At 32.1% G+C, this 72,089-nt stretch overlaps 1 protein-coding gene across 2 annotated transcripts; it reads right to left on the reverse strand.

Moving 5' to 3' along the window:
* Window positions 1–5,962: 5,962 nt before the first annotated feature.
* Window positions 5,963–54,929, reverse strand: LOC129223817 (prismalin-14-like). 2 transcript variants are annotated; one of them, XM_054858179.1, is made up of 4 exons: window positions 54,775–54,929; window positions 16,799–16,856; window positions 10,791–11,005; window positions 5,963–6,117 (listed from the first exon to the last, which is right to left on the reverse strand). In XM_054858179.1, the coding sequence occupies exons 3-4, from the start codon at window positions 10,994–10,996 to the stop codon at window positions 5,994–5,996; spliced, it is 330 nt and encodes a 109-aa protein (XP_054714154.1). In that variant the 5' UTR covers window positions 10,997–11,005; window positions 16,799–16,856; window positions 54,775–54,929; the 3' UTR covers window positions 5,963–5,993. The 2 variants fall into 2 exon arrangements, with proteins under 2 accessions (XP_054714154.1, XP_054714161.1); XM_054858186.1 differs by lacking the exon at window positions 54,775–54,929 and adding an exon at window positions 38,304–38,393.
* Between the last annotated feature and the right edge of the window lie 17,160 nt (window positions 54,930–72,089).

Genomic DNA, 72,089 nt, shown 5'->3' on the forward strand with positions numbered 1-72,089 from the left:
GATCATAGATCTTATAATAAAATACGTGTTTTGAAATACTAATTCTAACCAATGGATAGGGTCTTATTTCATTGAAAGTCGTAGGTGTACGAACACTTTTGGGAGCCACTGTATATGTTATTGAATAATCTAACTTTTTATTAAGTTATTAATTAGTAGCTAGAACTTGCCGCAAGTTTAAAATCCATTATCAAAGAAAGTGAAAAATTGTTTTCTAAATGAATTGAAGAACATGGGAAATTCCAACATTTATGTGGAACTGTTATGGAACTTGGTAACCGTTTAGATCTGAACTTTTTTTGTCGGTGACACCGTCTACCCCGAACCTCATTTCGACCGAACTTGGCTTCTTTTTCACATTTATGTTTTGTTGGGATTTATATTTCTAATAACGAAGAAGCAACTTACTCAATTATAGTAGACGTTTTATAAGTAACATTGTTCACACAGAAGTTTTACGTATAAATAAAGTTTTGATGCTTCATTTCATACGGGAAGATTTCAAAAATTGGATAATTGGCGATTTTTATCCATTGGCGTCAATTTTTTTGTTTCCAATGGAAGCGCGAAAAATGTTCTTCCTTTGCATACGTAAACAAAGAATAGGGAAATATTTATTTGAATAGGGTTAGCACAAAGCAACATGATATCCGAAATAAAATTATTCAAGCCAGCAATTTGTCGACCACATCAATTTCTCAATGGGGTTGTTTCCTTCAATCAAAAGTACTACTTTTAGTCACTGAAATAGTTAGAATAAGAAAAAAAAAATGTTGAGCCAGAAAAAACTTATTTTCTCAAAAGTTGTTTTCAAAAACTTTTTTGAATGTCGGATTTTGGAAATAAGGCGTAGTCTTTATGACGTTATAAGTGGTGTACTTTGGTGCGCGACTCCATTGCCGCGCTAAATATTTACGATTTACTCTCAACCGCGTTTTCGGGTTATGATAATTTGCGATGTGCAATGGCATCAATGAGTGGCATTTTATCGCTTCTGATGCCAAAAAATTAATTTCAATCTGTGCACCGATTAAAATAGTTGTTAAAAAATATTAAATTTTTTCAAATTACTTAAAAAATGGTTAAAACCTTTGTTTTTAAGCATCCTCTTTCAGTAAAAAATGCTTTGAAAATTTCGGAAACGACCCCAGTACCGAAATATCCCCTTTCATCCATTTATTTTGAGATTAACAGATAAAAAGCAAAATTGGAATAAATTATTACTGTGGTACTGTGTGTCCGTATAAAAATTGTATGTTTTCAGATATGCAGTAAACATGAGTAAGACTAGAAATAATAAAAAAATTTTGAAAAAAAAAAAAAAAAGGAAAAATTAATCTGAATTCTGAAATTTTGAATTCAAATTATGTTTTTCGCAATCGCGAGTTAGGACACGACCCTACCCATTGGTTACTACCCTACTCACTTGTTTATAGACACGGCTCCTGTCCCTCCAAGCCTACCTCTCCTCTTGAAAGGAGACGTGTGTATTAGTTGTGTAGGTGTAGGCTTTTGTGCGTGCGTAGACCTGTGCGTATGGACGTTGGCATGTGTATAAAGGCACCGTATGTATGTGTGTGAGTGCATATGTGTATGAGCTTGTATGTGTGTAGGACGCCACCGACCCGGAGCGGCTACCGGGGGACGGAGTCGCACCTGCAGGTGACGGTGGGGGCTGAAAAAGGCATGGACACCAAAGACGGTCAAATGAGAACAATAAGCAATCGTGATTGCTCAAAAAACATACTGTATGAACTGATAAGCGCCTCCTTTTTGAAGTCGGTTAAAAATGTTGGAAATGGTTAAATTCATACAAGTTTTCTCAAATATTCATTTATGAATATGGTCGAATTTCGACCACTGGGCGAACACTAATAATTATATAAGTCTTTGAAACTCTTAAGCAAAGTGTGCTTCAATTTTATTTCTTATTCTATACTAATATTATAAAGAGAGAGGACGGATTTTTGTATGTTTATATATTCAAGGTAATCTCCGGAACCACTGCACCTATTTGAAAAATTCCTTCGCTATATGAAAGGTGCTTTCTTACTGAGTAACATAGGCTATAATTCGAAAAAAAAATTCCGATAAATAGTTCTTTTTTTATTCCAATTTAGGCCCAAATTTCACGTAAATTGCCTATTATTGGCAATTAAAGGGGTGAAAAATTCCTTGTACATATTAATATTATGTATCGTTGAAAAGAGTAGAATTTTCCGCGTTCTAAATAATTTGTTTCAATGCTCTAACTTAATTACGGTGGAAGTATTTTGCGTTTTTAGCTCGAACTTTTTTAGGCTTAGCTGAAATTTAGGCACTACTTTCTTCATTAAATCTATCAATAAAAAGTCCACAGTTTTCAAGAATTGTTCCACAGTTTTCTTTTTGACACCATTGGGAAAAGCGACATTTTTTACTCCAGATCTCTCTCGACCTTTAGTCGAAAACATTAGCTTCTACCTTCAAAAGAAAAAAAAGTTACAAGCGTTTTTAAATCAATTTCGAAATATGTCATTTTGATTCAAGTTGTCAACCATTTTATTTTCACATTTTCACGGTTACGCTTTTCTAATCCATTGTTTATTTCTTTATTTTGCATTTAATTTCTCAAACCTATTTTATTTCATGTTTCCATGGTTACGCTTTTAAAATCCATCTTTCGCATTTGAAATTTTTCAAAGTATTTTAATATCTGTCGTCATTGTTTGGAAGGGTAATTTGCATGGTGATTTTTTTTCTTTTTTTTTGAGCAATCACGATTGCTTATTGTTCTTATTTGACCGTCCTTGGCGTTCCGGTTCCTTTTTCAGCTTGCACCAGGGGCGTCTGCAGCACCACCGCCCACCGTCCTCTGCACGCGGCGCGGCTACTTCGGTACTGAACTATCCGCTTCTCCTGGTCGGAGGCGTCCATGTCCTACATACACGCACGCTCACACACACACACACACACACACGACTTCACACACATACACTCACACATGCCTACGTGCATGCATACAGGTCTACGCACACACACAAGCCTACACACTTACACACACAACTATGCACACGTAACCGCCCAGGAGGAATGGCAGGCTTGGGGGGACAGGAGCCGTTTCTGGAAACAATAACTCCAATGAGTAGGGTCCTGTCGCAGTTCGTGATTGCGAAAAACATAATTTGAATTCAAAATTTCCGAATTCAAATTAATTTTCTTTCTTTCTTCTTTTATTTAAGCCTGATTGTTGAATATATGTCACTTGACACAATTTTTATTCTCAAGGTAGACCGGGCAAAGCCGGGAAACGCAGCTCTTAATATATAAATATTTGAAAGCTACTGTTAATGTGATTTTATACCTTTTTGCTTGTTTGGCGAAACATTTATTATTGCCAAAGAAAAAACATCCGCTTCACTTGCAAATGGGCTGAGTTCCGGTAACGTGGTCGCTTGGCGCGTTAGGCGCTGAGCAGTTCAAGGTTTATTGTTTTAAGGTAACCGTTAATGTAATTCATTGTTTTGGCGATTTGTTTTGAAAGAAAAGAAACTTTTGATTTGTTTTTATCCGAGTGAAATGTACGACATTTTCTTTTTTTTTTTTTTTCTGACGACGATTTTTGAATGTTCCACGGGATGTTTTTTTTCGTTAGACGGATCGATTATGATAGCGTGGTTCCTGGGCAAGTTTTGCGATAAACAAAAGGGTTTCGGAATTATTTTTACACATGGAAGATATTATTTGATGTTTTTTTTGTTTATTCGGCGAAATATTTTAAATTGCAAAAAAAACCGCTTTACTCGCTAAATAAAGTTTTAAAGCAACTGTAAATCTAATTTAATGATTTGACGAAAAGTTTTAAATTCCAAAGAAACTTAAATAGTTTTTTTTTCTTTTTGAAATGGTATGTACGCATTTATACAAAAAAAAAAAAAAGATCATTTCACATCAGAGGGGGAGGGGGGTGTCAATTTTATTTATTCAACGGACTTCCATTAAATTTTTAGCACGGGCATCGCTGTGCGGGTACTGCTAGTATTATCATACAACAATTTGCATTATCAAAGTTAGACAGTATTTTAACATACAAAGAGGGGGTGGTGGAGGAAATTGCATCAGAATTTAAGTATGAAAATTTTCTACTCACTTTTTGCTGAAAATGTCAATTAAAACTTCCTGAAAAGTAAAAAATTATCATTTTTTTCAATTTTTACCGGAGTGGAAATTAACACCTTCGGAAAAAAACGGTTTTTTCCGAAATTTTCCGGTTTTTTTCCGACTGTTTTCATCTCTAGACGAACCCAAAAATTTCTGTGCACGCCCTGGGTCATGTTAAGAGATTCTATTGACTGGTAGTCACAGAAAGCAGTTGTAATTGTATTTGTACGACAGAACGCGATGGTTTTACAAGTGTGCCCAAATGTATTCCTTTTCTGTTCTCAAATGTGCTCCTAAGTTTAAATTTACCAAATATCCTGAGCGGAACACATTTCGCAGAATTTTTTTTTTCTAATGGAACATTTTGAAACTTTTTAGTACACAGTCAAGCAACAAGGAAACTTTTTTTGAATTTAAGTGTTACAAACGTGTTCCCAATGTATACTAAAAATCCCTTATCGTATTTTTTCATTATATGCGTTTATTTAAATGTGTTTCATTATACTAAAAATTTAAAATCCATCCTGATTTTTTTTTAATATACCGAGCGTATTATACGTAAAGATAATTAATACTAGATTATTGTGTTACTTGTTTTAAATCAGTCTCTTTTTTCTCTAGTGTAACTTATAGCTTTAATAAATACATGATATTTGATTCTGCTGTTTTTTACTCTCACGGTCTGTTTGATATTTACTGGGTGGTATTTATTGACTATTAAAGTCTTTTAGTATTTTTTTATCGTGTGGAAGGGGTGGCACTTCGTATCTTTGTATGGGGTGGCAAAAATGCTAGAGTCCCTGATAAATGTAGTGCAGTGAAACCTGTGTAAGTTGACCACTTGCGGTGCAGTACTTTGGTGGTCAACTTAGACAGGTGGTCAACTTATAAAGAGGGTAATGATTTTTTTTTTTTTTTGTCATTTCTTGCACCATGTATTCATTTTTTGACTAATTGACACTTATTCTTTCTGTTCAACTCACTTTCATTGTTTAGCATTACTTTGTTGAAACAATAATTTAAAATGTTATTTAAATATTTTTAGAGAATATTATCCCAGAATGACATATAATGTGTCATGCAAATTTAAAATTTCAGTAAGTTGATCAAAAAAAAAGTCTTATTGTTTATGGAAAGTTACTCATTTGATATTAATAGTTCCTAAAAATTCATAGCTAATCAAAAATTACAAATTTTTCACTTTATTTTTTTCTCATATACATTTATAACCCCATGATGATCTACTCAAACTCAAAAGGAGGTTTAGTTATGCTGCTGTTTCATTTACTTGGTGAAATGCTGGTCTGACATCAAAAATATTCTTGGAAAGCTATATAAAAAAATAATAATAAAATAATTTGCTAAATAAAATTTTAAAAAATAAACCAAGTGGTCAACTTACAAAGGGTTTTTTACAATACTCCAAACCAAATTTGGTGTTCATTAGTGGTCAAGATAGACAGGTGGTCAAGATAGAGAGGTGGTCAAGTTACAGAGGTTTTCCTTCATTATAAAGATAGGACTAATTCCGTTCCAGACAAAAGCGGTCAACATAGACAGGTGGTCAACTTACAAAGGTGGTCAACTTTACAGGTTTTACTGTAGTAATTTAGATTCCTGAGCAACGCTGGACGATGAGATAGTGATTTAAAAAAATAAAATATACTTACTATGCTTTTCAAAATTTATTAACATTTATGATACAGTAACTTTCACTCAGACATGAAACAAATGGCACTTATTTTTGTACAGGACGAATTAAATATGAAGATAGGAAAAAAGTCTCCACAGGATGAAAGTTCAAACAGTTGGATGATTTATTAGTTCTTTGATTAGGCTTGATGGATTTTTTTTCACCACCAGTCATTTCCTCCTCCATAGCCACCTCCGCCTCCCCCACCATATCCACCACCGCCGAATCCTCCACCTCCATATCCACCACCACCTCCTCCGTAATGCATCTCTTGAGGGTAAACACTGAAAAACAATATATTTAACAAAGAAAAAAAGCATATGTAAACATTTTCTTTTTATCAAATTTACTTTTGCTTGAATATTTTTTATTTTATGAAGTCGAAAAGAAAATTGGTCATTATTTAGAACTTGAATTTGAAGTTTTGATGTCAAAGTAAACGTAAATTTACAAACTCAACTACGCGTTAAGTAAGAAATAAATTCATTTAAATTCTCATATTTCATTGAATATTCAGTATTTTTATTTTAGACTTCAGTATATTAACATTGTGTAACATTTTGTACGCGCACGTTCTCAGGTTTTCTTTAAGGTTGTTGAAATTTGATGCAAAAATATACTTTTCAAGCCAAAAATATCTTTAATTTTACTAATAATAAAGCTAAAAATCTAGTTATCTAGATATCTGGATGCGCCTAGAACGTTCGGTCAATTTTCATGAAATTTGGCACAAAATTAGTTTGTAGGACGGGGCGTGCACCTCAAAACGATTTTTCGAAAACTTGATTTCGTTTTTTTTCGATGATTCTATTTTGGATTTAATTCCTCTGCACCGAGCGAATTATTATAACATGGACCAGTAAATTATCATAACATGAATGAGCAAATTACCATGACATGGACGAGCAAATAAACATAGCATATTGGCGAGAAATTCATCACCAATTATTTGTAAATACAGAATTAAACCACATGACGTTTTTATTTTCCTCTACGGGTAAAGCCGTGCGTTTACCTCTAGTGTTAAATAAAGAGGGATTATTGAAAGAAAGGGTGATATTTTCGTGAATACTTATTCTAATTTTACAAAAATGTATGGAATAACAAATAAATTATTTGGTGAAATTTGTAGAAAAGATAACAATTTGAAAACCTTTTCTGAAAGTTTCGTGCTATATTTTGTCACGAGCTAGAGATGCGTAGGAACGTATTACTTTAATTTTTAAATTTTCCAATTTCAAAAATAATAAGTGTAAGATTACTTGGAAACTTTATAATAAAATTCTGAAAATGTGCCGTTTTAAATCTTTTTTGTCGGTTAACGAACTGCTTTTCCTTAAGTAACATGTTTTTTGTTGGGAGAGTTTTATAACTTTAGGAAATATATCATATTGCAATGATCTACATGCCAAATTATAATTTCTTCCTATGATTCGATTAATTGAAAATCTGATTTTTCAATATCAACCAATTAAAACTAGTCAGTTGATCCACGAAAAAAAAAAAGAAAGAAAAAAAAAAAAAAAAAAAAAGCAACAGAAATGTAACGAAACTCGAAAAGAGTGTTTTGCTGATTTTCCTTTGACGGCAAATCTTTTCTCTAGTTCAATAAATATTAAGTCATCTCAAAAAAGTGAGGTTTTGAAATTTTTACATAGATATTCGTATAGAAAGTAATTCATGCTTTATCTGGTTCAGTACTGAGGTATTTCGAATTCCAAGTTGTTCTATTGTCTAATTTCATTTTCTTTGGTTCATTGAGCTGAAAAAATAAATATTTAAATGCGTTTTTATCAGAGCAACAATTTTTAAAATGTCTCAGTATCACTGTCGGAACGAAAAACTACAAATTTTTCAAGGCAATGCAAAACTAGAAACTACCGTTGTTAGGGGCCATTCATTAATTGCGTAAGGATGATTTTGGCAATTTTTAACTCCCCCTCCCCCTATATAAGGGTATGTAAGATTTTTCAAACCCCTCCCCCCTATTTTTAAATTCCATTTCATTTTTCAAAGCAATGAAATGTTGAAAGAAAAGGATCAGTTTCACTAAAACTCCCAGTTTGATGTAAATCAAAGACTAATTAAAAACAAAACATGCCATGAATAGTGCGATTCTTTAATTATATTTTACACTAATCACTCTTTTAAAAACATGTGAAGAACAACTCATCCTAATACGTTTTTTCCCTTCCAGAAGCAAATGGAATATGATCTCTTCCAAATCACGTGACCGCGCGATTTCTCATACAAAATATCGACTTGGAAAATTTTACGTAAGAATGGGTTTAACATCTCCATCCCTCCAAAGTAAGGGTATGTAAAATTTTTTTAACTCCGCTTCCCTCGAAACCCTTACGTAATTAAAGAATGACCCCTTACGCTTCTTCCTTCAAATTTTTATATCGAGTATCAAAAAAAAAAAAAAAAGCACACACATGGAAATAAAGTAAGTTTTGCCCCCCCCCCTCCATTCCAGAAACTGCTGTCCGGGGCAAGAGCCCCAGCTTGCTCTCCCCTAGATCCGACGCTATTCAGTATTGAACTAATGCATCTTTATGTTGATCTGCAAAAGAGCTGGAGAAAATTTTTCGTGATTTTTGGATATTGGATATAAATAAATACTTTGGGCTGAGAAATAGCAGGAAATATCCAACGTTGTTCAACACAAATAAACAGATTACTGAATACGCGTGTTTCGGGGTTTTTAGGAACTCCATTTCAATTCAAAATTATGAGCTTTTGGATGCAAAGACTTACTTTGCATCTGTCTTTATATTTTCATTTCTTGTTAAATTTTTTAAATGTTTGCTTTTTTGTTACTTTTCCAACATTTTTTTTTTGTTTTCCTGCATTATTACTTCCTTTTACATAGAAGAAAGTATTGTATTCGCGAAAAAATTTTCACTCAAAAATCGGCCTAAATTTCCATTTTGCTCGCCCCCGAATGAATGTTGAGTTTATTTTTCAACCCGATCACACGTGGATATATGCCTAGGAACGTACAGACACCCGAAATATCCATTTTGACGATCCCCGAGTTAATTACAACGCGTTTTCTCGTGGCGTCTGTATGTACGTATGTATGTGTGTATGTGTGTATGTATGTCGCATAACTCAAGAACGGAATGTCCTAGAAAGTTGAAATTTGGTACTTAGACTCCTAGTAAGGCCTAGTTGTGCACTTCCCTTTTTGGTTGCATTCGGATGCTCCAAAAGGGGGTCTTTTGCCCCTTTTTGGGGGGAAACCATTGTTAATTTCGATGTTAACTCAAGTGGTGTTATAATTTGGTGGACACTTGGCGATATATCGCCAGTCTTTGGTCGCCAAGTTTTGCCGCCAACTTGGCAACAAATTTGGCGATTTATTTATTTATTTATTTTTTTTTTTTTGAATCAGGTTTCAATTTGGCCACTGTTGGTGATATTTAGAGAGTTACGAGAGAGAATCACATTAAAACTGCCAATAATGAGAAAATGACATTAAATTGGAGTAAAAGGAAGTCATGTGATGCACACATCAGCTCGTTTTTATTCTTTCTTCCGCTAAATGTGACAAATGATTCGTTGCAAAATATTTTCTAACTGAAATTTATTGCTAATTTATTAATTAGCCGTTTCATTTTGACAGCAAAATGTATTTTACGATATTTTTCGGAGAAATTTACTGCTTAACGGGAATCATGCAATAAATTTCCGCTCCATGTCCCATTTTATCTTGTTTGTTTTTGTTAGTTGCTATTTTTCTATTTAACTGTATGCTGTTCATTTTCGTTGCTTTTACCGGATGTTTATACATTCAAAAGCTTACAATTTTTAATTGAAAGAGAGGTTCTTGGAAACCCCGAAACACGTGTAGTCAGTAATCTGCCTATTTGTGCTAAACAACGTTGGATATTTCCTGCTATTTGTTTGGATGTCCCTCAATTGCTGTTGCTAATAGTTTTACTCCCTTAAACCTGTGATGGTCCTTACCGAATTTAAAATTTTATTTTAAATACAGAATCAGTTATTTTTGCCGCATGGCTTCTTCCCCCATAAGGCCCCCACCCCTCTCGTCCCCTCTTCTCCCTGCGTTGAAGAATCGCAATTTGAAGCTATTGTATTTGTACAGTTTTAATTTTGAACTTGAATATTCATCACGGAGGATTTTCTCATCTAGCTCTCTCAACAGAAAGGCTCCCCTTTATGATATAAATACTTGTAGTGTCTGACCACGGATAGTATGGAAAGGTAAACATCCGGTTTACACGCGGAAATGGACGCATCTATTAGTTTTTAGGGATGTCAACTTTTGCAGATGTATATGTTAGCCTTTAAAATTAGCGGAATCTCTTTCAAATAAGAGGAACACGCGCATCAAATTTTTACTTTACCCCCTCATTCAGATAGACTCGTCTTAACTGGACGTTTGCAAATTTCATACAATCCGTGGTTAAACTGTATATGTCTACGAGAAAAATATTCATTTATGTACTATTTAAATTCATTATATTTCTATGAAAATGTATTATTGATATCGTTTAGATACTGTGGTTTCTATTTGTTTATAGTTTTGTTTTTAGTTGCATCATAATCACCCAGTCATCTTATGCACGTTTAATTTGACTAAAAATGACGGACACGAAGTGTTTATATGGATTACTGAGAAACACACAGTTTAATGCGGATTCCGAATCAGGTAGCGATGATTGGAAGTAGTACCTATACCATAGCAGATGAGTACCATAGCCTCCACACAAAATAACATTCATGCCTTCGACGGGATTCAAACTCGAGACTATGGCTCACAAACCTTCTATGATGTTCCCAAAGCCAACTGTTTGCTGATAATATATTTAGTTTAAATAACGTTAAAAAGATATCAAATTACTTCTACAGTGTTAAATTTGAACAAATCACTAGAAATTAGTGGCACTCAACTCCCTTACTTTGGTACATTATACAACATGCTTACGGATAAGGAACTATTTTATCTCCTTTAGGTATTTTCAGCTTGAATGGAATGGGAATAGGCAGAGGTACGAATCTTGGCTTCAGGGCGCCAGCGAGAACTGATGCTGCTATGAGTTTCTTCAATTTTCCACCCTCCACTTGTTGAATGATGACAGAAGTAAGAAGGAGCGCTGCCATCGTCGCAATAATTGCACTTTTCCTCAGCATGGCGAGGCCCTGAAGAAAGAAACCTTATTAATTCTGAATTTCGAAGAACAAAAAAGAAAAAAGATTTTCATTCAAAAACATATGATTTCTCAAAGACTTCTGAACACGAAAGTATTTTTTTTTTCCGTCAACTTTTCTTCCGATAACCTCGTCTTCCATATAGGCAATCACATTGAATCGTAGTTGCAGAATGTCACATTCCATGTATCATGAAGTTACTTTCCTAGATTCTATAACATTAATTTTTTTTCGAACATGATTTGGACATTAGATTAAAGTTTTTTTCTTTTGAGCAATCACGATTGCTTATTGTTCTCGTTTTACCGTCCTTGGCGTTGTGCAGCCTTTTTCAGCTTGGACCAGGGGCCTCTGCAGCACCACCGGCCTCTGCAGGCGCATCGGAATCTGCTTTTCCTGGTCGGAGACCTCCATGTCCTGTACACACACATGCTCACACACATACACACTCACATATACACACACGCCTACGTGCATACACACAGGTCTCCGCACACACACAAGCCTACGCACACACACACACATAACTATACACTCGTAACCGCCCTGGAGGAGGGGCAAGCTTGGGGGGACAGGAGGCGTTTCTATAAACAATAACTCCAATGAGTAGGGCCCTGTCACAACTCGTGATTGTGAAATACATAATTTTAATTCAAAATGTCAGAATTCAAATTAATTTAATTTATGTATTTTTTTTTGAGCAATCACGATTGCTTATTGTTCTCACTTGACGGTCCTTGATGTTGTGATTACTTTTTCAGCTTGGACCAGGGGCCTCTGCAGCACCACCGCCCACCGGCGCGGCTCCTCTCGTCCTGAGCACTGTCCTCCAGAGTCCACTTCTGCTGGGTCTATGGGTTCTGGTGGCGTCCATGTCCTACACATGCATGCTCATACACATTCACACTCACACACGCGTGGGCCTTTACACACATACACACACATACACCTACGCGCACACACGTAAGCCTACACATACACACACGCACACACTCAACTTTACACACTTAACCAAGCAGGAGGAGGGGCAAGCTTGGGGGGACAGGAGGCGTTTCTATAAACAATAACTCCAATGAGTAGGGTCTTGTCGCAACTCGTGATTGCGAAAAACATAATTTGAATTCGAAGTTTCAGAATTCAAATTAGAGTTATTAGAGCTGATTGGGGGAAGTGTGGGGGGGGGGGAATCACAGGTCTTTTTTTTTTTCAGGTACAGAAAATTTTGGTGCCGACGTAGATATAACATTCAACAAGTCTGTGCCTTATGTAGCACCTCTTGATGGGTTTTCATCTGTTTTGGTTTCATCATTTATTATTTTGTTTCGAATTTTCCAAAAACAGATTAAAAAAAATATACTAAGCACTTTTCACAATGCACTCAAAAGGACAAAATAACTTTTCTGGGTCAGAAAGGACAATTTAAGAATTCCTGTAGTTTAAGGAAATTAATTTTTAAGAAAATGACACCATCATTATCTAGCTTTCAATCATAACTTTGAGTGTTGAAACATGCATATTTTTCTTGTTGAGAAAGTTTGGTTTGAAATGATTAGAACCGCATTTTTCTTCGTTTGTGGTGTCATTTTCTTGGAATTTTCGAAAACTACAGGAATTCTCAAATTGACCTTTCTGACCCAGAAAAGTTATTTTGTCCTTTTGAGGGCATTAAGAAAAGTGCTTAGTATTAAAAAAAAAAATGTTATTTTATCCTTTTTAGTGTAAATATATTTCAGAAATAGAATAATTTTACCCTCACTAAACTTCCCCTTATTTTTTCATATTAATTCTCGGTACTAAAATAGAAAAGAAACCTATATACGTGTCTAAAACTTTAGGCAGTTGGCACTAAAATTTAATCCTTGCTCCTCTCTAGGATTTATGCTTGCTAATTCCATGCCTGCTTCAGAGAAGCCTTGATTCAAAATTTTCATAATGATTGCTTTTAACGTTACTCATGCAAGGCAACAAAATTTGTAACAATGGGTCTTACATTTAAACAGGGGGGGGGGGGGGGCGTAACCCTAGTGACACCTCTCCTGCTCCATTGTATCCGCTCCTAGTTCCTGAGTATTTGAGCTTGCAAGTACTTCAGAGGTTTGTTTTGAAGTTAAAATATAAGATCATTGGAAACAGTTAGACAGCAATTAAACATCTTCATCCACTCCTTTTGCGTTAAGTACTAGTCGCTTTTAAACAACACGATTTTAAATTTTTTTTTTTTTTTGCATCTGCTCCCTATATGTTGAAGTGCAAAAGCTGGTAAATACTAATGAAAAAAAAAATAATTTGAATTTTGTCATCTTGAATTCAAATTATGTTTTTCGCAATCACGAGTGTGTGTTTGTATGTGTGTGTGTGGGGGGGGGTATGTGTATGTGTGTGTAAGCATATGTGTTTGTGTCTGTGTGCAGGCATGAATGCGTGGGCAGTTGTGTGTATTTGTGTGTATGTGTAGGTGTCTGTATGCATGCGTGTGTGTATGTGTTTGTGTATGTGTGTATGGTGGTAATTGTGTATGTGTTTGTGTGTGCGGGTGTGTTGGTGCGTGTATGTATGCGTGTGTGTGTAGGATATGGACGCAACCTGGAGACGGTTTTCGCTAGAGGAGCAGCATCGTGAAGCCTGCCGACGCGACGGGTGGTGCTGGCAGAGGGTGGCGCCGCGCCGGTGGGAAAAATGATAGCACGCCAAAAACAGTCAAATGAAAGCAATAAGCAATCGTGATTGCTCAAAAAAAAAAAAAAAAAAAAAACCTGCAATGGCCTCTGATATTGGCTTTCCGCAAATCAACCTTATGTACGACTATACATACTGTACGTAACATATTGGCCAATATTTAGAGCAATTTGTTAGAAAAATTATCAATGCTTTTAGCTTTTGCTCGTAGTCGCAGTTTTTAATGGATTGCACGAGCGATATCCTTGCATTGAAATTTTCGTGGAGCATTGCGACGAGAGAGGGTGTTGCACCTACTTTTCGTACACTGGATTTGCCGTTGTTACCAATAATATATGAAAAAAGATCAAAATCAATATCTTCCAATGCTATCGTAATGAGCGCTGGTGTAGAGCGAAACTTTAACATTTTCAAAAGCTTCCAAAATTAACATGTCGCAACTTTTCCTAAAAATATCAAAGAGGGGAAATTCAAGATGCTACACAACGACGGAAAAGTTAAAGGGAAATGAAACTGAGAATGCAGAAATGAAGTGTCAAAGAAGGAGAAATTAGAAATCATAATCCAGTTTAAGCCTTTTTATTCGCGCATAAAATCTGACAAAATGAATAAAAATAGACGCTTTTTTTTTTGCTGGCGATGATATTTCAGTGCCTCAAGAGATAATACACAAGGAAGAAAATACATGTTCGGAATCAATCATCTAAACTAAACAGTAGTTTGTGCGAGTTTTTGATGCAAAGGACAAATGTGTCAAATTGAATCTCATTAATCACTCACAAAATTCCATGAGTTCAAACACATTAAGGGAAGGGGAAAAAAATCTGCGAAGTTTATTTGTACTAATACAGAGTAAGCTCTTCATCTCTTTCTCCCATAAAGGTGTGGAGCAGTGGTGTCCAACCTTTTTTTTTTTACACGCGGGTCGCAACTCATATTCAAGTGCATCTCGCGGGACAGAATACACGTAAAATTTCAAAATATTTCATTATTTTCTAAGTAACATGGGAAAATACGGAAAAGAAAAGAACATTAACAAACTAATAATGGGGTGGTTTTCTTCAGTCAAAAGTACTACTTTTAGTCATTAAAATGGATAGAATGAGCAAAAAAAAAAAAAAAAAAAAATTACATGAACCCAGAAAATACTTTAATTTTCCCAACAGTTTTTTTTAAATTAATTTTTTAAAATGTCCGATTTTTCAAGCAAGGGGTGGGTCTTTATGACGTCACAAATGATGCAATTTGGCGCATCTTCCTACTACGTTTCCACGTCATGATAATCAAGCAGCGAATTAAAATTGCACTCTACGCTTGCTGTCAACCATATCGTTGCCAATACACGTGTGTAAAGATGCGAATTAAATATTTTGTTCTATGAATGGCATTTCATCATTTGTGATGTCACACGACAGAAGTGTAAACAGTGAAAGCTCAACGATTTAAGTATTTTTTTAAAATTGTTAAACTTAAAAAAATTATTTAAAAAATGGTCAGATCCTATGTTTTTAAGCATGCTCGTTCAGAAAAAAATACTTTTAAAATTTTGGAAACGACCCCATTGCTGTTATCATTACTTGATGCTTATTTTATTACATGCATATTTTCATAAACCTATTTCTGAATATTTGGCTTCAAGGTTGTGATATTGTCACTAAATCGAGCTTTTCGATTCGTAACATTGAACAAAACAATGGGTCACGTGGGTCAGCTTTGTGGGTCGAATGTGGCTCGCTGGTCGTAAGTTGAGCACCACTGAAATAGAGGATAGATTTTTAATATTTCCCTGTCTGTTCATCATGTTTTGTTGATTTATTGATTCAAAATGTATTGTTTTCGTTTGTAGAAGTCATTCCAGTGCTCTCTAAACAATGAGAAAAATAAAATGCTAAAGTTAAACTTTTTTAGTTACATTGATATGTATTTTAATTATTTGATAAAACATAGATTAAATATGTTTGTGATGAAGAAAATGTATTCTTAAGGGAACCGGGACGTTCTCGGCAACGAAAATAGTCAAATTTTTAGTTGCAAATCACAAGGTGTTTATTAGTTTTAAAATCAAGTGTGACTTAAAAACTATTTTGTATAGAAATAATGTAATCTTCTCATCATAAACCAGTAAAAATATTTTTTTTTCCTCAAAGAATGTATTTTTGAATAGTAAATAGAAAATATATAGTTGCACGATAATTTGAAAATTTATGACTGCAAATAGGTACGCTTAGCAAATACAATTCTGAATTAAATCACTCTAAACTTCAATACTATACAGGCAAAAGGTCACAGTCAATTAGTTTTCAGTTACCTTCAAATTAAAAAACAACAAAAAAATGTTAAAATATAGTATTTTATAAAATCCCGAAAAAGTACGATATTTTTTGCTAAAATTAGCCTCTTAAAAGTACAATAGTACCTAAACAGAAGTAAAAATATGTTTAACACACGCAAAATGCTTGTATATGTTATAATACAAAGTTTCATAATCATACATTGATATGAATTTTATGTAAGCGTACCTAAAGTTAAAAAAAATGTGTTTTCTGAAAAAAGGGAAAACAATGACAATGCTGAAGCATGCGTCCACTTCCCAAACTGCTTGCGCCGAGGCATTTTCTAAGTTTACGTTATGTAAATAGAAAAAAAGAGTAAAAGTAACTGGATCATGAAATATTTGATGAAAGAAAACATTAGTTTATGTCAACATTCAATTCAAATACCATCCCTTAAAAAGGGGCGTGGCTTTTTTGTTTCCATTTTAAATAGTAAATTGATTAGCTTTCGGAATTCGATACCCACACAATACATACATTTTTGGAATTGGGGATGTGTGCCTTATTCTAAGCAGCTAAAATTGAAAAATCAATTTTTTGAACCTATAAAACGTCCCGGTTCCCTTAATATACAGCACAACACTTTGAATAAAATAATATGATCATTTTTCACAATGCTGAAAACATCTAGAGTAACTAAAAAACTACGCAGAAAGTGCTTTTAAAACTTTTAGCAGGAAAAACTAATTAACAAAATAAATGAATGAATAAATAAGTAAATCAATAAATGTAAAAAAAAATATATATACTTTCTTAAAAAATAAAAAAATCTTACTTGCGAAGTTAGGAACTATGCTGCAGTGGGTTACTTTGTGATCACTTCTAGGGTCAACCTGTAAGAAAGAAAGCTGATTTTAATATGGAAATTTTAATGGCTCTTGAAATTGTTTTAGTTTGTGACAAAATAGAGCGAGAGAGGCTACAAGACGTGGGACACACACATTTTGGCTAAAAAATATATATATTTTTACAACAATATGGTTACATAATATAGCACGATATGTGTGGCAAGAAAAGGGGAAGGAAAAGGTAAAGTGTGACACTGAGAAACGGAGAGGGCAAACATATTAAAAAAAAGTCTAACGTCATTTAAGGATTGCCCCTATCATCGGCGGAAAGGGAATATTTACGTCCGAATGTTATCCATTGAAAATGTGCCCCAGAAGAAAAAAAAAACAATTATTCAATTGAAAAATGGTATTCAGAAAAATATTAAAATTAATAATTGTTGAAGTATTAAGTTTAACGTTTTTGAGAGCAATAATAAAAACGATGCTGATTAAATTCGCTACTATCTTGAGAAATAAACTTCGTATATGATGTAAAAAATTTTGCTTAAGATATTTTTATACAATTTTTTACAAGTGTAAATTTTTACAAGAAATAATGGAAGGAATGGTTTTATTAAAAAAAATTTTGGCATATAGAAATGTAGGTTCAACAAATTCCTGACGAATGCTCTGCTTCTGCTTACATGTTTTGAATTGGAAAAGGGGTAATTTTTGAAACACATGCTTGTGTATTTTTGTAAATTTCTACGTCTCGGACCCAGGTTCTGACCCGCGGTGGCCAGTCGGTGGATTTATGAGATACAGAAAATCGCCAGCGCCCATGTCGTATGGTTAGCGGTATGTAAAAGATCCCTTGGGTATTCATTTGACTTTGAATGCCCTCAGCAAAAATTAAATTATCAGGAAAGTTTGCATCAAAGAGAGCACAGGTGTCTCCATCCGGAGGAAACTGTGCATCGAAATTACCTTTGCCATTATTCCTTGACACCCGTGAATTAATGATGGCACATGAAAGATGCCATATCAGTAAAGGAAGTATAGTATTTGCAAAAAAAATTTCACTCAAAAATCGGCTTTAATTTCCGTTTTGCTCGTCCCAAAATGAATATTGAGTTTTTTTTTTCAACACGACCACACGTGGATATATGCCTAAGAAGTTATAGACACCCGAAATATCCATTTTGACGATCCCCAGTTGATTATAACGAGTTTTCTCGTGACGTCCGTATGTACGCATGTATGTATGTATGTGCGTGTATGCGTATGTATCTCGCATAACTCAAGAACAGTATGACCTAGAAAGTTGAAATTTGGTACGTAGACTCCTAGTGGGGTCGTGCACCTCTCTTTTTGGTTGCATTCGGATGTTCCAAAGGGTGTCTTTTACACCTTTTTTTTGGGGGGGGGGGGGAATCATTGTTAACTTTAATGCAAACTGAAGTGGTGTTATGATTTGGCGACATATTGCCAAGCTTTTGATCGCCAAATTTTGTCGCCAACATGGCGACAATTTTGGCGTTTTTTTCTTCTTTCTTAAAATTTGGTTTCAATTTATCCCCTATTGGTGATATTTAGACAGTTTACAATTGAATCACTTTAAAATTGCCAATATTGGGAACATTAATCTGCTCGAAACTTTTTTTTTTTGCTTCGGTTCGCAGCAAACTTGGGGTGAAAATATTTAAAGTGTTTCTTTGCTTACTCGCCCAAGGAACTATTATCATTAAAAAATAACGTAAAAGGAAGTCATGTGATGCACTACTAGTTTCGATTACCACTTTTACCTTTCTCAGTTCAAAGGTATTTGTATATTTCAGATTTTAATGCTTTTATTTTTATTGTTCCCAATGATGAATACATGCTTATCTTTACGAACCCTTTGCAGTAGCGTTTTTGATTTATTTGGAACGTATTTTTTATAATTTTTTTAATCACTTTTCCCTTTTCGAAAGGAGTTATTTGCTTCTAATTATGAAAACAAATTTCATCGACATTACACGTATTCTACTAAATACTGCAACGATATCTTTCAGTGTTTCTTCGTTTCAGTTGGATGTATGTTTTCCTTCAGACATTCTTCCGGAATGATGTATATTGAATACTATACTAGATAACAGAAATTGTAAATAAATTATTAATAATTTAAATTCAGTAAAGCTTTTCAAAACACTAACCCTGTGTTCATTATGTTAATAACAATAACTTGAGGAGTTGCGGAAGAAAATATTACATTTTTCGTGAAGATTAAGTTAAGTAATTAGCAGGAAAACTAAGAAGGCATACATGGGTTTGTGTCTAGATCCCGACTTCTCTCTAGTAGCTTTTAGGAATTCAAGATGAATTTAAAAATATGAACAAATTTTTTTTATTTTTCATACATTCGGAAATGTACTGTAAAGAATCTTAGAAGTAATAACCAACTGTATAGGAACAAAACTGTTTTAGACCCATCTCTTAACCAGGGGTGTTCCGAGAGTGGGGGTTTGGTTAATTCCCGAATGATAAAATATTGGCATGCATACATGTGTACATCTAATTAGAGACATTAAATACACATTATTAAAAAAGAAAAATAAATTTCAATTTTGCAATGCTGCCTTCAAATTTGCCCAATCGTCAGACACAATTTGTCGAATAAGGAAATATTTCACAGTGACTGACCTCAGAATAATGACCTCTTGCAGCCTCCCATCGGAGCGCCTCTGCTCTCAACCTATCCCATATAACGAAACAGCTTTATATTCATTCATTATCTGCTTGTTAACTAAACAAACAAACTAGACAAACAAACTAGATTTGCCCCTGCTCTCAACCTATCCCATATAACGAATTGCTTTATATTCATTCATTTACTGCTTGTTAACTAAACAAACAAACTAGATTTTAAGAGTGACCCGCTGTAGGTACGCTTATTACGATCTCAAACAAATTCTGATGTCTGTAATAATTATTTGAGGCTAAATAATTTCTCTGCTGACCCCTGACCTTAACATTTTATTCCCTTTTTATAAAGCAGAACTTCGTTGAATTGCGAGGTCTGACTACTTGTAGGCAGTTGGAACAAGGAGAACGTGCAAACAAAGCAGGAAGTTATAGGAGAAAATGAATATTCTTCCAACAAAGGTATAAAGTTACTTGCTGGTTTACTTCTTTCATTAAAATACGCATTATAGTTAATGAAAGAATGTTGCATTTCTTGTTTACCTTCTTTAAAAAATATACATGAATGCGGAACAGGAAGTACGATCCATATAATTTCAATTTATTTTAACTAAACATCAATTTATGAAAACTTTTTGAAGCCGAACTCTTAGGAATTCTGAACACCTAGTTCCATATCGGTGGTTCCTTGAGATAATTGCTGTTATATTAAAAGTTTATAACGAATTGCGGAATACGCAGGCTCGTATTTGAACAAGATAACGTTTAACAATTTCATGATTAAGCTATGAACAAAAAATGAAGAAACTATAGTTAGGGCAAACCTAATCTGGCAGCGTCTAATGCTGCAATTAGAATCGGCGCAGGCTTCACAATGCTGCCAGGTTAGGTTTTCGTATGACATAATAGTTTTGAAAATATTGCATGGAACAATAACGCCCTGTGAAACAATTTTTCAGTTTTATGATATTTTCTATTGTAATATTGACAACCTAATAACTTGTTCTGCTAGGGGAATCTTCAATAATTTCAATGTACATTTATAGAATACTTTCTGCATATAAACATGCTAGTAGTTCCAAATTGTATTCTATGCGAAAACAGGTCTCTGTTCGAAAATATTTTCGCATAACGTGAATTCCCGATTTGTGCAAGAAAACACCCAATAATTTTACAAACTGTACTTTTATCAAATTCCTTTTGCAGAAAGCACTTATTGAAAAAGTGTATTCCGCTGACTAGTTGAATTTTACGCAAATACTTTCAGGTTCCTCGTGTTTTATTATTATTATTATATTATTATTTAAATGGGGTTTGGAATTTATTAACGGGATAACTTCTGTCCTACAGAATTGTACATCAATTTTTTTTTTTTTAACTTTCTTTCATGTCTAATACACACACACACAAAAAAAAAAGTGGATTAGTGAAGATTTAAAATTTTGATGGGCTTTCTCGTTTTGAGGTCTACTGAAACCATTTTAAACATTTTTCGAAAATCTGTCTCTTTATATCACTATGAGTGTGGTCAATTTTTTTCGTCAACCTCAAGCTTAAAAACAGTTGTATGAAATTAAACGGAATTGATAAAACCACTAGTAGTTCACACTTGTGGAGAAATCGTGAATTACCGAGGGAAACAGAGGTGCAAAAAAATCAAAATTTGTCTGTACGTGTAGCATTAGGGTGTGCCCCCCTCCAAATGTATTTTTCAAGTCGCACACCCTCTTATATTTTAAATTTTATGGTAAAAAACAATTGCAAAAACAGCTTCATGTAATTTGAACGGCAGCCCGTGAAAACTTGCGTCTGAAAGTGTTAACCAGCACTTGTGTACTAGACCAAATCGAAATATAAAACTTCGGGAATTCGAAATTTCATGTTGATAATACGCTGCCTCTATAACCTCACATGTACCGCAAAAACGTTTATCCAAATTAAAAAAAAATAGGTATCCTGCATTAGGCCTAAAATGTCAGAAAATTTAACTTTTAATACAAAAAGTTTTTTGTATTGAAAGTTTTGTATTATTTTTTCTATATTAAAAAAAAAATGCAAGATCAATTTTGAAAAATTAACAACCTGAAATATATAAACAAAAAAGTAAATAATTTGCGTTGCTCTTTTGAAATACTTAAGCCTCCCACATAATAATAAAAATTATTTTTCAAGTTTGAGTTCATTTTTCTTTTCAAATACATTTTTTTTCATCATTCACTTGCAAATATTGATTTGAAAATGTGTTGCTCTAGTAATTTTCAAAATTGATATATCATTTTAATTTATATGTAACTTTTTAAAAAATGAATTAAAAAAAAAACAAAAAAAAAAAAAAAAAAACAATTTTTTGAAGGAAATTATAAATTTTGGGAAATTATAAATTTAAATAACATTTCAAATTAAAAAATTCTTCGTGCACACATTTTCAAAACAATATTTGCAAATGAATAATGGAAAAATAATGCATCCAAAATGATGAATAAGGCAGGCGAACTTTCTAATTTTCGAAAAAAATCGATTCTGAGATTTTGAGAAGTTCAGAGCCCCAGTGTTTTGCTTTCTAAATCCGCAATTGTTTTTTAAATCGGTGAATTATTGTGAAAACGAGAAGAAATTTACTAAACTCAGTTGCACTGCTTATAACTGAAATTTACTTTTTCTTTCTTGATTTTCTCATAACCACGTTTTCAAGTTTTTAATTACGCAAACAGCTCTAGCGAAAAAAAGATTAATTCTAAAGATTTGAAACTTCGCAAACATGTTAATTGAACACATTGCCGTGATATAAACCTCAAAAAATTAATATGCATGCAATATGTGATTTTGAAATCATTATCAATTACACTTAGACAGCAAAAAACACATTTTTATGGGGAAATTTTCAAAAATTTACCCAAAAAACACGTTTTTCGGGAAGAAATTCTCAAACATTTACCCATAAAATCTGTTTTTAGTTAATTATTTCCAAAGTAAAGGGTCATATCACTCTCTGGTATCTCAAGAAAAGATAGACACGAAAAGTTTTAAAAATAATGAAAAAGTGAATGCAATGGAAGTGTTAAGGTAATGGTAGTTTTTTGCCACAGGTATTGCTTTTTATTAAAAAAAATATTGACTTAATATATTGCATGAGAGAAAAAACCTCTGTTTAAAGCTAATTACCTACTCTTTTGTTTTTTATTTTTCAGCTTGATAGTTTCTTAAAATTTATAGTTCTTTTTTTTAATATAAGGAACAAAAATCAATTATTTGAAGAAAAATATAAATTTTTAGCATAGCATTTTTACAACGTAAACATTTTTAATTTGAATAAATGTTTTTGTGGTAATGTGGGGGCTATAGGGGTAATTATTATCAACTTGAAATTTTGAGTTTCCAGAATAAGTTTCTTTGATTCAGCCTCGTACACAAGTGCTTGTTCACACTTTCAGAGGCAATTGATATACGGGAGAGAGAGATACGGGTTGCCGTGAAAATTATACGAAACTTCTTTCTACAATTGTTTTGACATAAAAGGAAAAATTTAAGAGGATGTGCTACTTGAAAATCGAGTATCATTTTTTTTGGGTATATTCTAGTGTAGCAATGCTCTCTAGTGAGGGCAGTGCGAACTATCGTACCGTCAAGTACAGCGCCAAGGTCACCAGAATCATCTGATGACAACCAGTGTATATTTTACAATTGTTTAGTGTAATTTCCTTGAAGAGTGTGCTAAGAATGAGCTAACAAGTGATTGTTGACAGCTCAAATGAGGCATTTAGATTTTTTCTTTAAATTTTTAAGAGTGAATAAATTTAATTAACAAAACCCCCCGCCTCTTTTGGGCTTCGTGTCAACTATTGAAACTTTAAAATGACATAATATTGAGAAGTTGACATGGGGTGTCAACCATTTCAGAACCATTTATGAATCATTCAGAATCCATTTCAGAATCCTCATATCCAATAGTTGACAGGGAGCAGGGCGTGTCAACTATTAAAGTTACAATGCATCAACTACTGAATTATTCCATCTTTCATGTTTTAAATGCCTCTAACAAGGGAAAATTTTAGAAGGAGGCGAGAGAGAGAAAAGAAAAAAGTAGAAGGAAAAAAAAAAGTCATACGAAGGAAAAAATGCCCTCCATCAGAACAACTGTGTCAAGAATAATTTTAAAAAGTAGTTGGCAGAAAAGGAATAATTAGCAAAGAGAAAATGGGACTGTGCTGCCGAGAGACTAAGGCGAAAACAAAAAAGCGAAACAATAAAACGTTCAACAGCGTAAGAAAAAGACCACGAAATGGGAGCTTCGTTACGAAGACAGTTCTGACTCATACGCAAGATTACATTTGACAGTGAAGGGGAATGTAAAGATGAAAGCAAAGAACAAAACATACACGAGAACAACCTTAGAAAACGAACTGAAGGAAGAGAGAAGCTTATAGTCTTTTCCTACGACTATAGTACGACAGAGAGTTATTTCCAGTTAATACACATGCATCAGCCCATTCTCTCCCCCTCCCATATTAGTCTGTGAAAGAAATTGGGTAAAGTGGAAACAACTGTGCTAAATGATGCGTGCTAAAAATGCCACATTTCGCATACGTCCATTGTAATTCCGATTAAATGGCGCATAATCGGACAAGATTTTATGTAATTTAATTTTTTGTTTGGGTGAACTATGAGGCTAATAATTTGATATTGTATCATTTTTGTTTTCATTATTAATATGTTTTGTGAAATAATAAAAATAATATAATAAATACAAGGATATTTTAAAGTAGTATTGTGTTCCTTTTTTTGCGTATCAACTGGCCCCACGTATTGTATCAACTGACCCTATTACTGGGATGTTGATCCAAAAGCGGTAACGTTACATTACATTTAATTATGCCCTCAGTATTTAATTTTTTGAAGTATATTTATTACACATGATGGTTCACAGTAACGTCTTAGATCGTATGCACTAAAATACATTCAATGGAATCAAAATAAAAAATCCCAGCCACAAAATCGATCAACTAACCCCTGTCTCTCCTAAAAAATGTCTTTTTATTATCGGGTGAGTTCGTTTGAAATTCATTACTGATGCCCTCAAGAAAGACTGAAGAGTCTTAAAAGAAAACGAAATACATTTTCAGTAAGTTACCGCCCTATAGCCCAGGGTTAAGGCAGAAATACATGAAATACATCACCATCTCAGTCATTCTAGCCGAGGACTGCAGTTTCGTGCTTATTAGCACTCATCAGCCCGGCATAGGAAGTGACTGAGCTCGAGGTGGAAAACCACATTGTTTCGTGTGAAATAATCAGTACTGTAAAACTGATTAATTTACAGAAAATGTACAAATGAAATGAAACAAAGTGAGTTATTACATAAATAAATAAAATAAATAAATAAATAAAAATAAAAATGCTCATACATTATTACAATTTAGATTTTTCTGTTCAAATTTTAGTTTACGAAATAAAAGAGGCAGATTATTAAACGTGCTGTTTTATATTGAAAAAAAAAAGGGAAAAAAAAACATTCAAAGTTATCAGAGTCAGCTTGATCGCAAATGAAAAGCACTAACCTTTCTTAAATTTTAAGGAATCCAAAATAGTAGTCCTCCTTAAAGAGTGCGCTCCCTGATGATGGTCGTGAGAAGTGAAAGTCTCTAAATATTTCACTTTGCGGAGTTTATATATGCCGGAGACAAGCGCTCATAAAAAAACCCAAGCCCGCAAAAATGCGGTTGCGGAAGGATGGTGGTGAAAGTGGAGGAGGAGTGAAAATGAATTCTGCAATAGTGGAGAGGACCAAAGGAGGGTATGACCTATTTCCATCCCTGAAGTGACCTCCCGATTCCTCATCAGACCTCAAAGACTCCTTCAATTCAACTTTGCAGATACTTACATAGTTATTAGAAGGGAAAGTTTTTCGATAATTCATACGGAGAAGTGACAAGGTGGTCATTTTTTTCTCCGTTTTGCCCCTCAGCAGGTGATTTAGGGGAAAAGCGGTTAATGACAAAGAGGCTTTGATATAGGTTCTAGGATTCGTGGGGATTTAGAATATAATTGAGTCGCTGTTTGTAAGTTTTCAAATGAATTTCATACAAGACGTTCGGTTTATTTTCAGAGAAATGCCATTTTGAAGAAACTAGTACTTTATGAAAAGGAAAACATATAATTTCGCCTCAAATGCGTCAGTTCATCTTTAGAGGTATAAAGAGCGATATGATATGTAAAAGGACGTGTTTTTTGTGATTGTGTGTGTGAAATTTTAAGTGTTTTTTTTCTTAAATGAAGACACATTTTCTAAATTTACTTTGTGTGAGAGAAAAAAAAATAAGTTAAATAAATATAGAATATATGAAAAATAGAAATATGGAGCTTACAAAATTCAAGAAAATTAATTTCACAAAATTATTAATATCTGCATGAAATCCTTTGCCTTAAATACTTGAAATTTATATGATGTCATTTTAATGGAGTATTATTCACTCAAGAGCAATATTTATGTTAGCGTTTGTGATTTTATTGTTAGTTCATGTTTCAATTTTAAGCGAAAAATTGTTACCGATTAGTAATGCAATTTACAAGATTACAACGCACTTTGAGTACTTATCACAAAATGTTTTCTCTTCGTTGCATATTATATGTTGGCATAAAATACAGTCTGAAATTAGTTTTCTGGCTTTAAAAAATCGTACGGAGTTTAAAAGCCCTTTTAATGCTTCTCTCTCTCTTTTTCTCGTTGAGGAAATGGATTTTAGCTCCTTAATTTTCTTACAAAATGACTCCAAGCGTGAAGATTTTCAATCTTTTTGTTGGTTAAGTAATGTACACCTAAAGTTTATCAGGCGCATTTTGATTTTGAATATATATTACCTTTGTAAAGCAAAATTAAACCCAAGTTAAGTTCAAAGGAAAAAACAAAACATGATTTTTGGCCACGTTTTTTCAGAATTACTTAAGGCTTGTCCCAGACAGTTTTCAAATATTTTTATAGTGCATAACACAGAACAATTTCAGAAAATAAGATAATTTTTTCTCATAATTAAGATAATGGACTTAGGGGAGGGTGACCCGCAGCGGGTAGGTTTTCGAAAAACGCTCGAAAATTGTAGTTTTTGCACTTTTATCGCAACAGTTTTGGTTTTATTTCCTAGCAGGGTTCTTGAACTTCAAAATAAAAAGCGATTTTTGTATTAATTCAAACCCAATATTTGTTTATTATCAAACTTTACAAACATTTGAAAGACCCGCTTTACCCTACCAGAGAGCCCAAAGCTTAACTAATTGTGATTTTGTACATTTGGCAATTAAAGTATCAAATATGAATTTAAAAATGGGTAAAATAGTTTACTAGCTACCTGCCATTATAAAAAAAATATACATAAAAAAGTTGTACTTATCCAATTTAAAGTTAGCTTATTTGTTTATAAAACATAAAGAAATAACTGAATAAATTAATAGACAAATTAATTGTATTCATAAAATATAACTTTTTAAAGTTATGCTTATCCTATTGAAATAGAAAATGTAAGTCAGCACAAGAGTCAAGAAATTATAAATAAATATATGATTAAATCCAATACTCGCCTAGCCCGAAGGCACGTTTTTTATTTCAATAATTATAACCTTCAATTTAAAAATGAAACAAACGAAATGAGTATCATAGTTTGTACGTGGATGGTGTCTGAATAACGTAACATTATTGACAATAAAAAAAATATAAGCTGAGATGGTCTTTTTAAACATGGTTGCGCCATGCCGCTGCACTGCTGCTTCGCTAGAACTGATAAAAACTACGGCGTGTTCATGTAAACACGACACGACATATGTATGCATCGCCGATTACACACCATGGGGGGGGGGATACATACGAAGGCCTACCCGCTTCGGGCCACTCTCCCCTATTTTATCATAGAAAAAAAAAATTTAATTGATTGTTTTGAAAAAATAGTCGCACTATTGTTTAATATTGCTCATTAGTTTTTGCACTTTGTTTTAAACTTTTTTGCTTCTTTGAAAGCTTAATTTCTTGAAAGAAGTAAAATTTTCTGTATGTTTCCCATCTTTATGAAGTACCTTTTTTGCAATTACCTAGTAACGTTCAAAAAGCGTAATTCAGGAGCATTAGGATTATTGGATTTCTTATCAAACAATTCAACTTTCTTTTGGAATAAACCCATAGATTGTCGGTTTTATTAATGTGAAATGGCTAAATAAGGTCAAATGAGGGTAGAACCTTTGTGTTTTTTTAGGAATGGCAAGAGTTGTTTTTGCGGACACACGTATGCAGCGGAATTTCTTTTGCATTCAGAGAAGAAATAAGATGAGCTTGTATCGCCATACTGACAAATTCGCTCTCGGACATGAACTTCGGGGGAGGGGGGGGGGGGCAAATTTTTTACTTTAAAGGCATTTTTTTACACAATCGGGAAGGTCATTCTTATTGTCTGTACTAAAATACTGAGGTCCAGCAATTGTGTAAAAATCTCCTTTGACCACTTTGAAAGATTTTTTGTTATTTTCCAACCATACATGCAAAATTTTAGATCTTACTTCACGTTCCGATGTCATTTTATTCATAAATATTTTCTAGCAAAATAATAACATAAATTATTTATTCCAATTCCAGTCTTTTCTTATATGTACAGGCAATTTAGTGTTTAATGAAAAATACAACTCAAAAGTAAAACTGTTTAAAACTTTCTGGGACTGTCCTTATTTAGAATATTTCTTTTTTTTCTTCTGGGGTGGGGTGGGGGGAGGCACGCCTTTATTTATTTATTTCTGCTTAAGCTATAGAAGTTTTAATCCCATTGACGCTATAAAGCTACGAATTCATTAAAACAATTTCTCTGATTAGCATAAGAAGAAATTTAAGAGTTAGCTCACTGTTTGGTGAAGGATCAAAGGCATTCTAACTTTGCTGATAAGATAAGATCTACCTGTAACTAAAATCTGCAGTTTAAAGTAAAAAGCTATAAAACATACATTTTTGTTTCACTTTTCATACATTTTATTATATTGGGGTACTTCCATGTGAGACGAATAACATTTTGAGCTGTGATATAGTAACTTATGCAATTGCTGTAAAACTATGCTCATCAAAACAAGTGCAAGTACCTTTTTATTTGCCATCAATAAGATTTCAACGATAGCAAACACTAGAGGGGAAAAAAACATCTTTAACTACAAAATTTTTGCCTAAAAAGTTTATTTCCTCAGAAATCTAAACGTGTGCAAAAATAAATAACTGCATAAAAACCAATAAAAAATAAATGATTGAAAATCGTTTTCCTACCACTTTGTCTTTGAATTGTCAATGATAAGATAAGGGGATGGGGGGGGGGGGAGGGAGGGATATGCTTTGATAAAAATAGTTTCCCCTGAACGAACTTAAGGTTACTGAATAGTATTTTATTATTACTATTATTATTAATGTCATTCTGAAAAAAAATATAAAAAAAGAACGATGGAGGTCAAAATTCTCTCAAAATTTTTTTGTATCTAATTTAATTTCTGGAATATTAAGCACAGTTTTTCGTCCTAATTTTGGATAATTTTTAAATATTTAAACTTCACCAGGTAAACAATAATAACCTCTACTTATAAACCTTAAACTATATTTTAATGAGTTTAAAACTTAAATCATGTTTTTCTGTGACCATCACAAACTGTTTTGCCTATTTTCTAAAAATAGTACCAAAAGAGGACTTCATGATAGCCGTGTGCAGAAAGAACATTAAGGCTGAAAATAGAAACGAGTTTTAAAATCTTCACATTCATAAAACTGCATAATCTTTTGACCTGAAAGGAAGACCGTTAAAAAAGACAGAAGTATGAAAAGGCCGAACAAAAGGCCGAGGATGAAGAGGAAAGTGGATAAAAAAAGAAAAGTCTGGTCAGAGTAGCTGTTATTTTAATTTTAATCTTTGTTTTGACAGTGACATGCTTGTTGATAGTTTTTGTTCTTTATGGAAGGATTAGACTTCGACAGATCGGTCAGGAAATTTTCACAATAGAATTAGGAGCTTTGCTAAGGAATAGGAACGAGATCTATAAGATGATCTTTCGACGGGAGAGTGTGATGGGAAAATTGCTTTATTCCCTGGAGGGTTTTGGGAAGGTTGATGACAAGAGATTTGTTGTTGCATTTTAAACAATATTTAGTATCTTGCTGTAGTAAAAATCAAATTATGGTGTCGCAGCCAATGAAACAAGATCGCCTGTAAAAGTCATAGGTAACGTGTTTTTGCTTACTGGAAGCAATGGAAAGTTCGGCGACTTCTGTAATTCTTCTATTGGACATTTCTACAACTTTTCAATAGGTACTATATAAATTGATAAAGTACATACTATATTAAAAATTGAGTAAAAGTCTCAAGACTAAAGCATCTAAATTAATTTTGAAAATACACTCCAGATTTTGATAGCAAGAATTTTGGGTAATTTTCCCTCCTGTCGCAAAAAAATTTGACGTCAGATACTACGAGCTAATACATTTTGGCCAAGTTGATACTGAGAGAATAAAATGATTATTTTCCAAAATTTACCAATCTCGGCAAGTTCTAATCACCCAGATATCTCCTAGTTATTTCATTACCAACCTTCTATTTTTAATATTATTATCATCATTTGTATAATTTCATCTCTCTGTCTCTGCGTAACGTTAAAAAAATGATTATAACAAAATAAAAGAAATAGTTTAAAAAACTAAAACAGCTCGTTTTAGCAGCAATATAAGCAAAAAAGTAAAAAACAATCTTTGAATTTTAAGTATGATAAAACAACTGAACAAATCAATTATTTTCAATGTACAACCCAAATTCAAAATAATAGAATACTTCAAACTTTTTGAAAAAAAGTTTATTCTAACCAATTATAAGTGCAAATTAGGCATTTAAATGAACGTGCCACCTTACTTAAACCTTAAAGTGTGCATTTCATTTCAAATAGGGTAAGAAACCCAGTAATTGGCATTTTAAGAATTTGTCCTTAAACTTACCTTTGTTTTCATTTCTTAGAAAAGAAATATATACTTGTAAATATTTTGTATCAAAGAAGGCACATCTGTGCATTCAGTTCACGAAAAGCAAAAATATTTGAATAGATATTTTTATAAAAAGTTATGCATAAAAAGTTACCAAAATCACCAGTAATTGGCACCTGATACTCCAGTGTATGACACCTTGTGATCCAGTGATTGGCACATGTTAATAAAATTGGAAAACCACTTTATTTTCACTTTTAGATTACATACAAATTTCATCATCATAAGAAACATTATTAGTGTTAATTTAGAGTTCGTAATTTTACATAAATTAATGTTAAATTACACATCTTAACGTTAAAAAACGTATTTTAGAGAAATACAAATTTAGAATGTTACATGAAAAAAATATCGATATTATTGTTGTTTCATTAGTCGGCATGCAGTTTTGATTTTACGAATAATAGCTGTTTCCACAGAAATAGAAGAACATTACCCGATGATTCTAAGGGACCATAAAAAATGAAACAGTTCTCTACAGTCGCAATATCTGACTGTGATGGCCAAACATATTTGTTTTTTATTTTTTAATTTAACAGTAGATCCTAGAGGATTCTAATCAATAGTAGAACCCATACAATATTTTTTCTGCAAAAATATCAGAAATCAAACTAGTGACACATTGAATAACACATTAGGGACTAGAAGCACATGTGCCAATTACTGGGGATTAGCAAAACTGTATTACCACTAAATGGCATCCATCATTTCTTCAAAAACCCAAAAAGAGATGAAAATTGTCTACTAAACAAAACTTTTGACAACCAAAACTTGAAATAAATTTTAAGTCAGATTTTAATGGATCGATGCGCATGCTTTCCTTAAGCCAGAGAAGAAGCTTTTGCAACAAAAATGGCTGATTCGACACAAGCCACAATTGTTTCTCTTTCCTATGCACTGCTACCATTTAGTAACATGAATTGAAGTTATAATCTTTAAAGTAAATGTACATTCAGTTGATATATAGCCTTCTACTTTTAAAAGATTGGATATGAATCTTATTTTATGACATTTTTGTTGGAAGTGCCAATTTCTGATGACCTGCCAATTACTAGAGATGTTATCCTATACTCAATTAAAAATAATCTTAGACAGAATAATCTAAGAGTTTATAGTGCTGAAGATTTACATTGAGTCAAAAAATTACAATATTCAAATTAAAGGGGGAAAAACACTTTCAAAAGAAACAAGACCAATAATAGAATGCGTCATTTTTTGCTGGATTCAATGCTTTAATCCTTTCTCACACGAATTCTATCTCTTGCTAACATTAATCATGTCTCCCTCTTTTTGACACTGTTTCCATATTCTCTTCAATGCGGCAACAAGTTCAATTTTGTTGGCAGGCACCAGGTCCTGAACCGTTTTCTTTAGATTTGACTGTACCACAAATTTTTGATCGTATTCAGATTGGTAGAGTTGCTTAACCAGTTTAATACCGAAATTTCTCGTTCTGTTAAAAATCTATAAGTCGATTTAGAGATGTGACACGGAGTACCATCTTGCTGAAAGATGAAATGTGTCACTAATGTGTAACTGCTGTGCCTGAGATGAAGTATCATGCAGTATTATTGATAAACAGTGGAAGTCACGCATTGTTTTATTTTAAGATATATGTATAACTTTCCAATTACAGCAGCCCTCATGCACCCACAAACCAAGAAGAATGTGTCAAAGAGGAGAGAATGTCTTACACAAGTGCATACTCATTGCATACTTGGTAAAAAAAAATCAAAACCCAAGCCTCAGTATGTGCGAGGGCTGTTCAATAAGTAATAAGACTAAATTTATAAAAAATACAGAACAAGTTTAATCGTTATAATTTACACGGTTTTTTTTAAGAACAACTTCTGCGGGACTAAATGCATTTATTCCAACGTTGTGTCCACTTCTTAAAAACTTGTGAACGTAATGTTTGTGAGAGCTATTTTAAAACCGCCTCCGAAGAATTTAGACATGCTTTGTTGCTTTCAAAATGTTTCCCTTGTAATAGTTTCTTAAGTTAAGGAAACAGCCAGAACTGACAGATGTAAAATAATTCTGAGATTCCCCTTGATAATTATGCCAGCAGTGATAATCATTGTCTCTGTGATGGACGCTGAAAGTTGTTCCTCACGTTTAATATCTTCCATATTCTGCCTGCCTTCTTTAAAAGCTTTATGACAGCAAAAAGTACCGACTCTAAGCATTGCTTCATAGTTTAAAACTTCACATATCATATCAAAGATCTCCGATGCTGATTTTTGCAGACGAAAACAAACTTTAATTGCATAACTTTGTTCCAACGACGCTTCCATTTTGACAACTGGCTGCTTGTTCTAGGCGCCCGGTACGTGCCAACTATCGGTAGGTTTTGTTAATACAGACAACAGACATTTTTTATGCCACAGAAATTAACATTCCGATGAGTGGTTTCGAGGCAGCAAAATTAGTCTTATTTCTTGTAGGAGCTCACCAGCAGGCTTCAATTCAATCACTTGATACTCAGGAACATGAGTCTGTACGCGCCAACTATCGGTAGGGTTTGTTAATACAGACAACAGACATTTCTCATGCCACAGGAATTAACATTCCGATGAGTTGTTTAGCGGCAGTAAAATTAGTCATATTACTTATTGAACATCCAACGTATAAATACATTAATTTCTTAAAGTCAGAGAAGCAGTTTCCTTCCCCAGACCCCCTCCCTCCCAATAAATTTGTTTGTTTTTCTTTTTAATAAGGAGAGGTAGCAGGTAATATTCTAATAACCTGTTTTAAATTAAAAAAAATTTCGCCTCAAATAAATTTCAAACGCATTTATTCTATTTAAATTTTTAAAATTGTTTCATTGTTATAATATGTTAGATGTAATTATTTATCTATATTTTAAAATTGCTTGGAAAAAAAGTGAGACAAGCTTATTTGAAGGTTTTCTGAAACAAACATGAAAGAAGCTGTTAGCTAGTGATAGACAATGGCTACAGTAAAAACTTTCCATCCTCATCAAATGCTACACACATCACAAGATGACACTTTAAAATACTAATTTACCAATCCAGAATCTTCAAAATCATTCTGTTAAAGTCTCTAACAGATACTAATGTTTTCAAAAGCAAAACCAAGAAAACAAACCAATGCTAGATGTTCGCGAAGGGAAAACTATGATCAGGGGCGGATGAGTGGGTCACTGTGACTTTTCAAAAAACTTCCTTATACGGCATGTTCTGTCAGACGATTCGACAAATTTGGAGACAGCAATTTATAAGTTTCGTTTTTTAATGCATTTAATTGCAAAAATTGTATTTTTTAAAAACTTTTTATGTAATACAGTAAACTCCCGAATATCCACGGAATGGGGTCGTTTCATAAACTTTAAAAGTATTTTTTTTCTGATAGAGCATGCTTAAAAACATAGGATCTGACAATGTTTTAAAAAATTTGTTTAAGTTTAATATTTTTAAAAAATTACATAAATCGGAGCGCTTTCATTGTTTACGGATTCTGCCTATCACATCACAAATAATGAAATGCCATTCAGTGTTGCCATTCACAGAGAAAAATATTTAATTTGCATTTTTACTCACGTGTATTGGCAACGATATGGTTGATAGCAAGCGTAGAGCGCAATTTTAATTAGCTTCTTGATTATCATAATGTGGAATCGCGGCAGAAAGATGCGGCAAAGTGCATAATTTGTGACGTCATCAAGACCACGCCTTGTTTCAAAAATCAGACATTTTAAAAAATTAATTAAAAAATAACTGTTGGGAAAATGAAAGTATTTTCTGGGTCCATGTTATTTCTTTTGCTTATTCTATCAATTTCAGTGACAAAAAGTACTACTTTTGACTGAAGGAAACAACCCCATTGACTGGCACAAGTGCCGCGGATAATAAAAATCGCGGATAAACCACAAAAAGGTTAAAAGGAGGGACTAATAAGAGAAAAATTGTTGTTCCTCAAAAACTTGGCTGTATATTGATGCATAATACTATCTACAAACAATGAAAATCTATACAGTACAGTAAAAAAGCTTTGTATTTTTAACCAACAGAACTTAATATCAATACAGAACAATTTTTTTTTTCAAAAAATATTATCAATTTCTCAGCGCAAAAGTGTCCCCATGATTGAATAAAATTTTCATTGTGTCATGGAATTTTGTGGGATTTTTTTAAAAATTATTTCTTTACTTTATAATATTTTTAAAAAACGTCTGCAGTTGTTCACATGTGCCCCAAGAGGCGAGCACATGTGAGCAGGCCTGAGACATATGAATACGGGTAAAATGCAGGAGAAGCATCATATTTTAAAGGAAAATTCTTCAGTATGAAACATATACCTAAATAACAAATGCGTTGAAGGGTTTGTAACCTATACTGCATCAGTTTCAACTGTACAGTTATTGTTGCACAAAGGAAATATTTTTTTCCCGAATATATAACTGCTCACTGTCAAATTTAAAAGCCTCGCAACCTGTTATGATCACTGAATAGACCAGAGAAAAAACTTATATGACTACATAATAATAAAAAGAATATTTTATTATGTAAGGATTATTCTATATATATTTTGCTTTTAAGCTTCATACATTGCTTGATAAAGTATTTGAAAATGTTTTTGAACTTCAGTTTTTAACTATATGAAAATATTTTGTGTCTTCTTATTTTCTGTAAGGGTTATATAACACAAAATTATTGATAAACTATTTAATAGCAAAAAAAAAAATAAATAAATAAAAAAAATAAAAATAAAAATAAAATAAAATAAAATAAATAAATAATAAAAATACTAAACATAAATAAATAAATATTTAATAGTATTTATTACAACTAACAATAAATTTACTAACTGATTATAGGAAAATAATAATTATAAATATTTACACATTTTTTAACACTTACACTATCCTACACTAATAATAATATTACGGAAAGCGGCTACCGGAACTGTTCACGCGTGCCCCTATATATTGTGTTCACAAATGCCCCATCGTCTACTTTGGAGCTAACTAGCAAAAATCAAGAATTTTTAATTTAATGAAAAAATTTAAACATTGTCATAAATTTACTTGAATGTTCATAGAATGGTTTGTAATACTTAGATTTAGATTAACAGTTAGCTTTAAAAATGTTTTCACGTTAAGAAGATAGTGGAAATTTTTTTTCAACACCTGCTAAAACAAAGAAGTTGCCATAACAGAAACATAAAATGGCGCATTGCTCGAAATGTTTGTCCAAGAGGTAACTGGTACTGTCCTTATTTGAGAATTTGTCCAGATTTTTTGCTTGAAGTGATTTTAGTAAAACATATTGTGTTCACATGTGCCTCGTGTTCACATGAGCCCCCTTTTCCCTTATATGTACGACGAAGAAAGCGCAATAAATAAAAAATTAAAAAAAAGCAAACAAATAAATAAAACGAAAACAACCGAGTTTAAATTTACAATTTCTCGACAAACCATCCATTGGTGTTTTCTTTTTACTACGAAAATACATGTTCCTGATTGTTAAATTACTCGCGGACAATCCGCTCACGGATAAACGGGAATTTACTGTAATGCTATAATTTACCATCTCATTTAGATGCAGGTACCTTAGTGTATATGCTCATATTTCATCATTCGGTAAAATTAGAAGTTTCATTCGGAAAATTGAAAAATTTCCACCTCCGAACAATGGAGGGTCGGATGCGTCTGACTATGATCTCAACAGACAGTTTTGGACGACTCATAAGATGGTTCATAATACTTCTACAGTTCAGATGGGGACCAAACTCATTTAGTTCCAGCCGGAGACAACAAGACGCTTGAGACAGAAAATTTTGTTCTTTTATAATTTACTCAAAAAAAAAAAAAAAAAAGTTTATTTGTGTATGGGGTGGGAAAGCTTTTAGTATTAATGCTTCAAATGATAGGAAATTACCTTTATATGTTGCAGCTGAACTTTTCTGAAAAAAAAATTTCTCTAATAGACGTCACTACTGAAGAAGACATTTTTTTTTTAAAACCAAAGGCAATAACTCATAGCAAAACCAAACGGCAACACTCATTCATATTGTTCCATGTGAATTTAGATACTTTCGAAGTTCAATAATTGGAATATGTCTTACTGTTTCCACTTAGTGTGTCTCACTGTTCCCTCTTATTGGAGAAAAAGTGAGACAAAACTAAATTTCGATCTTCTTTTATTTTTCGTTTGTTTGAATTCCTAGTTGTTTCTAGATCCATTTTTACAATACTATACCTATTGCGTTCGCAAATATTGTCCCAATTAAAAGAAATTTATTTCTGTGTTTTTCATTATAAACGAGCTGATGTGTGCCTCACATGACTTCATTTTACTCCAATTTAATGTCATTTTCCCACTATTGGTAATTTTAATGTGATTCAATAGTTTACTTTCTAAATATCACCAACAGTGGCCAAACTGAAACCAGATTTTAAAAAAAAAAAAAAATCACCAAATTTGACGCCAAGTTGGCGACAAGACTTGGCGACCATAAGACTGGCGAACATACGCGCATCCGCACTTACATATATACGTACATACAGACGTCACGAGAAAACTCGTTGTAACTAACTCGGGAATCGTCAAAATGAATCTTCCGCATGTCTTTACGTTCTTAGGCACTTATTCACGTGTGGTCGTGTCAAGAGAAAAACTCAACATTCATTCGGGGGTGAGCAAAATGGAAATTAAGGTCGATTTTTGAGTGAAAATTTTTTCGCGAATACAATACTTCCTTTTTTGTAAAAGGAAGTAAAAATGCAGTTGAATTATCGTGTCTCACTATACCCACTGTTCCCCCACGTACATACAAATTACACTTAAGATTCAGAGTACTGTGTCATAGTTTAAATCGCAAAGTGACTATCATTATGAAAACATTTACCCCCCAAATATATACATCTGTTCACTGTCAAATTTTAAAGTTTTGAAGCATGCTTTGATCACTGGACAGACAGGAAAAAAAAAAAAACTTATAGGACTATATAGAACGAAGAATATTTCATTATGTAAATATTATTCTTCTTATACATTGCTTTTAAGCTTCATAAAGAGTATAATTATTGTATTTTTAAATTATTTTATAAAGTAGCTCATTACTTTAAAAGTTTGGTCAAACAGAACTGTTCCTGCCATTACTTGAGAAAATTTTAAGACAATTTGCTTAAAGTTATCTTTGTAGAACATACCATGTTCAAATGAACCTCCCTTTCCCCTATCAGGAACCCTGCATAGATTTAGGCTCATGTTTTGTGCCTTACAACTTTTGCCTACTCTACTCCGACAGTATGTTTTTACTTTAAATTCTATATTTTCGTGTAGAAAGAGAGAAAAAAAATTCCTTTCATTTCAGAAATAGTCTGCAGATGTTTTCGAGAATCTACAACATTGCTATAAGAAAGTGATTACAAAATGACAGCAAAATGATCATTTATAGCAGGAAAAATCTGAAATGAATGGAGGTTTTAGTACCCTTTTGAACCATCTCTATCATGAATGCACGAGGCGATATTGGCTAAGCTTGAAGCTTAAAAGTATCCTAAGACGTCCTACGTCATCACATTCCACATTTTCCATAAATGAGTCACTAATTCTATTAAAGTCTTATGCCGTCCAACATACCACCTTAAACGATCTCAGATATGCTCGATCTGTGACAAATAGGGGATAGAGAAGACGATAACGTGGAAGAGGAAGTCTCCTGACACCCTTGCTACGTGTGACCAAGCATTGTTCTGTCAAAAAATGACTTCTGGGAGCCTCACCATCATCGCCTACACATGTGCCTGGAGCATGCCATAAACGTACCGTTTGACTGTCATGATGTTGTAGATCAATATTAGGGATGCCCATGGTTCATAACCGATAGTACCCATGACATCACCCCAGCTATAGGTGCGGTGCGTCGCTGAAAAGGAAAGACACTATTAGGGCATTGTGCAACCACCTAAAAAAACCTTATAAAATTCAATTACATTTCCTTGCTGTTTGCCTTTTCCATTTTGTTTACAAAAATGACTTTAGTTATGAGTATTTTTTAAAAGTAAATGCTGCAATTTTCTAATTTAAAATGAAGGGATATGAAGTTAGTCTGCAGAAACTAAATGAGAATAAAAGTTCAAATGCATTTTGTTAATTTTACGGTTAAATTATGCATTATTACTCTTTAAAACTCATTTATGTTGGCAATGGCATTGATTTGGGAGCTTTGAAAGAAAACGGTAAAATGTTACTTTACATTCAACTTGTGATAGAAACTGCATTTGTTCTACGTCTTTCTTAAAAAAATAGATAGAAGTTTTGAATTAATTTCACTATTTTCTCAACTGTGTCACTAATCCCAATTCAGCCATGCTTTATCCTTTAAATGAAATTGATTTTTAAGCAATAGATAGGAATTACTACTTAAAAAATGTGTTATGATGCCAAATCACTTTAAAAAGTTTCAAGTTTGAAGAGAAACAGAACAGTCATTTTCTTTGTTCAATGAATGACTAATTTTGCTCAAATCGAGTTTTGCTTTTACATACCCTACCATGACAATCATGTTCATCCTATTACTTCGGATGTTAATTTTCTAACTATGCTTTTTTTGATATTTTCTGCTAAAGTGTCACCGAAAAATGAAATTGCAACATGCTTTGAATTGAAATTCCAAACAGTTTAGTGTTTCTAACAGTGCAACATCTTTATCAACATTCCTGCATTCAAATGAACATTTTAATAACAGTAGGTTGAAGTCTCAAAGAAATACACATTCAATATTTTTCTCACTAAATCAGTTAACGAAAACTTACACCTAAAAAGATACATTTTGAAATCATATATGGACTTAGTCATTCATCTGGGGTGATGAATAGAGCAGGTCAGCTGGTAATCCAAAAGTAATGCCTCGTGAAGGAAGATGCTCTAAATGAATTAAGCGAAGCTGATTGAGTTTTTTGTCATCATGTCTGGGTTGTCACTTTTTAGATTGCTCAAAAGGAGTATGTATTCTTTTTTGTATTCTAACCTATGTACAAAGTGGTTTTAAGAAATCTCTTTTCCATCCTCACATTTATGGTCTCAACTCCTCTCCTTCCTCCCCCCATGTTGTAAGACTTTTGTTGGTTTGCTGCTTACTTTTTGTTTTATCTTATGTCTTACTTTTATACTTTTTTAAATAACTATCGTTGAATTAAAACTAAAAATGAAATTGTTTTAATTGTGCGGTATTGGTTTATTACTACTGATTTTAGTTTACAATGTTATTACTTCCTTTTAAATCAAGAAAATAGCGTAATTTGAACTAATTCCAGGGAGAAATGTGTACTTTGTCTTTCAATTAGATTAGAGTTTAGACAGTTTAGGGTTTGATGTTAGATTAATTATTAATTGAATGCATTTACGTATATGGAATATTGCATTTCCTTATTATCGAACTGTTCCAAGGAAAGAAATAAAGGTTTTCGAAATCCACAAACCGTAAAGTTGAAGAAGCTGACAGTAGTAGTAAAATCTCAGATGAAATGGGATAGGAGAAATGTCATAAATTGGGTAGCATTTGACCGCAACTTAGTGCTATTTCGCCAAATTTGAAGCCGAAAATGATGCGTCAAATTAAGTTACAAGCGTACATTGGACAGGGTGGCCCAAAGCGGAGAACGATCGAAAATTGTAGTTTTTGGATTCTATCGTAACAACTTTGGTTTTATTGCCTACAAGGGATCCTGAACTTCAAAATAAAAAGCGATTCTTGCACTATTTCATACCCAATATTTATCTGTTATCAAATATTACAAAGACTTGAAAACCCCGCTTTGCCCTACCAGGGGGCCTAAGCGGGTGAGCCGTTCCGGTAAAGCGGGTAAGCATAACTAATTGTGATTTGGTACATTTGCCAATCAAATATGAAAATATAAAATTAAAATTACAAAAAAAAAAAAAAAAGTAAATAAATAAATAAAATAAAATAAAAAGTTATACTTCCCCAATTTAAATTGAAAATCTAAATCAGCACATCTGTTTATCAAACAAAAAGAAATAAGTAATTAAATTAATAGACTAACTAATTGCCATCATAAAAAATTAATTCTTAAAGTTATACTTATCCTATTAAAATACAAAATCTAAGTCAGCACACGAAGAAATAATAAATACACATATGATTAAATATACCCGCTTTGCCCGAGGGCATTTTTTAAATTTTAATAATTATAACCTTAAATTTAAAAAAGAAACAAACAAAATGACCATCGTAGTTTTTATGTGGATGGTGTTAGAATTACGTAATATTATTGACATTTAAAAAAATACACTGATCTTCGACTAATCACAAGTTACAAACCTTCAGTTTTTTTTAGATAAGTACCATTTTCTTATTTTAAGCTTGCGCCATGCCACTTCACCGCTGCATTGCTGTGACTGATTGAAACTCGGGGGTGTTCGGGTAAACACGACATACGCATACATCGCAGCATGCACACTATGCGGCGGCATAAGAATGCCTACCCGCTTTGGGCGACCTACCCGCTTTGGGCCATTCTCCCCTACATTCATTTTATTTCAGAAATGTATCATTTTTTGTATTTTAAGTCTGGTTACGCCATATCGCTGCACTGCTGCTTCGCTGGGACTGATTGAAACTTGGGGATATTCGGGTAAACACAACGTACATATGCATCGCCGCTTGCACATCATGCGGCTGCATACGAAAGCATACCCGCTTTGGGCCACCCTCGAGTAAATATAGTGCAGCTCAAGATTGTTTGCGCTCTGCCTTGTACGAATCCAAACCAAACCCAGTTGAAAACAAGAGAAGCACGAGCTGCTGCAGTCAACCGTTGCCAAAAGACTTGATTTTATTACATATATATTTTTTCAAGAAGCGGCGTTTTTTGTCAACAGCAAGAAATAAATTGCAATTGAAAACGGGTGCCTCTCTCCCAGATAAGGTGCACATTGTGGAAGCCTTGATTTGCTTATCGAGTCTTCCACATATCCTATGAATTCGATGTTTTTGACTCGATGCCAAGCGCCAACAATATTGAGCCACACTTTACATGCAACCAGTGGTTGGAGAAACTACATTTTTTTGTAGCGAACTACAACTACTTTGTTACAAATGTAGTTAACTACAACTACAACTACTTTTTACAAAATGTAGCAACTGCAAACTACTTTTGCAATGTAGTCGCTACTTCGCTACTTAAAAAAAAAGGAAATAAAAAGCATACACTCTTGGGTATGCTACAAAAAATGTTAAACGATTTTTCAAGTCACATAACATCTTATATTTATCCTCTTAGGTCAAAAAAGTTGTGAAAAAAAAGTTTCATATTTTATGAACAACGGCAACCCGTGCTGACTTGTGTCTGAAAGTGTGATCCAGCAATCGTAATGCTAAGCCAAATAAAAAAAAAAGTATACTGAGAAACTTGAAACTTCTGTTGATAAAACCTTGCCATAATACCCCACACCCCACATGTACCACAAAAACATTTATTCAAATGAAAAACATTTAGATATAATTTGGCCGAAAATTTATAATTTTTTTTTCAAAAAATTAATTTTTTTTTCTACTTATCTTAAAAAACATTACACATAAATTTAAATAAAATATATCAAGTTAAAAAATTATAAGTAGCACATTTTCAGACCAACATTTGCAAATGAATAGTAAAAAAATAATATATTTAAAATGAAAAATTTAACTTAACCTTGGAAAAAACCATATCTTTGAGTACTATGTGGAAAACTTAAATATTGCAGAAGAGCCAAAATTTTTATTTAACGCTAATTACTTACATTACTGTTTATATTTTTCAGTTTGATAACTTCATAAAATTTACCTTACATTAAAAATATGTATCGAAAAAAAAATCAATTTTTTGAAAAAAATCATAAATTTTAGGACAAGTGTGGGATGCCTAAATGGTTTTTAATTAGAGTAAATTTTTTTGTGCTGCATGTAGAGGGTATAAAGGGCAACCTTTTATCAATAGAAATTTCAAGTAAAAAAAAAATAAAAAAAATATTTGGCCTAGCTTTACGACCGCTGGTTCATTTTCAGACAGAAGTCGGTACTGGTTGCCGTTGTTCAAATTATATGAAACGTTTTTTTTTTACAATTTTTTTGACGTAAAAGGAAAAATATAAGAGAGTGTGCGATTAGAAAAATCAACTTTCGATTTTTTTGGGACCCCCTTATACACACACACACACACAGTAAGAAGATTTAACGAAAAAAAGGTTTAGATTGATAAATTAGTTCATCTGAACATGGAATATTACCAAGAATTATCTATTATTTCTTTTTTCTCTCTAGAAATGCCCGTTATCATATTCTTATATAACACTGTAATGCTCGTATTTATTGTGATCCGGCAAGGGCAGTTCAATATCTTCCTCTTTTATAAAATTTAGAGTAGCTTCTTTATTTGGTGAATACGGTAAAAGCCCATTTTTCGAGAGACTTTAATTTTCGCGTGCCCGTCGTAATCACAAAAATTTAAGCCTTGCGAAATATTTTTATTCTTCAACTTTCGGTGTGTTCATATTAAACTGACTAAATTTTCCACTCGCGAAATCGCCGAAATCTTCATTTTCGCAAAAATAAGTGCTTTTACCGTTATTTGAACAATAATCCTTTTGAAATTTAAAACGTTCATCCACGGGACATTCTCAGCAACCAGAAAAATATTACTAAATTGGCGATTATCGCCAATTCATAGACTTTTCTTTGTAAGTCAAGCTCTATTCAATACAAATATTGACGAAATATGGAAATTGCGATGTCAAACAAACTAATGGTGTCAAACAGATAGAACGTATGGCGTCAAAATGATATGCATGAAGTCAGCTCATATTTTTATGAGTGTTATTTCTCGTTGCATCCGCTGATGTACTTGTGTAAAATTTGCGACAGTCACATTCGTTTGAACCTTGATTTTTTTTTCTTTTTAAGTTTATTTAAAAGTAGTTTCCAGAAATCGCTACAAACTACTATTTTTTTTGTATCGAACTACTCACTACACTATATTTTTTAAAAAGCAGTGCCGCTACACTACAAACTACTAAAAAATGTACCTACTACAGTAGCGTCGCTACTTGTAGCGCGCTACAACAATATTACTATACGCATAAGAGAAGTTACCCGTAAATATACAGGCAAATCAAATCCCCTTTTAATTTTCTACCACGGACAAGGCTGTGCGGGTACTAATAGTTGATTATACAGAAAATGATTTTTTAAAGAACACTCCCACTAAAACACCTATCTTTTCCTGGAAAGAATTAGGTCGTTTTACCACTCTTTCCTAGTAATATTAATAAAATTCAAAAAAGAAAAAATACTTTTCAATTTTCAGGTTATTGCTTTTTTTTTCTTGTCAATAAACTAAAATTGTCTGCACAAACAGGAGGTGAACTGTTATGGTTACAAACAAAATAAACTTTCAGTGTGGACTTCAGCTCAGCACTCGCTCGAAATAACATGAAAGTTGTGTCATGTAATAAGACTTTAAAAACTCGACCATAGTTCAACATCGTTGGAGTTGAAACAACACGTTGAACTTGAGAGCAAGTAAAGTTATGCAGAAATTTTCATCTTCTGATCTTGATTTTAGGAAAATTTTTCACATTCTAAAAATCTGCGCACTTTTACTATTCGATTTTTTTAGGGTCTTTATGGTTGTTTTCGGATAACTTTATCTGTCGCATTTTCTATCAGTATTAGCAGATAATTTAACAAAACAGGGTGTTTCTAAAATCTTGCACTGATAAATTAAACTCATAAAAACATTTAAGATTTGTACACAAATATTTTTTTTGATTTTCATCACATCAAGTTTCTTCCTCCATCGGTACAATATTAACGTGAAGCATGTAAGGGGCTCTAGCATTGAACATTGAAAATTAAAGAAAAAGTTTCAAGGGGCGTCGCAAGGAAGGTGTTGAGAGTCAACCACCCAGAACCTTTAGAATAAAACTTATCGCCAATTCTAATGTGACAGTTTGTATCCATACACTGTTAAAACGATTCATAGACGTTCTTGAAAAATAATGGGTGACAGTTTGTATCCATACATTGTTAAAACGATTCATAAACGTTCTTGAAAAATTAAGGAGTGACATTTTGCATCCATTCATTGTTAAAACGATCCACAAACGTTCTTGGAAAATAATGTGTAACTGATGCGCCCAAATTCTGCCACTAACATGTCTAGCAAACGCCGGAATGTTTTCCGCGAAATGTCAGTAACCTTTCTGAAATTATCCTTGAATCTTTTTAAATAATAGAGAAACCTTACCGGTTAAAGCCAGTCCGATTATAGCCTTCAAGGTAAATTTGGTAGGTTTAATACAATTAATTTTAGAATCTTCCAGGGTTACCAAGAAAGCTCCAGAAGCATCAATGCAAGCATGGCCAAAGAGCTAAGGCAGAATTGCAAGTATGAACCAAACATCTCCCTTGCCTGCAATTCTTGTCTTGCAGAGGTTGCGCTATCCAGAGACAAATTCTCTCTCATTGGGAGCTTAGTCAACTTGGATGGGCCCTAATCAAACTAAAGACGATACACTAAATAAATACACTCAGTTAATCTTTAAACTGGTAGCTAAAAATATTTTTCACACTAGTGAGGAGTCTGCATTCATGCAACTTGAAGCAATTCAGGATATGTTTTTGCAAATACACTTGATTTTACGGGGAAATAGATGAAAACCCGTGAAATCCCGCAACGTTCCACGGAAATAATCTGTAACGTTTCGGAATTTTTTTCACAGTGTGTAAGGACTGTTATCGGCAAGCCCTCTTCCCCAGAAGGTAAATTCTGACTGCGCTAGTGCCTGGCATGAAGTCGAAAATCGTCTAACTCTTCTCTGAACTACGAAAAGTTCACACCTATAAGTGTATTAAAGTTGTGAGAAAATCTTTTACAGATTAGATCAAACTAAAAGAGAAAGTATGCTTAAATCAGATGTAGTTTTTTTAAAAATAAATTTCCTTTATTAGTGCAGGATTTTAGAAACACCCTGAATATTAGTGAAAAACGATTTTGGAATTTTCTCACGTAGCCTTGTCCCAGGAAAAAAAGAACCTTCATTTGAGCCAAACTCATTGGAATTTTCAATGTAGGTTTGGTTGTGGTAAGTGGGACCTCTTTTAAGAATAGTTCTTATTTGAAACCTTATAAAAAACTTTTGAAACAAAAAAATTTAAACTTATTGCCTTATTTTATCTTGGGCATTATTAAGAAACAAAAGTTCATCATTATTTTCTAAAATAATTCTTTAAATATTCTTAACGATTATATTTAAAAAAAAATTGGATTGGTGTCTCACTTAGCCCATAGTAAGAGGTAAGTGGGTCACCCCCCTTTTATTTAAATTTAAATGAAGCATATCTAAAAAAGGGGTAAGAAGGTCTTACATGATAAAGTATGTACATTTTTAGTGTGAATTATTATTATTTTCTTTTTTTTTTTGTAAATGCATTCATTTGTGAGATATTTACTGTTTTTTAAACCTGTATCACGGAAAATTTTAAAACGAAAAACAAAATGTTTTCATTTGTGAAATTTATTGTAAGCCTATATGTATGTATTTTACTTTTACATGTAAAGGTGTGTTTAATGAACGTACTACAGTTGACTAAGATCAATTTGAGTAAATTTGCCAAAACTATAAGTTGAAAAAGAAATTGGAAACACTCGTCTATGTAAAGTTGGCTAAGGGAGAACCTCTGTCGCTTTATCCTCAGTAATTAATCCAACATCATCTGCATTCTGCACTATGCCAATAAAAAGTGGCACTATTTCTATTCGTTCTTGCAAATTCAACAGTATTTTTTAATTTGTATCATCAACTTCCAACATTAGACCTACTTAAATCTTAATGATTTTCTTTCATGTATGTTTCGCAAATACATAATCACCAACTTGATCAGTTTTTGCAGCTGAACTATCAATTCCTACTAAGTCATCATAGTTGTCTTGTATTTCACCAATACAAATATTTAAACACAGTTGCTTTTGACTCTGAGATCCCCATTATTATAGGGGTACCCACTTACACCATAGTGAAAGGACAGACTTACCGCGTATAGCAAAAATATACGGGATAAGTGGGATCCCTCCTCTTAAATACCTATTAATAATATTTTACACAAAAGTTCCTGCTGCTGTATGAACTTTAAGTTAAACTATTCGTAAAGATTAACTATCATAAAAAAATAATGAAAGCTAACCTGGAAACACTTTGAAAAATGTTACTTGAACTCGAAAAAAATTTTTTTCAGATTTTTTTTTTTTTGACTAATAGCTATGAACCAGAAAAAAAAATTCTACGAATCTCAAATATGTGCAAAACCAATCACTGTGATGAAATTTAACATGATCAGTGCAGAAAAGTTCGAAAACTTTATCCGTATTTCAGTTTTAGGGGGGTGACCCACTTAACCCAGAGCCCCACTTACCCCAACCAATTCTATGTAGAATTTTTCTATATTTTTCTAGCCTTTCCAATAAAGTTATTTTCAGTTTTACTGAGTTGAAGAAGCTCATAGTCAGTTTGTTAAGACTGCTTAAACCGAAAGAAAATAACAATGGGGGACAAAGTTACTTCATTACACAAACACACGACACTATGCAGCATTGGGAAAATATAGAGCAGTATCTGTAATCTTTTCATTTTTAATTTTTTTTTGCATTTTGTCATTTATTTTACTTTAACTTTATCGCGCAAGCTTTCTTATTTCGTTTCCGCTGAAAATAAAGCACAATAAAAACTAAATTCCAACACTTCTCTGTTTTTAGTATGGAATCCAAAAAACACTACAATATCGTAGTAACATGAAAAAAAAATTGTAAACAGATATTTGTTTTAGAACTAACAGAACTAGTTGAAGTTATTATTTTCCTCTTTCCCTCAGAAAAACAAGTCATTTAAGAGACCTTTTAACAATAATAGTTAAAAATTCACCATTTAAGGACTTTTTACAAGGTCCTTTTTGCGTCTTGTGTATTTCCTCAGATCAAAAATCACATGTCTCTTACGTTAAATACTGTTGCGTCAAAATGCATTTGAAAACCTTTGTGACAAAATATGAATCATGCAAGTTTTGTGGTTTAAGCAATGATTTTGTTAAAGACATCCAATTTCTCGTCATTTATTACATGTATAATGGATTTGGTCAAAATTAGTGAAATATTTTATTCTCATGTAAAATGTTTTACTAGTTTGAAATAATTCAACTGTGACCCCCTTCGCAAGGCTCATGGTTCCCCTATTTTGACATTTTTCCTGTGGCATCCCCTTGAATTTTTCTGTGGCTGTCATGCTGTCAAGGAGGCCACATGGCCCCAGTTGATAAATCTTGGTGTTGAATAAAAATGATGTGTTTTCTTTCTTTTTCTTTTTTATAATTTCGTAAAGGACTTTTTTTTACGTAAACGAGCAAAAGTCTCTGAGAACCGGTCAAATTTTTCTGCGAACTGCACCGGTCCTCCGCGTCGAACCTACGGTTGAGAATCGCTATTACAGATAGTAGACAAAAGGATCGCCAGAAAAGAGATAAAAGAAATTTTTAGAAATAGTTTTGGCGATAGAAAGCGTGAGAAGGATTTTAACAGATGCATAGGTTAGGAAGTGTTTTTAGCCTAAAATTTTGTTAGTAGCCTAAACAAATGACACAAAATATTACCAATGGACGCATTGAAAAACTGCTAAGAGCTACAGCGGTTGAAGAAAAATAACGAATAAAGCAGAAAGTAAATGATTATACATATGGTTCGAAATGAATATTGAGAAAACGGAATTGCGATTGATTGAGATTTTAAAATTTGAATATGATTCTTACTGTAATTTAAAAAAAAAGAAAGAAAAGAAAAAACACGATTCTATCACAAGTGCATCAATACAATTTTTTAAATTGTGCACCGTTCAAAAGAACGGTCGTTAATTTTATAGCAGATCGTTCTGAACGACACATCCCTAGTTGACCCATTTTTGTATAGCACCGTCCAATTTGCGTGTTCAGACGAATTACTTCCCATGTCTAATTTTACGCTCAAAAGATGGCAGCACAGGAAAAATTGATAGCATAACGGATAGAAACAATTAATTATTTCCTCATAGAAAAAAAGAGAGAGTGAGAGAGAAATGCATCAAGTTATGTTGATAATGAGAATCGAAAATATCTATAAATTTCTGGTTTTTCTTGCGGCCATCGATGAAATGACAAGTGAGTGTACTCCTTTCCATTTTTGTAACCAGTCAAATCTATTCCAGGAAAGTGTCCAGGGGGGGGGGCGTTCAAGCACACATGTGAACATTATTTTTTCATTTCGTTATTTTTCAAAAAAACTTATCAATTCCTCAACTTAAAAAGGTCCCCATGATTCAATAGTCTTTTCTTTGTGTCAAGGAATTTTTCTGAGATTAACAAAAAAAAAAAAAAAAAAATTTAATTTGAATTTTGACATCTTGAATTCAAATTATGTTTTTCGCAATCACGAGTGTGTGGGGGGGGATATGTGTGTTTGTGTGTATGGGGTATGTGTGTGTAGGCATGTGTGTTTGTGTCTGTGTGAAAGTGTGGGTAGTTTTGTGTGTGTGTGTGTGTATATATGTGTAAGTGTCTGTATGTATGTGTGTTTGTGTGTGTGTGTGTGTGTGTCTGTGTGTGTGTGTGTAGTTGTGTATGTATGCGCGTGTGTGTAGGACATGGATGCAACCTGGAGACGGCTTTCACTATAGGAGCAGCAGCGTGAGGAGCCCGCCTGTCCACGGTGATGGTGCAGAGGGTGGCGGTGGGAAAAATCAAAGGACCTCAAAAACAGTCAAATGAAAGCAATAAGCAATCGTGATTGCTCAAAAAAAATCTTTACCTTATGACATTTTTTTTTTACATTTAAGAGCTATTCAGAACTTCTGATGCACCACAAAGTAAAACATAAGGCTTACAAAAATAAGTAAAAACCACAAAAGCTTAAACAAAAAAAAAAAAAAAAAAATACATTCAAGAATAACATAAGACACAAATAAACGAAAAAGGAAAAAAACAATACAAAACACCAAAAAACAAACAAGAAAAATATAATACGCAAAAACAACTAGAGTCCAAAACATAAAACAAAACCCCGAAGAACCTCAAGTCTCTCTGAACATTTAACGAGATCTGAAAGAACAGAAGGCCAACAACAGGACAGGCTATATAAACGTTCCCTGAAGGAACATCTGGCCTCACGATGCAGCTTGCAGCTCATTAGATAATGTTCAATATCCCCCTTGGCTTCACCACAAAAGCAAATATCATTAAAAAAAAATTCTTCAATTGTTCACATGTTCCCCTATAGCGAGGCACATGTGAGCAAGCCTGGGGCACATAGAACGTGGTTCAGTAATGCAGGACAAGCATCATATTTCAAAGAAATATTCTTTAATATAAAACACAAACGTATGCCAATCATACTGTGTCAGTTTAAATTGTACAGTCAATGTGCCATTAAGAAAATATTTTTTGTCAATTATATAACTCTGTTCGCTGTCAAATTAAGTCTTGTAGCTTTCTCTGATCACTGGATAGACACGAAAAAGCATAAAAGACTACATAGTACGAAGAATATTTTATAGTTTAAAATAATCCACCAAATATATAAAACAAAACGCTCAAATAACATTAAAAGTAATTAAAAGTAATTATATTGTAAATTAACCGTCAAATCCATTTTTTAATCTCCAGTCTTGCCAAGCGACCACTTTAGCGCATTTGCGAATAATTTTAAATTTTAATAAAATGATTAATGTTTTTTTGTGCTTTATGGATTACTGATGCTAATTAGGATTTTGTGGGAATAACGTCCTTATTTTCACGGCGACAATAGGGAACATTGTTCTTATTTTAAAGGGTATTTCATTTACGCAATTGGAACTGTACTGGTGAAGATTTTTGGAACTATCCAAACGGAGAATTTTGAGGGAGGTCCCTGTTATTTGAAAAGCCTGATATCTAATGGGGGTTTTTGGGGATGTTTTTCGTTCCTAATGCAAAGTTTTATGTACTGGTGTCCTCATTTAAACGGTAAAAAAAAAAAAAAAAAAAAAAAAAAAAATGCTGTGCGCACTATGATTTTAACGAGATTTTGACTCCGATGTTTTTTGGTGGTTTGAACCGTTGACGTTATTTATTAGAAACTGGGGATTTTAAATGTTTTTTAAAGATCGGGGTTTTAAAGGTTGATGTTCTCACTCTAAAGGGATATTTAAGGACTTATATTCAATTTAGGATTTGTAGTGACTGCTGACGCTATTTTGAGATTGTTGATGTCGCCTTTAGAATTTTAGATAAGTTTTTCTTTATTTATTTGATCTCCCTTCCTTTCTCCGGCAAAAAGTTCGGCAATAATCTAAGTAGCTAGCGTCCAGCGTAGTGTCGGACACCATTTGACGGGGATCGGGATTTAAGGGATATGTTGATTTTATTTAAGAACTGTTAACCTCATTCGAATGGGATTTTTTAAAAATTGCCCACGCAAACATCATTTATTTATACTCCTTTTCATTTTCCTGATTTCTATCATGTAGTTTTTTTTTTACAGTTATTTGACCTCTGCCTGTGTTGACCATTAACCTGAATCGATTGACAAAATCTACATCAACGCGAGAAAAGCTGCGGGTAAAAGCTAGTAATAAAATAATTATAATAATAATAATAGTAATTATAACAATAATAAAATTATGCCATCACAATTCTTAATAAATCTTTGGTTGGGGCACAACGGCTAACTATCTTGTGCACCTATATTTCACTAAACAGACCAAGGAGAAAATTAAAAATATTGCAGCAAAATTAAAGTTCACAAACAGCAACTAGAACTGCACAAATTTTGAGATAACAAGGAAACCCATTTTTTTTTTCAATTTAAAAATGTGCTTATGAATGAAAAGGAATAAGGAAAAAAAGACCAAAAGCAGCAGAGGATTCAGACACTTGTTTTTGGTCAATGTTAAATTAGCCATATTGATGCCTTATTATCTCAAAAACAAATTGGAAGAACTTTTCAAAATTTTCAATGCTAGTTTTCTGCGTATGGGCCATTGAGAAGCAAAGGGGTGTAGGTGCCAAAATTAAAAGTTTGAGATATCAATTACAAATAATGGAACCTTTTCTCTGTTTTGGAACAGGAACCGGTACAAATAGCCCTGGTATATGCTGTTATACAGTGTGATTTAAAAAAATAATTTAATGAAGGGGTACCTAGGGTCTGAACTTTAAACGCGTTTAACTCAAATACTTAAAATGTCCTCTTACATCCATTAGCTTCTCTTCCCTCCCCCTCCGCTGTTAAAATATGTTCATATTTTAACAGCAGGATTTTATGAAATTTGAAGCAATTATAATTCAGCTGTGCAAACTGAAATTTTTTAAGGTGTCTCATAACCTAAAAAAGTTACAAAAGTCTTTTTTTAATTGCCTATTTCAAACTTTCAAGTACACAAAAAACACTTTCATTCATCTTGTTCAATTATTAAAAAAGCCACAAGTGGTAGCTCACACACGCTAATGCAAAAGCAAAACTTTATGATGCTTTTTCTTGATGTTTCCATATTATTGGATATCCCTAAGGATTTTTCTTTATTAAAAATACAGCTTTAAAATAGTACTTATTGCAATCAGTATAAGATATTTAATAAAACCGTGCATTGGATAAACATTTTAGGAATAACTAAAATTTTCTGATCATGCATACCATTAGAAGCAAAAAATAGAAATAATTTTCATGATGTTAAGCATTGGCCTCAGAACATTCCCTAATAATAATAAGCAAATAAAGAAATGATTTTAACTTATTTGTAGAGGTGAATATTGTGATCATTTCTCAAAAAAATATATTTGTAAAAGCGTAAAACCAAGGAAGCTGTAAGGGCTTTATTTATCTTTTTTTTTTTTAAATTTTGTTCCAAAAAATGGACGGTTTAATTACTATTAGAAAATGAATTGTTGGTTTTAAGTAAGTGTGCAAGCAAAAGTTTCAATGGATCATTTATTTTACTTAAATTAAAAAAAATAATTATGAGGATAATGTGACCCCTAACACTTGTAGTCGAAAAATTACTAAAAGTAAGAACTTCAAAGTACAAGAGTTTATTTGTACAAGAGTTTGTATGTACGAGAGAAAAAACGTGTGGTAAAAATTTATATCTTGTTTAGTTTCTGAAATAAACAATAATTTAAGTGAAAAGAGTTCGATTTTCAAAAAAATTCAGTTATGTTGGATGCATGTGAAATGAAAAAAACTTTTTGGAATGCACACACAAATACACAATAATTTTATTGAAGTAAAAAAAGAAACCAACGTATATAAAACACAAGTGATCAAGAGAATACAGCTAATAGCTATTTCAAAGTTACAATGGATCCTCTTCAACACTGTTCCGGTGAAAATTTCCCATGTTTTATTACTCATCTCACTTAAATTGATAATGAGTAAACTAGCACTGGAGAATATAACAGTTTATTGTAACAGAATACTAAAATTTAATTTACCTATAAATTGAGTAACTAATATGGGATGATAATATAAGCTATTACGACCTTGCATAAATGTTCAAGAAAAAAATCCAACGTTTTTTTTCCAAATGTTTAGTTAAAACGCAATTACCTAAAAATGTAATGCACGTACGTAAAATATTCAGATCTATTTTTTTCCTACACAAAAGGCATCTCATTCTTAAGCTAGTTACATTTTTGTTTGAGTAACGCCTGCCATGGAAAAGTATCTTCACACTCAGCACATGAATCTAGACAATGTAATATTATTGTCAAATATAAATGATCCCATAAAAATTCAAATGTTTATATTCAACCATGTTTGTTTTAAAATTTCTTAAATTATAATAATCAATATTTATGTCTGATTCATTTCAGCAAAAAAATTGATTGTATACTTTCTTCTCCTTACTATTTTTTAAAATTAAGTGTCTTCTGCTGTCAACACTAACTTAACGCTCAGTTAAATGATCATAGAGAAAAATATATTATGGTTTTCCCAGTTCTTAATGTCTACAATTTAGAAAATATTTTTTAGGAGACAGGTCCTTTTATATTTGTACTAACATAATAAAGTGACTTAAAAATAACATATTTGCTTATCATGTTTAAAATGTAACTGTTAAAGGGGGAAAAAATTAAATTTTTTAACGAAACTCGTAAGGATAAACACAGCGTTTCAGTAGCATTCTTGTTAAAAATTGTTTCCAAGATTTCATGAATTTTGTAAAAAACAAAATGTATACAAACAAGATACGTATTTAAGCAAGAATTTTTTTTTTTTTTTAGAAAAAAGGAATAAATTATTTTCATAAATTTTCTTTTGTATTGCATAAGTTATGGTATCACATTTAGGTACACATTATATATAAACACTGCAAAATAAGAACACATCTATATCTACTATAAAGGAAATCCACAAAATATTTCGAATTTCTTATCTATTAGAGTTTGTTTATTTTCAAATCTCTGATCGAAATACGTAAGAAATAAATTGCTTAACCAAATTACAGCAAACTCTAGTCAATAATTTAGCCCTTTCATTATATTTTGTAATTATTCCAGAAATAAATAAAGCAAAACACAATAATCAATTTGAGTCATATTTAAAATTAATATTAAAATTGCAACAGTAAGGTAAAACACCAGTAGTGGCCAGTGCTTCAGTAGTGGCCACTTCAAGTTTACTTTTGTACTTTGAAGAAAGAAATGAACAATAATAATTTGATTTTTTGTTGGTACTTAATGTAACTATCATATTGAATCAATTTTATTCATCAGTTATTTGAATTTAAAGAAAGTAATGTAAATACTTCGGATGGGAGAATGTTAGATGGCCACCACTGAAATTTTCAGATTTTGGAGTAGCCACTGCTTGCTGTATCAAATTTGAGGTTGGAGAAAAAATTGATAAAAATTAAACAAATCGAAATTCTGGTATTTTAGAAATTGGGAAGATTTAGAAAGCTTTGGGCTATAAAACGCTCATTGAGTTTCAAGAGGGGCAAATAATATTGTAGACCTACAGTTTAAAAATATACTTCACTGTGGTTACTACTAGTGCGTTTTAAACCTTGAAGTGGCCACTACTAAAGAAGTGACCACTACTGGTGTTTTACCTTAATTGTTGAAATTTAGGCGTGGTAACTCAAATAAATCAGTTAACAATGTACGTATTCATCATGGCATTTCATGCACAATAACAATAAACAAAAATTTGGTTTCAATGGAAAAGAAAAGTGGACTTACCTTTTTAATGCTAATCCTAGAATCTTTTTTGAACGTTTATTAGTACTGTTAATGGCTACACAAGACGCCATCTAGTCGAAATCTCCTCGAAATCCGATAAAATAAAATGACGAATTCAATGTCTTACTACATTACGGGCAAAATTTTTTGGTGAACCTAAAATGGCGGCGCGGCTACGGTGATAGCTTCAAAAAGTTTTCCCTGTATTCCATCCTGTTATTCTTACATTCATGGTTCTCTCAAGACTTTCCTGTGTTTTGAAATTTTTGAAGTGATGAAGAGGCTTCATTGTACCCTTGAAATAGCTAATATGCTGTATTTTCTTGATCACGTATGATTTATTTACGCTGTTTTTTTTTTCACTTCAATCCTATTTTTGCACAAAGCTTATTTCATCATTTTCATCATGCAATTATTTGGTTAACAAACGACCATTTTCTTTTAATTGGTGAAGGACAACAACTCTCTGGATATGTTGTGCATATAGTGAGACAAACAGCTTTAAATTTGGTTGTAAAAACTCTACTAAGTTTCATGGCGAAAAGGAGAACGTGGCACTGCAAATAGGTATGCAATGTTCAAGTGAAATTGAGAAAAAAAGTAAATTGTAAATTTAGTCTGCATTTAAATAAAAAATTGACATTAAAAATAATGTATAAAGGGGGGGGGGAGAGTTGATAAAATTAAGTGTCTAAACACTTTCAAAGTTGGATACGAGTGTTTTGGACACTGTCGGAAGTGCCACAATAACATACAAATTCACGCCGTTGACGGAGCTTACATTTCATTCATTACATCTCTTATAGAGATGTAAGACGATACACTTAAAAAGTTAAATTTAAAAAAAAAAAAAAAAAAAAAAAAAAAAAAAAAAAAACAAGGATTCAATGTTTAACCTGAAAGAAGAATGAAATACGGCCATTTAGGGTAATCCTGAGCCATGCCGGTTAACATTGTAACTTTTCAAAGTTTTGAGTATAATTGACTTGAAAACAAACAAGGCCCTGAGTTGCACTCTCCTGGCATGTTTGTGAAATAAGTCTTTTACTCATTATTTTAACAAAGAAGTTGGCAATACTGAACGTAGTTCATTGCACCATTCACTAGTCCAGGAGTTACAGTAATTTAGATTCTGGGTCCCAATTATTTTAATAGTTTTATTGTTGTTGTTGGTATCAAGTTTAAGAACAGTAGTAAACTACTGAATAAAGTTTTGAGGAGTAATAGCTATTGAATCCATTTAAAATAAATTATTAATCTGGTTCAGTGCTATTCAGCCATTCAGTATCGCTCTGAGCCTCGTTAGAAATGAGATGCAATACTTTTTTTTTAAACAAAAGAAGGGCAACTTTAACGCAACAAAATAGAATTCCTCAATGGAAAAAAACTCCCACTTTTGTACTTCACTACATCAGAAGATTTCTATCATTTATAATGCTGCATAGAATATAAGAATGTAAGAAGAGTACTTTCAAGAGGTTAAAAAATACCATCCAAACAGTTATACCTTCAGAATTATTGAATGATAAAGTCAGCTGAGGTCAATATTGCCCCCCCTCTTTTTTTATAAAATAAAGAGTAGAAATTTGGTTCCATAATATTGCCGGAAGAGCGCAGTGATGGGACTTCTAGTTGTTGATGTTTATTTATTCATTTTAATTTTTAAAGTCAAAAATAACAAAATGTTTGAAGTGACACAAAGTTGAATAGCTTGGCTCAAATGGCCCCTAAATGACTTTGATGTTTAGAAATTAAACTTCAAAACAAGCGATTAATGTTTAACCGTAGAGAAGAACGGAGAAATTCTACAATCAGACCCTATTGCTGTTTACATGAAGTAAAATCTCTTTTGTATTGAAGCTAATTGTAGCAAAATATTTTGGATGTACCAAATATGCACAACTTAATAAAACTAAGGCAAACTTAATTTTTACATGAGCAGTACACAGTTTGAGTAATAACCGGTAATTTTTGCTTGAATAAAGCAAAACTCAATAGATAAGGGAAAAAAAATGTTATTTTGTCTCAATAAATAAATAAATTAATTAATAAAATGAAATAAATAAATAAAATTTAAAAGAAAACTGGCTCTTTGGCTTGGAAAACGTTCTGAAAAAAAGAAGTGCAAAAATTTCCTCTCATATCACAAGCTGCAATACCGATTAAGTCAAGTGTAAATCTTTTGTCATATGATTGTTTGTCAGCGTTTATGTACAGCGTTGAATTTCATTTTCAGACTTGAAGTGACTTCAGTTTAGCTGAGTGAAAATGGCTGCAAAGTTATCGATTTCAAACTAATCAAATAATCAAACTTAATTATTTTGTTAAAAATGTAGAAATAAAAATCCAATGCAAAAAAAAAAAAGTTGGCAACTTTTCTTTAGATCCCGGGGTTATAATGAAAGGAATTTTAAAGAACAAAGATGTGATTTACAAAATTGCTTTTTTTTCTGTATTTTGTCTTACATTTATTTTTCTTTAGTGATGTCCGTTATTATATTTTTTCTAAATACTGATGCATAATATTTTTACGGATACTTAGTTCATCTTGAACTTGGTGAGTTTAAAAGTTTTTTTAAGATTTGTAAATATTTTTTTTAAATTCTCGAACTAATTTTAGTAATTTATAGTATGAGATTCAATGCATGAAAATGTTTGATAATGCAAAGTTTGCCTGAAATTTTCGCTGAAACATTTACTATTCAACTCGGATTTTTTTTCCGGTCTGACAACCAGACATCGTCACACAAGTTATTCGTTGTTATGCTTTAGATAAGTTAAACGTTCTTTTGGTTAAATTTCGGAAATGACAGTAACCTATTAGTTACTTCACGAATAAAACAATAGCCAAAATTTACATAAAATGGCAATTTATTTGTAAATCATAACAAAAATAGAAAAACTAAGATATGTACAAAGGATTGGCGCGAGTTGACTGGAAACGCTTTTGATGGAAGACACATGAGGTACAACTAATTGAAAATATATTTACAATGTGCATTCGACCGAAGAATGGAACTTCTTCGACGTTAACCTAGCTAGATGAGGGTGAATTACCATCCTTCACCTCCGTATCCACCTCCCATACCTCCGTAACCTCCTTGCCATGGGTCGTGGACGAGTTGAGCGTGGGCGGAGTGGCTATGGGTGTGGACGCTGGAAGAACAGAAAGATTGGTCTTAGTTCGGTGGAAGTCGACGGGTTTATCAATGTTAAACTCAAATCTATGCATTGGATGGATGGTCATTGGTGATGAACTTGCTGTTTAAATCTCGAGTGTAAACAAGAAGCTATTGTAAATGGCGCTCAAAAGTTATGGGTAAGCAAGAAGTTTAGGGGGGAAAATTCCGGTGAAAGGATTTTCAATAGCAGCTGGAAGAATAGAAAGTGTGATTTTAGTACGATGGAAGGAGAATAATGTGTTGATGTACGGCTAAATTTAAATCTTAGACTGACAGAGAATAAGCGAATAATTAATGTTAATGAATCAGTTGAAAAAATATTGGATACAAGCCTGAATCTGATGCAGATCGATAACATGTTAAGAGAAAAATCGAATAACACGTTAAGTTATTAAACATTTGAATCTCTGGTGCAACAGAGTGAGGGTTGATACTAGACGGTTAGAAAAAGTATCCCTGGTCGCAGAAAATAGAATAATTTGAAAATGTTCCGTAAAAATTTCGAGGCGTGATAAGTAAGGGCAGTTAGTGGTGACAATGAACTTGTTTAAATTATTGGTTAACATTGAAAATTGATTGAAACTGTTTTGAGAAAATTGCTGAGCATATGATCTTCAGAAAAGGAAAGTACTAGTGCAGCAGCAATGAGTTTCTTGTCAAAATCAACACTAAAGGTGTGAAAACTACGCGGTTACTACGAGAAATTGTTAATGTGTGAGGATTTTAGAACGGGAATGTCTGAGACAATCGGTGACTGTTTTAGTGGATGGTCGAATACAATGAAATTCTTGCTCATAACTTAGGTATAAACTAGGTGGTAATCAAAACCTATTTATCACAGCTTTTGTATAGTAGGAGTGCATTGCTAGAAAAAGACTAGTTGGCAGTAAAATTTGTTTCAAGTTGCCAGATCAGACAAATTGATCTTAATGAAATAAAAATCAAGGAATTAGTCTATTTATTGTGAAGTTTAAACCTTTAGTTCTGTGTATGTAAAATTACATGATTATTTTTGAATAACTTTTAGGATTTGCACGCAATGGCATAGATTAAGAACAACTACTTAAAAGCATTACTCATTTCTTTTTCTGATTTCAACGGCTTCTTGAAGAAAGAAAGAAAACAAGTATTTATGAATGAAATCTATTTTCTCATAAAACAATATTCATAATCATATGTATCATTTAGAAAATTTGCATGATTGAATATCTTTTAAAATTCGGCTGTTTTAAAAAGGTTTTGCTTAATGAATCAATATTAGAAATTGGATTACTTACGGGTATTTGACATGGCTGTTCTTTCCCAATTTGATGGGGAATGGGAGTGGCAGTGGGATGGGAACGAATCTGGGTTTGATAGCCTTGGCGATTAAATAAGCAGCTAAAAGCTTTTTATGTTGACCGCCAGCCATGACTTCAGGTGGGAAGATGGCAGCACCAAATATGCATACGACGATGGCAAGAGATAGAACTTTACTACTAACCATGGTGATCTGAAACAAGAAATAGGATTTTTTGAGAATAATAGTCATATTTATTTTATTTGTGATATCTTAAAATTTTGGTTAAATTTGAAAATTTATGGATTTAATATCAGGAAAACGGGTATAAACGTAAAATCAGTAAAACCCTTCTGCTACATTATGAAAAACAATTTATCAACGAAATGCGTCAGCAGTAACTTTAAAAATCTTTTTTTTTTTTTTTTGCACTAAATATGGCTCAAAATAGAAGACTCTAACGCGTTAATATTATTTTTCTTCTGAAATGGCCTACATTCCATATGCAGTTTTTTAAACTGGCTTCTAAAAAATCTTACCTTTAATCCATGTTTGTCCACATTTATCGAAAGTTTAAAAATTTCATTTGCATAAACTTTTTCTATGCATTTATGTATGTATCCATTAGCCAAAAAATGTCATTTGTATGAACTCTATCTGTATTTGGATCTTTGTATTCATTTATTTATACATTTATTCAGCTTTCATTAAAATTGTTGCACTAGTTATAAATTTATTTGTCTATGTTTACGTCTCTTAATCGTTTTGGATGCTAGGATTTTTTTCCCAATTAAATTCAGACAATTTCTCCCTGTCACCTCTCCCCCCCTCCCCTTTTTTTAAACCACAAATTTATTTCTATCAAGAGATATTATCAACCAATGTATGTTTTATAAACAGAACACCGCTTCCTAATTGAGCCCTTTCCGGATTCGCTCAGCTGTTATTAGTCAACAATAAAGATTCCGAGTCTCGTCCCACGTGTTTTAGTCACAGGACTTTCCCCTCACATATCTGGGTCGAAGATTCGGCTCTTTTTAGAAAGTGATCGTGAAAAGGAAAAGTTGTTTTTTTAGGTCACCGGACCTAACATTAAAGTTCTACTTCCTCCCCACCTTTGCCGCCGTTCGGGGTGTTATTTATCACTCCAGGTAATTTTGTCGCGATGCAACATAAGGATGAAGGCGTTGAGTTATGATTCCAGCTATTTTTGAACTCTTTACGAGCTTTTTTCTTTTATTCTTTTAAATATTATTGCAATTTTGAATCTTTTTCTGAGAATAGTTTTACTTACGGAGTTAATGAACTGCGGGGACGTGTTTACCTCGTATGAGAGTACCCCCCCCCCCCATAATTATATATTAATGTGTCAGTGTTATAGGGCAAAAAAAGTCAGCCTTTACTTTTTTACAGAAAATCGGCTACGTTAATTTTAAATACGTTTTGTAAGCAGTCAGGGAAAATAACTGCACGATACTTTAGTGAATCACCAATTTCTTATTTTTCCGTTTGAATTTAATTCATGGGTTGCCTTTTCAAAAGGACATAAAATGATATTTGATGGTTTTAAGTTTTTATTGCTATTTTTCAAGAAAAACTAAACTTTGTGTTTAACAATAAATCGTTTAAAAATAATTATTTTTATTGGTATAAAGAGCTTTTTCTTCCTCAGTATCACTTAAAAAATAATTCTTTCTCAAAAGGATTTTTTTAAGAGTGAGTATTTATTGTATTTATACATAATTAATCAAAATCAAAAGATTTTTCTCTTAGTCAAGAAGTTTTTTTCTAGTGTTTTGGCATCCAATATGAATTGTAATGGATATACATACAGGTGCATTTAAAATTATTGTGATCCTGATATATTTACAACATTTTTATTTCCTATTTATCTTTAGGATGATACTTGACTATTTAAACTCTTTCTTAATTTTTAACTAAGTCACATTTACTGAGATATCTTTATTTTGTTTAAATGCAGTAAAATCCGTTTTCAGCGAGCATAAGAATACTTAGTTTACAAAAGGATAGTTCAATACTAGACATCAAAAACTACTCCTAATACCAAATTCGGAGACAGGATAATTTTGCAACTATTTTACTATCTCTTATCACATAAAACATTCTCCAAACAAAATAATAATAATAAAAGTGATGGTAAAGTACATAATAATGATAAAAACGAGTTTTTTTTAAGCAAAAAGCGATTACAAGAAAGTTTATGTAAGTTTATGTTTTCTGCAGTCTTGAGCAACTTTTGATTTGAAGACAATTTTTTTATTAAATTACATTTACGAAAATCGCCAAAAACAAATGAATTTATCACTGTCATTTTAATTTATAGACTTTGATTCATACCTGTAAGTTATTTCTTAATATTACAACTTTTATATTTAATTTAATTTAAGCATTAAATATCAAGATAGATGGTATTCTATTTTGCTATTTAAACGTTTCCAAAACTTCTTTGTCGCTCTTTTTTTTTTCAACTGTGAATTATTTTATTAAAGCCTTTTATTAGTTTTAGTACATCGTTTTTTGAGCAGCACGTTTCTATCAGTTTGTTTTCGTATTAATTTTTAGTTTTTAATAAAAAATTGACGTTTTTGGAAAAAATGGAATTTTTATTAATAAACACATATTAAAATACATTTTATAATACAACTAATACTTTTGATTACTGATCTATGTATTTTAAATGTAGCAAATTTTAACATATAGTTCTTTTATCTTATGAATGGTAGTTCTATTTTTTAACACTTTGTATGATTATTCTCTGTCACATCTACATCTGATCCATTACCACACAACTGATTTTTAATACACTATTCATATTATTGAAATTATTTTTTCTTTGATCAAAACTTATAAACTTTCAAACTTCCGCTGCATTAGTGGAATAAATCTCATTTTTTATTGCTTACTTATTGCAAGTATAGAACTTGATGTTTCTTTTAAAAATTATTAACAACAGTGATTGAAACAGCATTTAATTTTGAATTTCTCAGAACCATGTTTTTGTTGACACTTTTTAATTTTTATGCTGACGAATTTAGCATTTTACTAAATGTCTTTGGAATACATTTTTTAAAATTAGTTTTGGAAGGTTATACTAGTTTTTGAATTGTTAAGAAAGTTATACTCCTAGAGTATAATACTGCTTAAATTTTATTAAATAATTGCATTTTGTTTAATGATTTTTTTTTCAAGTTTTCGAAAATATATGAAAAAACATTTTTACTGTAAAAAAATAGCACTGCTTGCAAACTTTCATTTTTTTTTTTACATTTCAGAATCTCTATTTCAGTACAGTATTGAAAACGAAAAACTTATTTGTGACTGTATTTTTTAACAAGTAAGTTGAAAAATGTGCTGTAATAAATGCATAAAAATCTTCGATGTTACATATACCTTTATGACAAAAGAGTTTGATTTCGTTTATATTAAAGGGTAACTTATGCAATGATGTTGGGACTTCTTCTCTTAATCATAAGCTGATATATAAGCTTTAACTTTCATATTTTGGGATACTAAGTAATAGGATTTGTTTTTGTTCAAAAAATATATTAGCTAACAACTTTCTACGTCAAGTTGTTCTGTTCTTTCTAAGAAAGGATTAGATAACAATTCTTTGCAGTTTATCTAACATTTTTGAATCGAGCAAAACATTTATTATTGCGTTTATAGTATACGTTTATTCCTCTTCACAAAAACTTCCTGGAGTATTTTTTTTTCAGAGGATTGATTTGAAACTCAAATAAAGCAAAGTTTCCGACGCAAAGTACTTTGAAGTTTTAGTGGCTGTATGTTTGTCCGCCTCTTTCAGTCTCCATTGTTCAAAGTCTTAAAACTGCTGAAGACAAAGGAGTTTGTTCGATAAATGTCGTGTAATCCACAAGAGCCTAAAATCTGAAAGGAATAATGCTTTGCGTTGTATCCACGGGGGCAGTTGTAATCCTCAGCACATTTTTCAACTCGATATTGCTTAGAAATTTGACTGCTAATAATCCACAAGAATTGCTGTAGCACAAGCTTACCTGTTTCAAAGGATTGGATAGATCCAAGGATGATTAAACCGCTCTTGGTAGAAGAGTTGGTGAATGTGATGCCATGGTACGACACTGAAAGCCTTTTTATATTAATGCCCGCATGGCCCTTGGCTTTCTTCAAATCCCTGGTGCCCCAATTGGACACAAGTTCCACGCCACACCTCCCCCGCGGACAAATATAAAAAAAGTAACGAGCAGCGAACGCATGTGTTGCTATAATTGTTTACGGCGGGAATCGCCTTTTCCTTTGTCTTGTTGTTGGGGAAGAGAAAAAAGTGCCAACCCGTTATACCAGTGCTCTTTTTAATCTGTAACAGCAGGTGGAATTGGAAGGCTTGGCACGTCCAATGAGATCGCCCCGCAATAACCCTACAGGGCCCATCCAGATGTTTGTTCCAGAATGGGATCTGATGCGGCGGAGATATTGGAAGGTCCACTTTTTCCTCCGCCATCACTACCTGCTTTGCTCTCTTCCTTCCTCCTCGACACTTTCTCTCCGATCGGTTTTGCTCTCGTTTTAGATCGAAAACGCGGAGGTATTTGCGGAATGCTACTCTTCAGATAGTCCAAGGCTGCATCTTTTCTTGCAAGAGTTTCGTCAGCTGTTGCTCTGGGGGAAGAATTTTGAAATGGGAATATCCACTGTAAAATTATATCGTACGAGATAATATGGACAAGTGTCCTGGAAATAATCAAGAGTTTCGTAATCTTCGGTATTTTCCCTGAGCGGAGAATAAATTCCTTTCCATGGTGAAAAATAGTCAAAGAATTACATCATATAAAACTATACCTAACATCTTCATCTTCAACCAATGATCTTTTTGAAAGATAATCAAAAAAAAACTTTTTTTTTTTCATCGACAACATTGAAACTGACTGAAATTTCAGGCAGTAAAATTTTGCTATCATCTAATTTAAAAATTATTCTTATAAATTGCATGCAGAATTATCGTTCGTTTAAAAATTGCTTAACCCTGCCTCCAAACTGCAGTAAAACGGTTAAAGTATTAGAGTTCGGTTTTCTTTAAGGTTGTTAATTAAAAATATAAGCAAACAAATAAACAAGTTATTTACTAAGAAACTTATTAACTTCAATTCCTTTCATTGAATCAATTTTATTTCGTTAAAGTGAATTTTTCAGATCTTCGAGTGCATACAATGTGGAAAAAAGGGGGGGAAAAATCAATATTTCTATAAAAAAGACTAATTTTTATTCTATTAAAACTTTTAGTAAAGCGTGAAAACAACATTTGCATCACCAGGCAATGTTTTAAGAATGAACCTATTCAGTTCAAATTGGAAAGACTGAAATACGAGTATCTTGCATCATACTACTACCCATATCTCCAGAAATGTTTTACGTAAAGTATCATCAAAGCGATACATGGATGAAAGAGCATCCTTTTGTCGGATACCTTTTTATACATAAGCTCACTTATTTTGTATCCCTGAATCATATGTATGCAGTTACGTATATGCAATTTTGTGCAATTAAACGAAGTTATTTCTTATTTGAGTTTTTAAGTAAAAAGGTATCTATTCAACTTTATTGTTGAAATAGTTCCATTAAGTTAAACACGGTTTGGAGGTGCTGTTTTTTTTTTTTTTTTAATAATTTTTATTACAAAGAAATTGTAGCGGTTAAAGATCTCCCGATTCTTTTTTAACAGAAATGATTTCCTAGGAAATCAAAATATTTAACTATTAAAATTTACGAATAAAATGATCGCGTTAAGTTCAACATACAAAGTTATTTTTTAAAGAAATAGGAAAAATCCGATAACAGCTTCATTAAAAATTTTCAGTTTCAAAGAGCTTTGAATGCGTACATTTCCTTTCTGTTCTTCCATTTTTCTTTTTCAGTTTTCATGTTCATTGTTTTAATAACTAATTAATCTAATTTATTATTATTAATCTAACTGAAATGCTTACGTTGTAAAAGTTTTGTTGTAGTTATACGCATATTTTTTTAAATGTTTCAAAATATTGTTTTTTCCATAATTAATTTTTTTTTCTATCAATTACTTTTTTTTAAATCAAAGACTTCAGATTTTAAAAATTTATTTTACGTAAACAATTTACTTTTGCCTAAAATTATATTTTTTTTGTCAAACTTTTTTTTTTCAGTTGCAATTTAAAAAAAGTAATTATTTGTAACTGTCAAGAGGTTTTCATTTAAATTGATTTTTGTACTAAATTATTCACTTTAATTTTTAAATTTCGTGCTAATTGTCCAGTTTTTTTTTTGTTTCTTAATAATTTAAATTTTTATGAAATTTTAATTACATTTTTTTGGAAAAGCTTATTTTTTCTAATTATATTGTTTTCTAATTAAAAAATATTTTAATCCATTTATTCCAATTTTCTTTGGACTTCAACGCTATTCCTTTGTTATTTTCTTTTAATTTTACCACTAGTAAACTGAATTTATTTTACTTTTGTTTTATTTTGTATTTCATTTTTGTGATTATTTAATATTTTTGTTTATTTTTACAGAAAAATAACCTGCAGTTTACAAGGTTGCATTGCAGTAATCAGATTTACGAATTCAACCACTGTATCTGTACCGTGTAGGAGAATGTGGGGCAACGTGAAATAACGGGGCAACGTGAAAGTGTGAAATATTTACTCAGTTTTTAGCGCCAACTATTTGGTTATATTTTAACGATGCAGTAATACATGTAGGCAATTCCTGTCACAAAAAGATTATCTCTGAAGGTCAAAACATAAGAAAAAACAAGCAGTTTTCCAAAACTGACACTCATATTGCTATATTTTGTTTTAAGTCAAAAAATGTTTTGTAATTATAAAATAATAAAGTTTTTATTATTAACAATTAAAATTTTTTTTTTGAGACCTACTAGTATTCGGTGCAGTATTTATTTATTTAATTTTAAGATTATTTTTAATTTAAACGTTTTCTGCAATTGTTCAAATAAATGCGGGACAAAGCGGATGGAGCAAAGAGAAACAGATCATTTCGTTAATTTTGTCAATCGTTTGTTAAATCACTTATGTATTTATTTATTAATCAAATCATTTACATTCCTTCCTTAAATAATTCGCTTATTTACTCATTAATTCACTTATTTTCTTATTCTTTCTCTATTTTATGATCTCACTTATTTATTTTATGTATAAATTTATTTTTTGTAATATTCATTTATTATTTCATTTCCTATTTATTATTCATTCCTTCTTTTATTTAATCATTCATTTAATCAAAAATATTTTTGATAAGTAACTAGAAAATATTTCACTAGAAAAAATATTTTGTTTTTCACTTTGCCCCCATAGGAAGAAAATAGTAAAAATTTTCCATCTTTTCTTTTTTTTGAAAGCACAAAGTCAATGCTAAAAATGGTTAACTACCCAGTTTCGTCGCCATTTAAAATTTTCTCCCACTTGAATATACAGACATTTCAATATTTAGCAATTACTTATAGCATACTCAATGTTTTTGCACACGTGACGCTGTGTTCAGGAGACTTCAAACAAAAGTATCTCCGAATGAAGACACATGAGAGCTACTACTGTTTCTATTTGTAATCATTTTCCTCATTTGTAGAGGTATCTTTTAAATATGATAATAAAAATATTTGTCACGAAAAAGCACATACTTTTTAACTATTAATTGGAATAAATGATGCTAATAGTTGTTTTCTCAACATTTACTCTTTAATAACAGATTTTCTAAAATATTTTCTTTGCTTTCTTATTCACATTTGATTTTGCGTTTAGAACATAAAAATGTCATCCACAAACTCTTGCAGCCGAGAAGAAATCCAAGTTTTCAAAAACAAAAAGTTAAAGAGTATCTGGAATTAAAGAAAATGAAGCGGCAACAGATGGTAGAGAAAATTCTGATATATTTTTTGAAAATATGAACAAGACAAAAATAATTAATGGTGGAATATCCCAAAGAAAGAAATTACATGAAGAAATGTATCTTGCTCTGAGTTCATTGCAAAGTGTTTTTGTATGCTTAAAAATGTAAGGAAAAATAAATTTTACCTGGAAGTATCTTGCGGCCTTTTCTGGAACAGGAGTACACATGAGATCTCGAAAGGAGACTTGTTCGTATAAAGATAACGAATAAGAACGAAAAGCACACAGTTCAATATGCCAATGATTTTTTGACTTAAACTAACTTTACTTTAAACTTTTTGACTAAAAAATATTCATCATTAGAAAAGAGGAAATCGAAGAAAGATTGCACATCAAAAATCATTGGGAAAAAAGCAAGAACCATTGAAAGAATGTCAAACCTTTTGAAACGAAAAAATCAGCAGAGTCAATTCCCAATGAATAACTAAAATGTGGAAAATGGATAGTTGTTAATCATGAATACAAACTCTATCCAGGGAACGCAACTAAATGGATGGAAAATCAACGAATCTTTTTCCAAAAATAGCAAAATGTGCCACACGCGACACGAATGTCCGACGTTTAATATTTACTCTTTTTTACAAGCTAACACTGTAAAAAATCAAAGAAACCAAATTTTGTGTTAATAAAATTGCAGTGGCATGATTACAATAGATTTGGAGGAATTTTTGCTAGAACTGAGAAGTCTAAAACTGAAGTCTAAACGCGGAGCCCAAACCGCAATAACTTCATTGAAAAACCAGTTAAAAAAGTTATCAAGAAAGTTTTTTGGCTAAACAAATCATATAAGTAAAAAGTACTTTTACTACGTGAACTATTTTTGAATTTTTGGCCCCAAATAATCAATTTTTACATTTATAAATGTTAGGAAAAAAATGTATAATTGCCTCACACCCTTGTCTTTGATGTATGTAATAGGTATATGGAAATTTTATCATTATTTATTTTTAGTTACTTTTTGTAAGTAAATAGTTATTAATAATTATTGACTGCAATGTACGAGAAAAAGGTTTCTTGTTTAATGAATCTTGTAAGTAAAGTACTCTCACAAGGTGAACAAATTTTTTACTTTTAACCCTAAATAATTCGTATACATTCGTAAATTTTAATTAAAAAAAACCAATCTAATTCTTACACACGTGACCCTTTGATGTAGATGATACATGTAAATTTTATTATTATTTCTTCTTAGTTACTTTTTATAAGAAAATGGTTATTAATTATTATTAACTACTTATTATTATTATTACTGACAATATATTAATTATACTATAAATAGAGATCTTATATATATACCCCAATAGAGACCTTCGATTTGGAATATACAATAAATAAATAAATAAATAAAACAAATTAAATAAATAAATAAATAAAAAATCAAATACATAAATAAAGAAATAAAAATAAAATAAATAAATATCGAAATGCAAATAAAGAAATAAATAAATAAAACAAAATAAAATATTTTTTTCCCAAACCGTACAAATGCACCTCATTTAATAAAAAAATGTTGAGTTTACACTACTTTTAATTAAGAAATTTATATTACTTTTTCTTTGCTTGTCAGTTAAGCAAAATACTCTACTACAACTAATAATAATAACATTGAAACTTAGGGTAAAACTTTTTTAAAAATACTTAATTTATATCAAAAATAAATTTTTTTGAGCCATGAAAACTAGATCGGATTTTATTTTCTGAATCAATCACTGCATTTCTTTTTCAATGTTAGTCAGTAAAAAGTGCATTCTGAGTTTCATTTGAATTTTTTTTTCTATTTCTTGAATTTAAACTGATTTTTAAGCTAAAAATTTCTTGTAACTTTCTTTTTTACAATTACATTCAGAATCATCTTAACATTTTTGATAATAAAAATTATTTTGGGGGTTCAATGCTTTTTTGATAAAAAGGTTAGAAATTCTCCCAAAAGCGTAAATGTTAAAAGCTCCCGAATTGTTCAAAAAAATACCAAGTTAATTTGTTTCTGGAAAATCAAAGTTTTCGCAATCAAGTATTGCAGCCTGGTAGTTACTCCATACTTCCAAAAGCTATAATTCTGCATGAGTTTCACTCCATCATTTTAGATCTACAAAACATCATATATAAAGAGCATTAATAATTCGTAATATTTTGAAAGTAATATAATGGAAATTATGATTCAATTATCTAGACTGAATTAATTGTTTAAGTCAATAAGAAATGCGCACCGTTGCAGGATTTATTTTATTTACTTTTTAGTGTATATAATTTATTTAAAATGCTTTCTTAGACAATTAAGTACATATCGCTGTTAGTAGTTAAAAATGAAAAAATGCTCAAAACGGCAGTGAAAATTTTAAAAATTTAGGGTAAGATAGTCTGTCTAACTCACAACTTCTGATATAAATCGTACAATCGTACAATTGAAAGTGCAAATCGAAATGTTGCACTTTCTGTGATGTACTTTAACGCACCGTGAATGTGATATACGAAATGTTTTACACATTTGACAGTGTGACGAACATCTTGCATGATAAAAATATCCGTTGCGGTCTTTTCGGTTAAATGTTGACGTTCTTAGCTTAGAATCGTGGATAGTAAGAGAACTAAACAATACAGGGGACAAACAAATTAAAGAGATACAGAAAAGAGATAAGTCAAGTTCTTGAATGATTTTGTGAGAAGAAAGTCGAAACTTCATAAAATCAGCCACGTAAAAAGAGTGATTAGTTTTACTGCAAGAAAAAATTCGGAATCTTTTTTGATATAACGGAAAGATTTCTGAAATAGTAAAAATCCTTCATCCAACAACAAACTTCTTATCTATTCAGAAACCTTTTTATTATTTAAAAAAATCTAGAAGCGGAAGTGTTGACGCAATGCTTCGAAACGTATTTTATCCTTCGAACGCAGGAGCCAGTGAGTCGGGAATAACCAGAAAGTATTTTGTCCCTATCTATGGTTGCGGCAGTCAGCATTGGATTGCTTGTTATTTCATGTCTAGAGAGCAGTAATATGTGTCGAAACTCTTTTTACGCCTTTACATTTTGGACTGGCCTTGATTTAGCCGATGTCTGCAGCTAATAAGTTAGTTATTAACGCTTTGCTTCTTTACAATTCTCAGTGCGGCAATGATTAGACAAATATTGTGTGTTCAAGCGTGAATAGTTTCAACATCCGTGTTAATACTTTATAAAAGGGTCATTCCATGTCAAGTGATCCATAATTTGAGAAATTTTTTCACTCACATTTTTGGATTTCTTTGAAATTTGGCTCATCGATTGTACCCTTCAAAGTAATTAAAAGTTCAAACTTTTAGATTTTTATCTCTTTTATTTTTTTATTTATGAGACTTTGATTTTTGGAAAAATACTCCTTTTTTTCATGAATGCTTGATCATAAAATGAAAGATAACTCAGCACCAAATATATATAAAAAGAATTGGTAATAAGCATTTTAAAGTACATTAGTTGCTGTTTAATACGATATGTAGCATGACAAACTTTGTAAAAATTTTCATTTTTAAAAATTTAAATTTAAAATTTAAATTTTTCAGAAAACATAAAATAAATTAAAAAAAAAAATCCCCCAAAAATTTTGTGTATTTTATCTTCATTTGTGCAAAATTTCAAGTTGGTATCTCAATGGAATCATATTTTCATGAATTTTTGAATAAAATTTGACTTAAGAAATAATGATATTTTTCAGATGCTATTTAGTTAAATATGGGATTCTCTTACTGGCGATGGTCAAATGAGTAATAAGTTAACATGATATGCTTGAAATGAACTGGCTTGAAAGTGTAGATCGGTAATCGCCCCCCCCCCCCCCCGGCACCACCACTTTTAAAGTTTAATTTTTTTTTAGCTTTCAAAATGTAAAAAAATAAAATAAAGCGAAATGAATAGGAAACTTATTTAAATGTGGTAAATGTTCTTTAATACAAGACGAAGTGTATCCCCCTCCCCCTACCCATACATACGATTAACACTATACTAGTATCACGCTTTACCTGGGGATTGAAATGAGAATTATTTTTACCCCATATGTTTTCTGTTTTTCAGACCAAGTGTTTCTTTTTAGACCATAACTTCACAAAAATGTACTTGATTAATTCAATATCGGATAAGGAAAGTTATGATTCATTTCATTCCCTACCCCAGCACCAACCCTCAAATTCGGAAGGAGGAAAGAAATAGTTTACGACAAGATCATAGCAAAATAGTGTTTCCTTCATGTTGTTTAATGTTTTTTCCAATCTTTTCACACAAAACTACAAATAAATCAAAGTATCAGATCATATGTCTGTCCGCACATAACTTTCTACAACATCTGGACAACGGCTGTTTTTACTTTTCTTTAATAGCTTGCTTTCTTTTTAATTTCTGTAGTGAAGGAGGAGTAATGCAACGAGATCTATCTATACATATATTAAAAGCAGTTACAGATCAAATAAACTTCGCTCTTTTGAGCACAACCTTCCATGTTGTTCATTCCAGATCGCCTCCTCCCCTCTCTCTCACTCTACAATCCCACTTTCCGAAAAAAAAAAAAAAGCTGAAAATGAGTGGATTCTATTCAGTGATGTTCCCATCAATTTTTCTGAGGGTGTTATACTTCCAGCAATCCATTATACACAATAACACAGTATGTGTATGCATCATATACGTAATATGTCAAAAAACGTTTGAGGGCATACGGCGTGTCTAGAGCATACCCCTTTTTCTTTTTGTCTGTTAAAGTTTTCGTAACTTTTAGTGTTTGGGACCCCCCCCCCCCCATTTATGAGCCTCAGTCACTTCTGATGTTTGGCAGCGTTTGTTTTGATTATTGCTCTTTCTTTTTTTAAACATTTTGAAATCATTTCCGGGGGAAAAAAGTATAAAAAGTGGTGGTGCGGCGCAGGGGGGGGGGGGGGTCTACCAATCTACAAATTCA

The sequence above is a fragment of the Uloborus diversus genome, chromosome 1, assembly GCF_026930045.1.
Source record: "Uloborus diversus isolate 005 chromosome 1, Udiv.v.3.1, whole genome shotgun sequence".
Taxonomy (NCBI): Eukaryota; Metazoa; Arthropoda; class Arachnida; order Araneae; family Uloboridae; genus Uloborus; species Uloborus diversus.

Coding starts and splice junctions, on each gene's coding strand:
- LOC129223817 (XM_054858179.1), bottom strand. CDS start 10,996: ATGCTGAGGAAAAGTGCAATTATTGCGACGATGGCAGCGCTCCTTCTT. Junction 6,118..10,790: donor GATAAAATAGTTCCTTATCC/GTAAGCATGTTG, acceptor ATTGTTTTTCAG/TGTTTACCCTCAAGAGATGC.